This window comes from Saccostrea cucullata, unplaced genomic scaffold, assembly GCF_032062105.1.
Source record: "Saccostrea cucullata isolate Sc308-1 unplaced genomic scaffold, CSIRO_AGI_Scuc_v1 ctg1600, whole genome shotgun sequence".
Lineage (NCBI taxonomy): Eukaryota > Metazoa > Mollusca > Bivalvia > Ostreida > Ostreidae > Saccostrea > Saccostrea cuccullata.
Window position 1 is genome coordinate 1 of NW_026936181.1, and position 71,479 is coordinate 71,479.

Consider the following 71,479-nt stretch of genomic DNA (forward strand, 5'->3'; position numbering starts at 1 on the left):
ACGAATTGTGGTGTTTGCTTTATATAATCCATAGAAATACTATTCTACGCGAGAATCATATTTTCGCGAGCACTCTGCCTCGCGTAATTACGCGAAAGTAAAGTTCTCGCGAATAAAACGTGATTTACAGTAGAGACTAGGTGCTTTCTTATCCTATTAAAAAAAATTCTCTTAAATGCCCAGGTCTTGGAGAATTGGCTTCATGAAATTGCAATGTTCTTGAATTTTAAGATAAACGGGTATATTTGAGTACTTTCGGTGAAGAAAAATAATATGAGTACACTCTCTGATCTATAAAAAATAAAACATGTCTTATAATACTCAGAAGCATTTCTATCATTTACTATTTGTATATTTTAGATCAGAGGTTGCGCTCTATATTAAATATAAAAAAATAGCTTTAAAATTTGCCGTTTTTGTAGACTTTTTCAGAAAACGAGGAAATTGACACATTTCGTGACGTCATAATGCATTGACTAGCCAGAAAATGACGTAATTTTTAATAGATACGCAGTCACCTAGGACCTAAGTGATATTTTAATGCATTGTTAAGAAAAACTATGCAGTTTCTTTTTTTTAGAAATTCACAAGGCCAAATAAGACAAAAGTGAACCTTGTTCTTTGTCATTTGTTTATTCCCCCTAATTTCATTAAGGCATTTAACTGAACATGAAAGACATTTTTTAAATCCAGGTAAGAAAAAGCAATGAAAATCTGTTCCAATCTCTTCTTCACTTTAAAGGTGTACCCTGAAAACTGAACATGAAGGTTACAGAAATTACCTCAATCATCTAACATTAGGTACAGATTTTGGTATAAATTTAGCAGGTTTGTGTAGATTCAGACATTCCTGAGCTTCTGACTGCAGGATGATGAGCAGACAATTATAAACAGGAAGTGGTCGTCTACAGACATCAGCTCGAGTTCTCCTCTGTGTGGCTGGATCAGTTTGTACCGAGTCACTCTCACTCGATGATTCTGAGCTGTTGTGTAGGGAGGGTGAAATCTGTAACTACACTCTGATTAGATTAACATTAAAACGCGGAACAAATTACGTAATCTTCAAAAGACTTCTCTTTAAAGAGAGGTGAAATACGAATCAATCTTACTGGATTTCAGGGGTAAAAAATAACATTGTTCTGAACAATTGAGTAGAGTAAGGAAATGTTTTCCCTCAGGCAGCTGTAAAGAAAATCTCCCCGGCAGGATGGGTTTGTTTATAGGGAGACTGGAATGGATGAAATTAAGAATAACAATCAAAGCTTTTACTGCAGTGGTTAGGCATTGGAGCTTTAGTTTGTTGATCAACTTTTCAGTTTTCCAATGCATTGAGTCTGACTCCAGCCCTACACAATGTTAGATAATTGACCTCATCTTGTAGCTCTGCTGCCGGGACAAGCAAATTAAATCAGAAGGGGGGTGGGCTATTTCTGTCCAAGTATTTATTATTTAATGAAGGTTTTTTTTTTAAATCCCTAAGTTATGTTAAATTTCTTTTAAGATTAATTTTAAAAACATAATGAAATCGATTATAATGAAATTTTCAGACTTGATTTTAAACATACCTTAATTCTTATAATGTAAAAAAAAAAATCAGAGACGGTAAACCAAAACAAAAAAAAAGCAAAATTACCACACCAATGACCCCATACCCCCACCCCCCTGTCCCCCCAAAAGTGTCATAAATTAAAAATGGGAGATAGCACCTAAGAAAAAGTGTGGATTAAAGTTAAAGTGTGCTAGTAATAAAAAAAATTAACAAGAGGCCCAGGGGCCACATCGCTCACCTGAGCAATTGGCAAGGAAAAAACACAGATCAGATCAGAACTGAAAGTAAACTGGGGGGGGGGGGGGGGCTTGAATTTTACATCCCCCAGGGGTCATGATTTGAACAAACTTGAATCTACACTACCTGAGGATGATGCCCTATAAATATAACGAAGCCTGGCTTTGAAGTACTTGAAAAGAAGATTTTAAAAGGTTTCCCTATATGTTCCTATGTAAAACTTTGATCCGCCATTTTGGCCCCACCCTACCCCCGGGGGTCATGATTTGAACAAACTTGAATCTACACTACCTGAGGATGATTCCACATGCCTTTCATCTTTCCTGGCCCAGTGGTACCTAAGAAGATTTTAATTTAAAGATTTTTCCTATATATTCCTATGTAAAACTTTGATCGGCCATTTTGGCCCCATCCTACCCCCGGGGGTCATGATTTGAACAAACTTGAATCTACACTACCTGAGGATGATTCCACATGCCTTTCATCTTTCCTGGCCCAGTGATACCTAAGAAGATTTTAATTTAAAGATTTTTAGGTCACCTGAGTAAACTCATGTGACCTATTGCTATCCGTTTTCGTCCGTCGTCGTCCGTCGTGTGTCGTGTGTTAACATTTAAACATTTTCAGCTTCTTCTCTGCAACCACTGAACCAATTTCAACCAAATTTGGCACAAAGCATCTATGGGTGAAGGGGAACAAAAATTGTGAATTTCATGATCCCTGCCCCCCTGGGGCCTGAAGGGTGGGGCCAAAACCACTAAAATTAATGCAATCTTTAAAAATCTTCTTCTTTACTTCTGGACATCAAGCAGTCAAACTATTTGCATGATTGTAATCAGCATTGAGTCCTCTACCAAAATTGTGAAATTCATGGCCCTGGGGTCAGGGGTTCTAGTGCTAGGGCAGGGCTAAATAAGTATATAGTGAAAATGCATTATTTCTTTGAAAATCTTCTTCTCAGCTCCTGGATATTAAATAAACCAACTAAGTAAATATTTATGATGAGCAAGAGTGCCTCTACCAAAATTGTGAATTTTATGGCCCCAGGGTCAGGGGTTCTGGTGTTAGGGGGGGGGGGGGGCTCTATTGATTATATAGTGAAATTACATGAATTCTTTGAAAATCTTCTTCTCTGCTCCTAGGTATTAAATAAACTAACTAAGTGCATAGTTATGATGAGCAATAGTGCCTCTACAAAAATTGTGAATTTTATGGCCCCAGCGTCAATGGTTCTGGTGGAGGGGGGGGGACTTTATTGTTTATAAAGTGAAAATACATGAATTCTTTGAAAATCTTCTTCTCTGCTCCTAGGTATTAAATAAACTAAGTAAGTGCATAGTTATGATAAGCAAGTGTTCCTCAACCAAGATTGTGAATTTTATGGCCCCAGGGTCAAGGGTTCTGGTGTGTGTGGGAGGGGGGGGCTCTATTGATTATATAGTGAAAATATGTGAATTCCTTGAAAATCTTCTTCTCTGCTCCTAGGTATTATATAAACTAACTAAGTACATAGTTATGATAAGCAAGTATGCCTCAACCAAAATCGTGAATTTAATGGCCCTATCATCAAAGGTTCTGGTGTTTGGGGGGGGGGGCTCTATTGATCATATGGTGAAAATACATAAATTCTTTGAAAATCTTCTTCTCTGCTGTTAGGTATTAAATAAACTCACTAAGTGCATAGTTATGGTGAGCAAGAGTGCCTCTACAAAAAGTGTGAATTTTATGCCCCCAGCTTCAATGGTTCTGGGGGGGGGGCTTTATTGATTATAAAGTGAAAATACATGAATTCTTTGAAAATCTTCTTCTCTGCTCCTAGGTATTAAATAAACTAAGTAAGTGCATAGTTATGATGAGCAAGAATGCCTCTTCTAAAATTATGAATTTCATTGCCCCAGAGTCTGGGGTTCTGGTGTTAGGGTCGGGCTCTATTGATTATATAGTGAAAAAATACATTAAATCTTTGAAAATTTTCTTCTCTGTCTCTGGGTATGAAGCAGATGAACTACCTATATAGTTATGATGAGCAAGGGCCCTAATCTTGCAGAATTGTGAATTTCAAGGCCTCAGGGTCTGGGGTGGGGGGGTCTCTACTTATATACTGAAAATGAATTAATTGCTTGAAATCTGGTCCTTTGTATTTATAAAACATTTATTTACTTTTTGATAGGCAATTTTAAGGGTGCGTTTTAAAAATTTGTGCAACCTAGGGTCAGGGGTTTATGTCAGAGTGTTAGGGGCACTACTGATTATTGATGAATATTACTGATTAGTTGGAGTGCATTTTTGTTCCCCTACCCTGCGTATGGGTATTCAGTAACCAAGCTTAGCAACTGCTAAAGTTTATTGTTATGATGATCAATGGTGCCCTTTCAAAATTGTGAATGCCATATAGCATCTGACTTAAAACATGAATCAAATTCAATACACTGTAACTGGAAAGTTGTTGCATAATGCTCAGGTGACCTATAAGGCCCGTGGGCCTCTTGTTCCTATATATTCCTATCTAAAACTTTGATCGGCCATTTTGGCCCCACCCTACCTCCAGGTCATGATTTTAACAAATTTGAATCTACACTACCTGAGGATGATACCACATGAGTTTCATCTTTCCTGGCCCAGTGGTTCTTGAGAAGAATATTTTAAAAGATTTTTCCTATATATTCCTATGTTAAAATTTGATCGGCCATTTTGGCCCCACCCTACCCCCTGGGGTCATGATTTGATCAAACTTGAATCTACACTACCTGAGGATGATCCCACATGAGTTTCATCTTTCCTGGCCCAGTGGTTCTTGAGAAGAAGATTTTTTAAGATTTTCCCTATATATTCCTATGTAAAACTTTGATTGGCCATTTTGGCCCCACCCTACCCCCGGGGGTCATGATTTTAACAAACTTGAACCTACACTACCTGAGGATGATTCCACATGAGTTTCATCTTTCCTGGCCCAGTGGTTCTTGAGAAGAAGATTTTTTAAAAATGCCATTAATTTTTCTCTAATTCATAATTATCTCCCCTTGGAAAAGGGCCTGGTCCTTCATTTGAACAAACTGAAATCCCCTTCATCCAAGGATACTTTGTACCAAGTTTGGTTGAAATTGGCCCAGCGGTTCTTGAGAAGAAGATGAAAATGTGAAAAGTTTACGACGACAACAACGACAACGACGACAGACAAGGACAAATTTTGATCAGAAAAGCTCACTTGAGCCTTCGGCTCAGGTGAGCTAAAAGTATGTGAAAATATCAACCACATTTAAGACCCCTGCAGGTGTTGGGTGGAGCTCACCTACACTGAAAAACAATTATTGAACAAGAAACATTTTAACAAAGTATTAACCCAGCACTCTTCAGAACAAACACACTAGAACCAGCTAACCAGCCGTTCTAAGGAAAAGTTTAGGTAATCAGACTTTAATTACTGAAGCACGAAGCCACGTGCCACAATTCCAATTTTAAACAAGTATTTCTCTCTAAAGAAAAACATGTGGTGATGATCAGGGAAAAAAATATATTGAAAAAAACAGAAAGCCCCAATATTATTTTTATCATTTATTCCCAGCTCTCTGATTGGCTCAAACTTGATCACATGATTTAGTATATAACAGCATAAAGACTTGAGTTACTATTTATAGAATCTGAAATGCGTATCGACTTGAGGTTTCTTAAAATGGAGATAATTTCCGTGAAACAAAATAGTACTGTATTCAATCAAAGCTAATACAGTGTATGATTTGATGTTTCTAGAAAAAAAATATTTATTTCAACTTTTACTAACTTTTTTTCTATGTTCTGTATTTGATGAGACAAAAGAAGGCATTGGATTAGGATTACTTCATATTAATTAAAACATATTCGATATGTGTGTCAAATATTGATACAAAACTTAATCAAATAAATGAAGTATTCTGAATAAGTAAATCGTCTAAATCACTCCATCAATATAAAGGAAACGCATTTACATTAAACGGTGTAATTTATTTTGATCTCTAGTTTCTAATTGTTAAAGGGAGAAAACTTTTCCAATTATTTTCATAATTTGTTTTGTCAATCTATGTAAAAAATAATATAACAAATGTAGCCCTTTAATTCGGTCAATCCATAGATATATCGACTTCACAGAAAAGCATATCGACCTCGCACTTCGTGCTCGGTCGATATGCTTTTCTGTGAAGTCGATATATCTATGGATTCACCTCATCAAAGGGCTATATTTATATAATATATGAGGTGAAATGAAAAACCACAGGGTGATTAAGGTGAACTCTATTTTTTTTCCTTAGAATTGCAGATTTTATTGCTATTTTGTGTTTTCGGTTAAGTGTAATATTTTTAAAACAAAAATGTTCTGTTGTCAGCAAACCTAATAAATGTCTCTCACCATTGTTTCTATCATTTTTTCTATAACAAGGTGGGTGGACTTTTTAAACTTAATTTATGTCTGGAAATCTTGTTATCTGTTTAAGCATGTGTGGAGTACAGGATTTTCACACGTGTAATAATCCTCAAGATTTTTGAAACCATATTGACATATTTAGCTCACCAGAACCAGAGCTTAAATACTGCTCTGTTTAATCTTCGCGTAGTCAATTTTTGTTTTTGATTTGACAAAGAATGTTGCCAATCGGGCATTGAATTTAAAGGAGATCTGTTTCATCAGAAATTCCATAAATAACCACTTCTCCTACAATTTTGGTCTGATTAAACTTTTTCACATGGCTGTACCAGAGCTGCCAACCCTTATGATTTTGGCGTAAGGCGTACGAAATCAGCGTCTAAATTACGCCTTACGAATCCTCTCTTTATTCTTCCGAGTTCAGTTTTTCTCGTTCAAAGTTTATAATGTCGGTATTTTCACAGCTGGCAGGCTATAATTTCTACTATTATAATATATTCATGATTCTTACAACGTTTGCTTGTATCATCGTTTCGGTTTTAGAAGGCCGATCACATTCATATTAATATTTAAAGTAAACAAACTGGAAACATTTGTAATTTTAGAGCTACTGTCTCATCAGAAACTTCCATTTTCTGATGACAAATTAGATGATGTTACTTGTGAACTTGTTCTCATGTTCTTATTGACATAAATTGTTAATTATATAAATAAATATTATGGTATTCATTTTTTCAACAAAAAAAGTAAGCAAGAAAAATATTACTTGGAAGTTCAAAATTCGAGAAATAATGTATCATTTCAGAATTTCCAGAGAGCACCTGTTTGAAGCTGAGATAACCGTTGGTGGATCCAAGGAATTGACTGGGGGTGAATCCCAGGATTTTACAGGGAGTGGATCTGGGGTTTTGTACTTCTGGTCCTTAGACAATCGTCAGTCTCCTGCTAGCACTGTCAACTGGGTAATGTTATATGACTAAAGGCATTCATTGATTCTGTTAATAAAATGTGGTACAAGGGAGCTAACTTGTACAACTTGTGGATAAGTGAACATGGCATGCTGCAATTTAATGACAGTTTAAAAATGATTCAAACTTTAAAAATTAGTTCATAGAGTTTATCCACTCAGTGTTATATGTACAGGGAGAACAGTTAATGATCTGTATTTTAAGATTTAGTTGTAAATACTGACTTGACAGGTTATTGACTTTACAGGTTATTGAGGAAATTAACCGGCCTGGTACAAGTGTACTAACAGTGGGTGCTCAGAATGACCTTGGAGATAAGTTACTTGCTGTACAGGAGGTGAAGATCCAATACCCTCTCCTTGATGTGACCTTGACCTCCAACCCTACAGTGGAGGGGCGTGTCTGTGACATCACGGTCCAGGTGACAGGAAGTCGGGACGTCGTGTTTGACGTGGATTTTGGTGACGGAGTTCAGGCTTCGTTATCCTCTGATGATGTCGTTGTTACCATAGATACCACCTCTAGCTCATATCTACCTAAATACACCACCTTCCTACAACACCAGTACAATCTGAAAGGTCAGTACCAGGTCAAGGTCAATGTGTCTAATGCCATCTCCTGGGTGACGGGTGATGTCACGGTGATGGTAGGGGAGGCTGTCGGGGATGTTACCCTGGAGATCCTGTCCCCCCACAGGGAGCTGCCCGGGGTCTACGTTGTGTCCCTCAGTGATCCACTGACTGTCCGAGTGACCGCTGGCAGGGGAGATAACCTTACCTTCACCTGGGACTTCTCCGAGTATTCTGACGGAGGCACCAAGGACCAGCTAGGGTAATAATGAGTAGTATTATAAGTATCAGGAAAATTAAAAATAGTAAATGTTTTACAATTGCCATTTGAGAGTTAATTAAAAAATTTTGAGTCCAGTTCAACATACTGTTGATCATTTTTTACTTCATGGATACTGAAAGAAAATTTAATTTTTATAACTAACAAAGTCAAGTTTAATGAACTGTAGATATAAAGGTCATTTTTCACTTCATAGATTCTGTAATAAAAATTTAATTTTTGTAAGTAATTGAATTGAATTTTTTCATGATTTTTGTCTGCCGCACACTATATATATTCCTTTATTAATTTTCTTGATCACAGAACCCCTTTGCTAAAAACAAGGTAGACTGAAAGTAGTTTTTTTTATTTCATACAAATGTAGAATTTCTGTGTATGTATCACCAATCTTGTTATAACATAGGAATGGTAGTTCTAGCACGGCGACCTACGCCTTCAGTATGACGGACATTTTCCCGGTGTCTGTCAGTATCAGCAGTCCCTACTACCAGGTCCCCCAGGTGTTCCCATTCAGACACAAGTTCAAGGTCGTCCAGGAAATCCAGGGAGTTTATCTGGAGGTTGTGGGGTCGGGGAAGACGGGAGCCGCCCTCAAACGTGTGAACGGAGCGTTACAAACGGAGAAGATACATTTCCTAGCCAGGTAAACTAATGTGTGTAAAGATTACAGTGGAAAGGGGGGATACACTTCCTAGCCAGGTAAACTTACGTATGTGGAGTTCAGAGGAAAGTGGGGGGGGGGGGTATATTTCCTAGCCAGGTAAACTTTAGTGTGTAAAGATGACAGGGGAATGGAGGGGGGTACATTTCTAGAAGGTAAATTTTAGTGTGTAAAGATGACAGGGGAATTGAGGGGGTACATTTCTAGAAGGTAAACTTTAGTGTGTAAAGATGACAGGGGAATTGAGGGGGGGGTACATTTCTAGAAGGTAAATTTTAGTATGTAAAGATGACAGGGGAATGGAGGGGGGGGGGTACATTTCAAGAAGGTAAATTTTAGTGTGTAAAGATGACAGGGGAATGGAGTGGGGGGTACATTTCTAGAAGGTAAATTTTAGTGTGTAAAGATGACAGGGGAATGGAGGGGGGGGGGGTACATTTATAGAAGGTAAACTTTAGACTGTAAAGATGACAGGGGAATGGAGGGGGGGGTACATTTCTAGAAGGTAAATTTTAGTGTGTAAAGATGACAGGGGAATGGAGGGGGGGTACATTTTAGAAGGTAAATTTTAGTGTGTAAAGATGACAGGGGAATGGAGGGGGGGTACATTACAACAAGGTAATCTTAAGAGTGAAAAGATCACAGGGGAATGGAGGGGGGGAACATTTCTAGAAGGTAAACTTTAGTGTGTAAAGATGACAGGGGAATGGAGGGGGGGGTACATTTCTAGAAGGTAAATTTTAGTGTGTAAAGATGACAGGGGAATTGAGGGGGGGTACATTTCTAGAAGGTAAATTTTAGTGTGTAAAGATGACAGGGGAATTGAGGGGGGGTACATTTCTAGAAGGTAAACTTTAGTGTGTAAAGATGACAGGGGAATTGAGGGGGGGGGGGGGTACATTTCTAGAAGGTAAATTTTAGTGTGTAAAGATGACAGGGGAATGGAGGGGGGGTACATTTCTAGAAGGTAAATTTTAGTGTGTAAAGATGACAGGGGAATGGAGGTGGGGGTACATTTCTAGAAGGTAAATTTTAGTGTGTAAAGATGACAGGGGAATGGAGGGGTGGGGGGGTACATTTCTAGAAGGTAAATTTTAGTGTGTAAAGATGACAGGGGAATGGAGGGGGGGGGTACATTTCTAGAAGGTAAATTTTAGTGTGTAAAGATGACAGGGGAATGGAGGGGGGGGTACATTTCTAGAAGGTAAACTTTAGTGTGTAAAGATGACAGGGGAATGGAGTGGGGGGTACATTTCTAGAAGGTAAATTTTAGTGTGTAAAGATGACAGGGGAATGGAGGGGGGGGTACATTTCTAGAAGGTAAATTTTAGTGTGTAAAGATGACAGGGGAATGGAGGGGGGGTACATTTCTAGAAGGTAAATTTTAGTGTGTAAAGATGACAGGGGAATGGAGGGGGGGTACATTTCTAGAAGGTAAATTTTAGTGTGTAAAGATGACAGGGGAATGGAGGGGGGGGGTACATTTCTAGAAGGTAAACTTTAGTGTATAAAGATGACAGGGGAATGGAGGGGGGGGGGGTACATTTCTAGAAGGTAAACTTTAGACTGTAAAGATGACAGGGGAATGGAGGGGGGGGGGTACATTTCTAGAAGGTAAATTTTAGTGTGTAAAGATGACAGGGGAATGGAGGGGGGGACATTTCTAGAAGGTAAATTTTAGTGTGTAAAGATGACAGGGGAATGGAGGGGGGGGAACATTTATAGAAGGTAAACTTTAGTGTGTAAAGATGACAGGGGAATGGAGGGGGGTACATATCTAGAAGGTAAATTTAAGTGTAAAGATGACAGGGGAATGGAGGGGGGGGTACATTTCTAGAAGGTAAACTTTAGTGTGTAAATATTACAGGGGAATGGAGGGGGGGTACATTTCTAGAAGGTAAACTTTAGTGTGTAAAGATGACAGGGGAATGGAGGGGGGGTACATTTCTAGAAGGTAAATTTTAGTGTGTAAAGATGACAGGGGAATGGAGGGGGGTACATTTCTAGAAGGTAAATTTTAGTGTGTAAAGATGACAGGGGAATGGAGGGGGGGTACATTTCTAGAAGGTAAATTTTAGTGTGTAAAGATGACAGTGGAATTGAGGGGGGGGGGGTACATTTCTAGAAGGTAAATTTTAGTGTGTAAAGATGACAGGGGAATTGAGGGGGGGGGGGTACATTTCTAGAAGGTAAATTTTAGTGTGTAAAGAGGACCGGGGAATGGAGGGGGGCACATTTCTAGAAGGTAAATTTTAGTGTGTAAAGATGACAGTGGAATTGAGCGGGGGTACATTTCTAGAAGGTAAATTTTAGTGTGTAAAGATGACAGGGGAATGGATGGGGGGGGTACATTTCTAGAAGGTAAATTTTAGTGTGTAAAGATGACAGGGGAATGGAGGGGGGGGGATATTACCAGGTGAGCATTTAGCAAGGTAGACTAGAGTTAAAAGTTATTATATAGGAGAGTAGATTCAACAAAAATACATTTCCTTCACAGTAAGTGAAGTACGTTACATTGAGACTTGAAGTGTGTCTTCACAACTTGCCCCAAAATAGAAATTGTTACCAGCAAGTACATTAAAGTCAAATGATGTTATTCTTGAGGAAGTCATTCAAATACAACAATTTTTACATTTTCTCATTGACGTAAGTCATATAGTATCCTAATTATAATAAAATTATGTCAATTCTGTAAATAAGAATTGTGAAAATTACATGTAAATAAGCAGGCCTAAATGATGACGATTTAATCTTCCTAAAAAAAACAAACAAAGATAAGTGAATTTAAACTGTTTTATTAATCAAATGAAATATAATCATGAAATGAAGAATCTATAAAGGTCACTTTTAATGCATCCCGTAGCTGACTGCTTATTACAGGTTTGACTGTAATTATGATAAGCTATGGTGCCTCTTACATTTTATTATAGACTAGTTATTAGCTTTATAATACATGTAATAAAACAGACAGAAAAGAGAATATGAAATCAGAAGAGGATATGTAAATGAGAAATCTCTCTCAGGTGAACTCCTATAAATACCATCTGACATTTAATTAATAAAGGGAATCCATTGGTAAACTCTGTATTCTCATTTCTGTAGCTGTTTGTATGTTGTGGTGTTGTTCTTCTCTGAGAGATTGTTGGTATGAGTATAGAGCTGACTGGAGGTTCCCTGTCACCTGTTGACAGATCCCCAGAATCTGCCACGATATGTCTCTGAGGAGTAAAGGTATATACTGTTCTTGATCATAGTGAACTAGGGTTTGTAGATCATCTAGAGCTGTTTGTGCTCTCATTGTGTCTACATGTCTGTAGCACAAGATCTCTAGCATGTATAACAGGATAAAGGGTGGTACAGGTAATAAAAACCAGCGCTTCTGTAGAGCTGACTGTTGTTCTGGTATCAGTTCACTGATGAAATGAATTCTATTGTCAAGATTTACAATCTCTGCTAAAACCTGTCTAATCTTTGTCGACCAGGACTGTCCCCCTACAGCCTCAGTGTACCTCTCTGTATCTATATTATCTATATTCATCACATATGGCTGTGCTAACTTGACCTTGATCATCTCTATGATAGATAAAGCTTCTGTGTATTTACATGTCTTGTAATAATACATGGCTATGTACAGCATGTCTGTAATACAACCAAACTTGGCTGCCAATTTCAGCATTTGACTGGAGATTTTGTCAGCTTTATAACTTAGTTTGTTATCAGATGTGTAAGTTTCCATGTGTAATATAAAAGCATTGTACTGAAGGACCTTAGTGGTCATGTTCTGGAGCATAATGACTTGATACTGTGTCAGGAGGGGTGAGCCTATCATCTGTTCTATTGTATGTAGACATCTAATGCAGCTTTGTATGTCCAATTTCTCTTGTATTACGGAATGATGCTGTATTTCAGCAAATAGATTTATATCAAACTCAGCCTCAGAAATCAGAGTACTACCATCTGTACATATGGAGTTTCTGGGGTTATAGAGGACATCTATAATATAAGATCTAATGAAGGGACTGTGTAGCAGGAATGCTATACCCTTCTTATACAACTCTGACAGTCTTATAAATAACTGATATTGTTTGACACCATGAATTTTAGTTAGAAACATGTTGTTGCCTGGAATGAAAAAGTTAGGACAGACCCCCTCATACACCCATTTGAGGATGAGTTTAAAACAGACCCAGAAACCCCCCAGGAGATTTTGTGGACACCAGTTACGCATTGTATTTTGTTGAATCACCCAGAAAACTGCTGTCTTCATGTGATAGGAACACAGTAATTTATCATCATCACCTACTCCATTGTTAATTATTTTTGTTAAGATCAATTTAAGCAAGCCATAAGTTAAGAACTGACAGTGATTCATTGCATACACAAGTTTTTGTTCTGCTTGGGAGAAAGAAATTCTCCATTCATGATCTTCATGATTTCCTAGTTTATGTCCAATTGCTACAAAGTGACATCCATTTTTCACTATATCATCAACAACATGAGGCGGGGGCCATGAGTGACATCTGTCTATCCATGAGGAGGCAGAGGGAGGCCAAAAGTCACTAACAAAACAGAGGGCATGATCATATTCTAGTGTTCCAATTGTTCCACTGGCACACGGTCCATGTGGAGTGGGGTTATAAGGTTGTTGCTGAGATAAAGAGATCTGTCTGAAATTAGAACTAGATATATAATATCTGTTATTCACTCTAACACACGCTCTCAGGATTTCACTATTCACTCTGGGTGTCAGTAAATATAACAAAGTGAATCCTGGTGGACTATCAGAACTGTCACAGAGGAACAGTGTTTGTCTGTGTGTGTTGTAATACTGAGACTGAGATAAGTCCCAAATCACACGGTGATCATCTGGCCACCACATCGTGTCTATATCTGATCCTTTCAGTCTGAATCCTTCTCCGTAACTTCCACTAACCATTTTACTCATATTATCTCTTGTTGTCACCTGATTTATCACCATCTCCAAGATATCCAGCACATCTCTCCTCATGGCCACCATTTGTGAGGTCCCCACTATATCACACAGTCCAACAAACACTGACTCTGATATGCGTTGTATGGCTATCTCACTGAGAATGATTAAAGTGGAATTTATATTTGTGTATAATTAGTGTTTCACTTTTGTAAATCTATAATATAATTATCATAATTGATAAGCTTAATAAACAAACTATTATGTTTTATCAAAAAGAAATGTTGACAGTGTATATTTTCTCTTAATTAAAAAAAAAAGAATTTTTACATTCATATACAGTAAAACACGATTATAGCGAAGTCCTGGGGACCTGTGAATTTAATTCGCTACATCCGTAATTCGTTGTATCCGTATAACGAATTCGTATAATCATATATAGCGAATTTGCAATATGCATGTTTTCCTTCATGTTTTACTAACAAATATGTGAGGGATGCAAATATTACAAAACATACCTTCGATAAGTAAAATTTTATTATGAATTGAAGGTTTTATTTTGAATTGAATTTTATATACAAATGCTAAGAGAAAATAAGTCAGTTCAATTATTTAAAATTTGAAATCTTTGTTTGAAAGTTCGTTATAAAAGATGTAAAATTCATTATATTTAACCTCAACGGGATTCAAAATCAGTTCGCTATATCCGTAAATTCGTTATTTCAGAGTTCGTTATAACCGTAAAATTTTACAAAGATTTGTAAATAATGTTGCCGGGGACGCAGCAAAACTTCGTTATATCCGTGAATGCGCTATATCCGTGTTTGTACTAAACGTGTTTTACTGTATTTGTAAAGAAGAAAGTTCACATTGGTCCATTTTTGGCCCTGTGAATTTCTGAAAAATAAAAACTACTCAGTTTTAGTTGAAAATATATTATATTTCACTTAGACCCTTGGTGACTTCATATCAAATAAAAATGAGGTATTTTTTCTCTTGTTTATGTATTATGACGTCATGAATTTCGTCATTTTCCTCAAATCTTGAAAATTTCGTTTAAATTGACCATAATTTTAAGCTGTTTTTTAATATTTTGCATAGCCCCCAACCTCTGATCTAAAATGTTGAATTATATAATGAAAAAACAGTTGTAGAAGATTCTAATCCATGAAAGAATGTATGGATTGCGGGGTGGGCTCATATTTTTATCAAAGGTTGAAGATGCTCAACTTCACCTATTTTCTTCAAAAATCAAGAACATTGCAGTTTCACAAAGCCTGAGTTCCCAAACTTGGACTCTCAGAGGAATATTTTTTATAGGAAATGAAAGTACTAAGTCTTTAATTCATGTTGATGATCGAAATAGGACGTAAGGACGTGGTCGGTTAATTAGTATATTGACAGGGCCATTTTATAGAGTATGTGAATCTACCTCTTTGTAAATTATTAAATAAAAAAATTTCCTTAAATGAATCAGTTATTTTTCAACTGAGTGAACTAAATCATTCATTTTTTTCAAATAGTGAAATTTATAACTGTAAGTGTCTAGGGTATGTTTTAAATTCAGTGGTGAAGTTACAACCAATTATATTGTCAACAAATTACACTGATTCAGATGATTTAGAAATTGTTCTTAGTGTTTTAAATTCTTGTCATGAAAACTTACGTTTGTGATCTTCTAATGGAGTCCATTTTCAGTGGTGTATATTCCTTTCTGCTGATGTGTAGGCTAGTGTCAAGTTACAGATTGTATATTGTAGACGTATCTCAGTTATATCATGGTGTGTAAATCTGCTTAGGAAGTATGGAAACTTCCTTTCTGAATCAAATTCATTAAAAATGTTGAACTTCCCCAATATTACTTACCAAATATAACTTCAGTAATCAAATTCGTTTCCTGCATGTATCATGGACTCCTGATGCTTTTGCTGCAATTGTCTGATACAGACTTAATATCAGTAACACTTGAATGTTGGCTTAAAATATTTCCCTATGCATATGGGATTAGCTATTATCTTTAAATATAAAGCAAAACTGTAGCATAATAGGTTAGGTATAAAATGTGGATTGCTAAGATAGGTTTTTATATCCCACCATGAATATGGCCAGGGCAGATAGTATACACTTATCCACTGGGTGTGAGTGAGAGAGCTCTTTTATCAAACCCGCAAAAGAGAACTATTCCCCGAGGACTTGCCCGAGGGAAATAGTCACTGTCAAGGGTTTGATAAAAGAGCTATCCCACTCACACCCAGTGGATAAGCGTTTTATCATACTGATGTATAATCATTAGCTCTTCTGAGCCAAAGGCTCAAAGAGCTAATGCTATGGCCATTTGTGCGGTGTGCGTTAACTTTTTAGAATATGGGCCATAACTCAAGAACCCCTTGGCCAATCAGTGTTAAATTTGTCACAGGGTATCCTTGGCCCAAGGGCTACCATTTATACTAAAATAAGGGTTGGGACCCTAAAACAAGGGGAGATAATCAGGAAAACAAAACCAAAAGTACTGGTTGCAAAAAAATCTTCTTCTCAAGAACCACCAGGCAGATTTTCACCAAACTTACATATAAGGATTAGGATATGTTGAAGATTAAAAATTGTTCAAGGCATGACCCTGGGGCAAAGGGCGTGGTCTCAAGGTCACTTTAAAGTTGACCTAAATTTACAATTAATGAAAATGTCTATAATTTGCTTAATATAAAGACTAGGATCATCAAATCTTGTAAGTTGATGCATCCTAGGACTTCACATCATTTTAACTCAAAAGTAGGTCACGATGACATACTTTTTTAATTTTGCGGGTATTTGTTTTCAAATTGATTTGAAGGCATATTTTTGACACTTTAAGGCCTATGATCATCAAACTTAGTCAGATGATGCATCTTGGGCCCTTGAACAACGTCAACTTAAAAGTAGGTCACCATGACCTACTTTTTGAACTTTGCGACCTTTCCTTTTTAAAACATTTTATCTCATTATTTCAGGCACTGAAAGGGTTAGAATCATCAAATTTTGTAAGTTGCTGCATCTTGGGACCTAAAAACATATTAAAGAAAAAGTAAGTCACTGTGACCTACTTTTAGAATTTTACAGGCATTTGTTTTCAAATTGTTTAAAAGGCATATTTTGATTACCTTCAAACCTACGATTATCAAACTTGGTCAGGCGATGCATCTTGGGACTCTGAAAAATGTCGACCAAAATGTAGTTCACGGTGACCTACTTTTGACATTTAATGGCTAGATTTAAGTATCTTAGGTATTTATTGGCTTAGAATCATCAAACTTTGTGAGTTGATGCATCTTGGGTTTTCAGAGAGTGATGACCAAAAATTAGGTCACAGTGACCTACTTTCGACATTTTATGGCTATATTTAAGTATCTCTGGTACTTATTGGTTTAGAATCATCAAACTTTGTCAGTTGATGCATCTTGGGTTTTCAGAGAATGATGACCAAAAATTAGGTCACAGTGACCTACTTTCTACATTTTATGGCTATATTTAAGTATCTCTGGTACTTATTGGCTTAGAATCATCAAACTTTGTGAGTTGATGCATCTTGGGTTTTCGGAGAGTGATGACCAAAAATTAGGTCACAGTGACTTACTTTTGACATTTTAAGGCTATATTTAAGTATCTGCGGTACTTATTGGCTTAGAATCATCAAACTTTGTCAGTTGATGCATCTTTGGTATTCCGAGGATGTCGACCAAAAAGTAGGTCACAGTGACCTCCTTTTGACATTTTATGGCTATATTTATGTATCTCTAGTACTAATTGGTTTAGAATCATCATACTTTGTCAGTTGATGCATCTTGGGTTTATGGAGAATTTCTTCCAAAAAGTAAGTCATGGTGACCTACTTTTGAATATCTCAGGTATTTATTGGCTTAGAATTATTACAGTTGGTCAGCAGATGCATCTTGGGACTCTTAAAAATGTCAACCAAAATGTAGGTCATGATGACCTTCTTTTGACATTTTATGGCTATATTTAAGTACCTGGTATTTTCCGGTACTTATTGGCTTATCATCAAACATTGTCAGTTGATGCATCTTGGGTTTTTCAGAGAGTTTCGACCAAAAAGAAGGTCACGGTGACATTTTATGGCTTTTTTTAAGTATCTTAGGTATTTATTGGCTTAGAATTATAAAACTTTGTCAGTTGATGCATTTTGTGTTTTCCAAGAATGTAGACCAAAAAGTAGTCCTAATTGGCTAAGAATCATCAAACTTTGTCAGGTGATGCAACCTGGGTCTTAGAATTCAAATGATAGGTTGTATGATTTATCAGAAGAGCGATTCAAGGCCCTTGGGCATCTTGTAATTTCTGAGGTTTGAATTTTTTAGGAGTAAGATAATACTGCAAGAATAATCTGAAAACATGATGGCGTTGCTACTTAAGTCATTATGACATCATCAGTCGATAGATATATTGCTGGAAATCAAAATTGGAGGTAAAAATTGCATGAAAATTTTCCAAGGGTGGATAGTATACACCTATTTACTGGCTTTGAGGACAATAGCAAGTTTATCGTTCCCCAAGACAGTCGAGGGGGACGATAAACTTGCTATTGTCCGAATAGTCAGTAAATAGGTGTTTTATTATACCGATGCTGACTTAACTTTTGTTAGCTTTTGGAAGTCCAGGGTACACACAATTTTGATATTCCATATTATACCGATGCTGACTTAACTTTTGTTACGTCATAATATATACGTGTCACAATCCGTATAAAACCAGAAGTTTTCCTAGATGAAAAGCGAGGGAAACGGAATTCTGCCGTTAAATAGTTTGAGGACTATTCACCATGGGCAAATAGCACTGAAACTATTTCCCGATAGAGACTGTTTAGAAAAAAATAGCATGTTTATTCGTCTGATTTTTATATAGAAAAAATAAACAGAGGTATAATAACAAAAACTATACCCTGGGGGTATATCTTTGCTATGCGTGAACTATAAAAGATAGCTATTTTACTTTCTGAACTTTATATAGGAAACATTTTAACAGAAGTATAATAATGTTTGTTATGTCCATCGTCTCTCCTGTTATACTTTGCGTTTAGCTCTGTTCAAAGCTCAGTTTCAAAGAAGCATATGATATTTTCATCAAACTTCATATGCTGTTAGATATTGATGAGAATCACTCAGGTGACCTATTGCTATCTGTTTTCGTCCGTCGTCGTATGTCACAACTTTATGTACTGGCCCCAGGGTCAGGGGTTCTGGTGTTAGGGCACGGGTTTATTGATTACTGTGGTTTCATCAATTTTCGTTGCCATCAATATTCGTGGATTTTGCAAAACGGATGCTTTCGATGATACGTATATTTATGGACAAAAGCATTGCATGTCTATGCACACCTAATGAATAACACATTTCTCAATTCAATGAACATTTAATTTCGTGGATCAGTTCAGCAACAAAAACTTCGAAAATTGTTGTTCAACAAATATTGATGAAACCACAGAGTATAGTGAAAATACATTAATTCTTTGAAAATTTTCTCTGCTTCTGGGTATTAAATAAAATAACTAAGTACATAGTTATGATAAAGAGACAGGGTCAGGGGTACCATAGAGGGGGGGGGCTCTACTTATTTACTGAAAATGAATTTATCGTTTGAAATATGCTCCTAAATTGTAATTAACCCTAGTAATGCTGTATATAATACAAAGTGAAAAGGCTATGAGCTGAATATTTTTGCCTAGTTTTGAAAGTAAAAGAGGTGGTTTGTTTAAATCAAATTTATTCAGTAACAATAATAGTAATATAGACATATTATACATCAAAATGTTCAGCAGACTTTTAGCTTCTATTTCAAATATGTTATAATACAATATATTTGTATGTATACAGTTGTACAGGTAATCTTCAGGTAAATACAGGTAAAAACATAAAAAAAAAAAATTAGATTTTAGAAGAGAAATATTATTTTTTAAATCAAATCAATCAATATTTCATGAGAAATTAATGAATAAATAATTAATTGACAATTTTCTTCATTCAATTACTGAACAGGTATGTATTTTTCAACAGGTAAAATCAATTTCAACAACCAATGAAAATGACTGAATAACTTTAAATATGCAACTAATTAAATACAATAACATAAAAATAAATAAATAACTTATAACAAATAACATGAATAATAAAATAAATACATAAAATGTCTTGATAATTAAATTTGGATTTAATGTATCTACACATAATTTTCAAACCTGAACAGGTAATAATTATATACATGTACACATACATATATATTTAGGTAACCTTCAGGTAAATACAGGTAAAAACATAAAGAAATAGATATTAGAAGAGAAATATCATATTATTGTTTTAAATCAAATCAATCAATATTTCATTAGAAATTTAAAAATTGATTAATCACAGATAAATAAATAAATAAAAATAAATAAATAAATATATAAATAAATAATTTAAATTATAACAGATAGCACAAATAATATAATGAACACATGAAATGTCATAAGAAAAAGACAGAAAAGGAATCTAGTTTTCAATGTAATACTTATAACAGATAAAATGAATAATAGATCAACAATGAACACATAAAATGTCATAATAAATAAATTTAGATGGATTTGTATCAGCACATATTTTTCACTTCTGAACTGGTAAAATTTACTTGTTGACCATCACACGCGTCTTGTACGCAGCTATGTAGTCTTTATGTGTGTGAAAAAGTTTGAAGCAGGGGTCAACGCATAAGGCAGACAGACACTTGTCACATTGATAGCTAGATTCCTTTCCTGCTCTTTTCCTTTTTTCTCCAATGGATTCGAGCCTCTGCCTCTCTGCCACCGAGCACACGACACAAGCACGGGTAATGTTTTTCTTTATGCCTGTTCCAACGATCTTCATGGGGAAATGCTGCCCCTGCAGTCTCATGATGGGTTCTGCTGCAGTGCTAGGCCTCCCGACAGGCTTTGTACTCATTCCCGGGACACATGCTCTGTTAACGGACTGCACAAGTTCGGTTACAAGTTGTTTTCGGAAAACTCTGTGAAGCATAGGTTTCCTGGGAGTTAGGGTCTTGTAGCACAGGTAAGCATTCAAAGTAGCTAGAGAAATCACATGGAAAATCACACGCTTCCACCACTTCAGGGTCCTGGCATTGAAAGTAGCGTAAGAAACCATTTGATCAGACCGATCTATGCCTCCCATATACTTGTTGTACACATTAACGATCGCAGGATTTTCAATAGGTGTTCCTGTTCTTGGTGCCACTCTTCCACAGGGGGCTTTTGCAGCTTCCTCGATGGTAGATAACAGGTAAACAACTTTACGGTCATGGTACTTCACAAGAACAAGTTCATCATTACACATACTGAACATGTTACCTTTGTCCACCTTTTTGTCCTTTATTCGCTGTGGAATTCCCTTGCGATTAACCCGTAATGTTCCAGTGGCACCACACCCGAGCACAAACAAGTCTGTGTAAAGCTGTGGTGAACTATAATAATTGTCCATGTACAAAATGTAACCTTGTCCAAAGTATCCTCGCATCATGTCCATAACTAAGTCGTATGTAGCCCCATTTGCACTAGCAGGTGTCTCCGATTTCCCAGGATAAAGTTTTAAACGTAAACAATACCCAGTCACTGCATCACAGAACATGTAGGCCTTGATCCCATACTTCTTGGGTTTGTCTGGATTGTACACACGAAAAGACAGATTTCCTTGCCACGGTACCATCCCTTCATCCAAAGACAGATGTTGGTGTGGACGAAACACAGTCCCGAATGAAGAAATAATGTTTTTGTAAAGGGATCCGAGTTTGTATAGAGGGTTGTAACCTGCGTTTCCTCAACGTACCTGTGCGCTGTTATCTGCCAAATGAAAGAAGCACATAAGGAGCCAAAACCTGTCCCTTGGCATTAATGACGGAAAAAACGGTGTGGTATTCACCTCCGATATTGTCCAATACTCGGAAATGTCCAGCTGAACTACTAAACCCATCGCAATCGTCATTGCGATAAACACCTTCATTTCATCCAGTGTGGTTTTGACCCAGTTACGAAATCGGGAAGAAGGCTTGAGGTTTCCCTCATTTCGTTGTAGATACTGCTCCGCATAGCGATTGGTTTCGTCTGCCATGGTCTGGAAATCATCATCCTTGATGAATAGGTTGAAAAAATCAAGTGGCGAATGTTGATCATCTGGCATTTCAACATTTAGTCCAGGGACGCCTGTGAAGCCCATGTCAGTGCGAGGTCAGTCACCATCTTGCCAGTTTGCCATGAAATATTAAGATAAGACACCGAAGAGATAAGACGTACTTCAAGTTGCTCCTGATCTTACCTGAGATACCTATACTGTTTTTGATTAGGATTATGATTCCTGTGTTAAAAAACACAATGTAGTAGATAAAATGATGGATGAAAGCTCAGGTTCAAGCTTTTTCAGATCAATTTTGGATTCTTTTTCTGGACTAACAAATCCAATAAATGACAGTCAGGATAAACTACAAATCAATGTGGATTTACCCAGCTTCCTTAAAGTAACCACCAACAAAAGGAGCATCACTGTGAGTTTTGACAAGGTAAAATATGACGCCATTTTCTCATATCTTGAACAAGAGCTAACTTTTGAGAAAACTACTAGAGGAGATGGCCATATTTTTAAGACTGATTGCAGATCGGTCACGGCTACGATATACAGAAGCACCTCAGTACTACACATTCAGGGTAGTTCAGCAACAACATGGTGCGAGAAATTCCTTGAAGAAATAAGTGTCTATGCCTGTGATATTAATGAATCAAATATTATTCTATCTCAGCCACCACCACATATGGCATCTACTCCTATGAGAAATTCATCAAGTTTTTCGCAGTGTAATGAATCAAAAGAATGTAGCAAGTGTAGTGATTCTGCTCTGCGCGTAGAAGTTGAGTCTTTAAAAAAGAAACTGGGTGAAAATGTACAGAAAAACTTAACCAGTTCGAGTACTCAAACAATTTCGAAAGTCTTCAAGAACAAAGGCAATTGTACCGATGATCTGCCGAAAGGATCCAACAATGTCGCTTCTAGACATGTGCAGTGTGACAATGTTCTTTCTGAAACTTCTAAAAAGGAATGTTCAACAAATACAGAACCAGAACCACATGTATACAGAAAACCAAGACGGAATTCCCTTCAAAAATCTCCCAGTTCTGAGAAATCAACACTCATCATTGGCAGTTCAATTCTGCAAAGAATTAAAACCCGTGGGTTAAATTCAAAAGTTAAAGTGAGTACGAATAGGGGTGCCAGTATCTCATTTATTCGTAAAAAACTTAGTCAATACGATGTTTCTTTACTGGAAAATGCAATTATTCAGGCTGGGGGAAATGATATCTCAAATCACCGAGATATGGAAGCAGTGGAAAACGACTTTTCTGCAATAATAACGGATCTACGGAAAAGAAATTCAAACATTCGTGTTTTCGTGTCTGAAGTCATGCCAAGAAAAGATACAGTGGTCACCGGTGTAAATGATACTATCCGCTTTGTATGTGAGGAATACGGTGCAACAGTTCTTAAATCTAGTCGGATTTTTAATGACTGGAATTCCTCTTTGTACTGGAAGGACGGCATACATTTGTCAGACAAAGGAACCGCCTCTCTGCTGAAACTTTACAATGAACATGTCCCAATTCTAAAGCAGAATCAGATGCAACCTCCGCCCGTATCCAGGAAGTCTACATCCTGTTACTACTGTGGGGAACAAGGCCATTCATCCCGAAATTGCCGACATGGTAGCAAAGTAGACTGTTGGTATTGTGGGGAACCTGGACATAAACAAAAGTTTTGTCCATACTAGAATAGGGGCAACGAATGTCAGGCCGAATATACAGAAATTAATTCCTTAAGTCTTCAAAATAATTCTTTACCTCTCCAAACTGTATGTTCAGAATGTAACAAAATATTATGTATATGCGCTGTGAAAAATTCTCCCACCGTTAAAATTCCTCGAGTAAAATATGCACCTCCAAAAGAAAGAAATTCCCTTAAAGATACGCAAATATCTATGTCTGAAAATGAGATTAACAAAAGTCTTACGTGTGAAAGTATTGATTCAAACAAAGCTATAAGCATAACAAATAAATATACTCCGGTGAACACCGGATTTGGTCTTATCAAAAAGGGTTTGCGTTTTGGAAATTTTAATATTTGTCATCTTGTACCAAAATTTGATGAACTGAAATTAATGTTACAAAATGAACGATCTATGGATGTACTGGGGCTTTGTGAGACTTTTTTACAGGACCATATTAGTGATTCGGATTTGAGTATAGATGGCTATGTACTAGAAAGAAAAGATAGACAAAATAAGACAGGCGGTGGAATAATAATTTATATCTCAAATGATTTATCCTATAAACGTCGAAAAGATTTAGAAATCAGTAACATTGAGACAATATGGTTAGAAATTAATTTAAAGAACACAAAACCCATATTTTATTGTTCCGCATACCGCCCACCATCTGCACCCTCCTGCTGGTTGGAGGATCTAGCGAGAGAGATAAATTGTGGCCCCTGCTGTGATGACCAAGAAATCATACTTACAGGTGATTTTAATGTAGATCTGCTTAAAGACCCCCCTCAATCTTGGACATCTGCTCTAGAAGAATTTGGACTTACTCAACTAATTACCATACCTACTAGAATTACTAACACCTCATGTACCCTAATTGATCATTTTTACACTACCCAACCTGATAACATCTGCGAAATTCAAGTACCACCCATAGCTATCTCTGACCATTACCCTGTTTGTGCAACCCTTAAATCTAACAGCATGCAGCGTAAGGGAAAACACACTGAAATTCAATACAGAGACTTTAAGAATTTTAATGAAGAAGACTTTCTCTCCGATTTACAAAGTGCCAATTTTAATGTTCTTACAAATTTGCAAAATCCTAATGATATATTGGAAAACTTCTACAGCATGTTTAATACCATTCTCAATAAGCATGCTAAGGTAAAAACTAAACGTGTAAAAACCGAGTCTCGCCCTAAATGGTTAACGCAAGAAATTAATGATGCTAGACATTTACGAGATTACTATCATCAACAAAAAGACTTTGATAATTTTCGACATTGGAGAAATAGAGTTACACTTTTGATTAATAATGCAAAATGTACTTATTACAAATCAGCAATTGAGGAGAGCTCTAATCCTAGAGAAATGTGGAGCTATCTCAATCATTTAGCTTCTAAGTCAAAAAATATTTCCCCCACTCTTATTAAAGAGAATGGATCAGAAATTGATGATTTACAACAAATCGTAAATGTTTTTAATGAGCACTTCACAAGAATTTCTGACAATCTATTAACAAAAAAACAAAACCATAGCTTTAATTCTCAAAAGTTAAAAGAATTCACGAAGTCCAAACTCAATGATGAAAATGTGTTTAGCCTACTTCCTATAAGTCAGGACGATGTATTAACTATGCTACGCTCACTTGACATTAATAAATCAGCAGGTGTAGATTTCATTGGTCCCCGTCTCTTAAAACTTTCTGCAAATGTAATTTTTAAACCCATAACTCATCTCATTAATACTAGCATTAGTAATGGCATCTTCCCTTCCCAACTGAAACATGCTAAAGTCACCCCCATTTATAAGAAGGGCGATAAAAGTGATCCCAGTAACTACCGCCCAATATCTATTTTACCAACTTTGTCAAAAATTTTTGAAAAGCATATTGCAAATCAAGTACGTGAATTTACAAGAGCCTTTGACCTCATTATGAGCTCACAGTCTGGTTTTAGGGAATTCCACTCTTGCCAAACAGCACTAACCAAATTCACTGATAACTGGTTGCATGCAATGGATCAAGGGAATTTAATTGGCATAGCTTTTCTAGATTTTAGTAAGGCGTTTGATTTAGTCAGTCATGATATCTTAATAGAAAAATTACGCCATTATAATTTTGATTCACTTGCAGTTAAGTGGTTTCAGTCTTATTTAAACGAAAGGACCCAAACTGTTAAAATTGGCACATGTTCTTCCGATATCTTACCTATCACAGCAGGGGTACCACAGGGGTCCATTTTAGGTCCACTTCTATTTTTATTGTATATAAATGATCTTCCTTTATGTGTAAATTACTCTAATATTGATATGTTTGCAGACGATGCAACTCTGCATTTACCTAACAGCAATGTACATACTATTGAAACACATTTGAATTCTGATTTATGTGAAATTGAAAACTGGTGTATACAGAATCAGATGATACTGAACACAGACAAATCAAAATGTATGCTTATGTGTACCCAACAAAAGAGATCACGATTAAATAACCCAGTACTTTATGCAAAAATTTCTGGCAAAAACTTGGAAAACGTTGAAGTTGAAAAACTCCTAGGTATTCAAATAGATCAATCTCTTCAGTATAATTGTCATGTTGATACAGTTTGTAAATCATTAAGATACAAGTTATTTACGCTCCGTAAAATTAAGAAATTTCTTTCATTAAGTACAAGAAAACTCTTCTATAATGCATACATTTTGCCTTCAATAAACTATTGTCTTACAGTCTGGGGTAATACGTCCAAATCTAACATCGAGAGAATCCATAAACTTCAAAAACGTGCTGCTAGAATTATTCTTGATGCAGCACCTGACCATCCATCTAAGCCTTTGTTTGAAAAACTAGGATGGTTAAATGTTTTTGAGTTAGTTACGCTTTATAAATGTATTTTATTGTATAAAACTTTTTGTGGTATTAGCCCAGAATATATCCAGGATCTTTTTATTTTTCACAGTTCCGATTCCTACTCATTGCGTTCAGAATTGAATTATAATCTTCGATTACCAAAGCATCGAACAATCCTATTTACAAACTCTTTTCAATATTCAGGTGTACATTTATGGAATAATCTACCATTACATGTTAAATTATCACCATCTTTGCCTGTCTTTAGAACGAATTTGGAAAAAGTTATAATCAGCCAACGTCTGTAATTTTCATTATTATAGATGTCCTTGTTATTGTTATTACTACGTCTTTAAACTTTGTATATTGACTTATTTATTGTCCTATATCTCCATTAGTTTAATTTGTACATTACATCCGATTATGATTATATGAAGATATAAAATGAGCTTATCATTGTTCATGTACTGTGTATATATGTTTGAATGTACAATTTTATGTATATCGTTTGAATTGTAGAAGGCCCCGGGGAAGAATAGTACTTTGTACTAATCGGGTTACCTTCTTTAAATAAAGCATTATTATTATTATTATTATTATTAAATTATTCTGATTTTCGTTGACTTCTTCATCGGAACTGTCGGCCAGATCATCAGACTCAAATCCCTCAAACTCTTCGTCACTTTCATCGTCGTTAAATAATTCGTTGAAGAAGTTTTCATGTTGTGGTAAGAACGCCGCCATTTTGGGCCACCCATAAATAAACTTGCAACTCTCTACTTGTTTTAAATAACAACCAATCTGATTTGAGCTACGTCACTAAGCTCGTTTTAACCTCAAATGTATTACCAAATAAGGAAAAGGTTTTTATTAAACTTTATTTCCATTGGATGTCTAAAAATACGATATAAAAATAAGCTAATAAACAATATGTCGTAACCCGGAATATTCCGGGTTCAGCTCACAGCACGTGCATTCGAAACCCGGAATATTCCGGGTTCAGCATTACCAGGGTTAATAAAACATTTTTGATGAGCAAGTGTGCCTTTTCAAAAACTGTGCAATGCCTTGACCTAGGGCTGGGGGTTCAAGTGTGGTAGGGGCACTACTGATTATTGCTGAATAATACTGATAAGTTGAAATGCAGTTGTTCCATTACCCTGCCTATGGGTATTAAGTAACCAAACTAAGCAATTACTAAGTGTATAGTTATGAGCAGATCAGCAATGGTGCCTCTTTCAAAGTTGTGAATGTCATTATGTCTAGCTTAAAACATTTACCAAATTCAATCATTTGAAAGTTGTTGCATGATGCTCAGGTGACTTATAAGGCCCATGGGCCTCTTGTTTTAAATATTGTAACATATTGTTTCACATCGTTAGGTGAACTGCATTCATTAAAAAACCAGGATGATACATAATTGTTTTTCCTGACATGTACAGATCCCAGGTGGCTCTTAGCTCATCTGAGAGATAAAAGTTACATCTTAACTTTTTAATTTTCGCATTAATTAAAAACCTAGATAAAACGAGGATTAAAAATGAAGACAGCAGACTTCTAAGAAGAATGTGTTTACCTGAAGTCATTAAAAGAAGAGCGAGCAGGTCTTGTCAGAAATAACATTTCACCAGGGGGTCTCTTGTAATTAATTAATTAATTAATTGGACTGCAGGCACATAGACATGTAACACAAGGTCACAGAGAAGGTACAGGGGTGTATGAAATAGTGTCAGAAGCTACAGGGTGTGTGTAAAATAGTGTCAGAAGAAGTACAGATCAGAGATGCTGTATTTTATTACATTTCAACTGTTCCCCTATAACAGCCCTATAAATGATGTGTCGAACTGGTCGTCACTTTAATGGGAATCTTTTCTTTCAGTGATGAGTGGCCATATTATAACAGTGTATTCTTGGATGTGACTCATTTTTAGGTCACCTGAGTAAACTCAGGTGACCTATTGCTATCTGTTTTTGTCCGTCGTCGTCCGTCGTCCGTCGTGCGTCGTGTGTCGTGCGTTAACATTTGAACATTTTCAGCTTCTTCTCTGCAACCACTGAACCAATTTCAACCAAATTTGGCACAAAGTATCTATAGGTGAAGGGGAACAAAAATTGTGAATTTCATGATCCCTGCCCCCCTGGGGCCTGAGGGGTGGGGCCAAAACCACTAAAATTAATGCAATCTTTAAAAATCTTCTTCTTTACTCCTGGACATCAAGCAGTCAAACTGTTTGCATGATTGTAATCAGCAATGAGTCCTCTACCAAAATTGTAAAATTCATGGCCCTGGGGTCAGGGGTTCTAGTGCTAGGGCGGGGCTAAATAAGTAGGTAGTGAAAATGCATTATTTCTTTGAAAATCTTCTTCTCTGCTCCTGGGTATTAAAAAAACCAACTAAGTGCATAGGTATGATGAGCAAGAGTGCCTCTACCAAAATTGTGAATATGGCCCCAGGGTCAGGGGTTCTGGTGTTAATGCAGGGCTTTGTTGATTATATAGTGAAAATACATGAATTCTTTGAAAATCTTCTTCTCTGCTCCTGGGTATTAAATAAACTAACTAAGTACATAGTTATGATGAGCAAGAGTGCCTCTACCAAAATTGTGAATTTTATGGCCCCAGGGTCAGGGGTTCTTGTTTTAGGGTGGGGCTCTAATGATTATACATTGAAATGCATGAATTCTTTGAACATCCTGGTAAATATGCTAATGAACTAATTACATATTTAAGGCCAGGATTTATTTTATTTTCAGTTTTACAAACCCTCCGCTCAAGGTTTTGAATGTTCAGAAAAAAATAAAACAATTTTTTTTCTTTCCGATGTCAAATTTGAGTCGGGATCGAGATTTCACATTTACGAACTCGTACTTCCGGTTTTAAGATGAAACGGCGAGTAAATAAAGCGAGATCTGAAAGATAGCTTGGTTTAGTGTAAAATTCATCGATACGAGTGCCATTCAAAAAGTTTCACCTGTTCAAAGGACAAATAAAATGCTGACGACTTTGTTGCACAATGACATGCTGGTGAGATAATTATGTATTCGTTTCAAAAGTATCTGTCTGTAAATTATTTTCCTCCCCCAGGTTTTAAACTGCCCGTGGTAGCTTTTGCATATTGCCAGCGGGCAGCAACATTGTTTAGGTCTCTGTTATAGCTTACAGTCTAAGCATCATTCTTCAGAAAAGGGTTGCTTATGCATCAGATGTAATGAATAAAACTATGGGAGCAGTTCAGTCCATTTGAGGAAGAAATTGTTAAGGCAAGAATATACAAATATATACAGGCATGTAGTATTATTTGTATCAGCCAGAAAAATTATTTTACACTTGATTGAAAAAATGTTCACCCTACACCCGCAATACCCCCTGTCTGTTTTATGATAGGATTTAATTTTAGAACAATGTCTACACATTCACCTAACACATATTAAAAAAATGAAGATATATTGAAAGACTTTTAAAGAATTGATTTTTAAAAAATATATTTTGACCAACATCACAAAATTTATATAACTGGCCCAAACTGGCAGATGATGAAAAGGCAATTAAATGTTTTACTTTCCTATTTGTAAGCATTATGTGTCCATTGGTAAGGAGCCTATTATAATAGCATAAAAAAAGAATGTACAAATGTTAATAATTGATTTATCAAAAAAAATATTGATTTCCTTCTCCTTTGGGACTTTTTTATTCTCATGCTCATAACTAAACCTAAACAAAAAAAATGCTGGCCTTATAATGAAGAAAGGGGCCTCTTTCAAAATAGATACTTTCAGAGACGCTGGGTCAGGGGTACCAGGGGGTACTTTGACTAAAAATAAATTAATGCTTTGAAATCTGCCCTTTGATAAGCAATGGTGCCTTCTTCAAAATTTGTGAATTTCATGGCTTTTGGATTAAAACACAAGCCAAATACAATCGCTGGAAAGTTGTTACATGATACTCAGGTGACCTATAAGGCCCGTGGGCCTCTTGTTTTTTAAGTGATGTAAACAAAACTAAGGCTGTTTATGCTTTCTGTGAAAAAAAGAAGAGAATTGTGATTTTTGTGGTATGAGTAAGGTATGTTCTTCAGTTCTGTGAAGGGACATTTCTCACAAAAAGAAACATGGAGGCAGTGGCTCTTTAATAGCTCAGTAAAGTGTCCTTGTTCTTTTCATGGAATTTGACGAGTTTCATAATGAGACATATAAACTGATATAATTTTTATGGGAAGTAAATTGTGAAACATTGTGTGACAGGATAAGAGTAGAGGGAGATATTTTTAAATGATGCCCATTAATGGTAAGACCCTGTGAGAATGCCTGATAGAGGATAACTTTGATGTACGGTAGTTTGTAGAGTGCTGATATTGCTATTTGATATGTGGCATTAGTACATCATGATATTTTTCAGTTTAGTGCAATTGACCATATGAAAAATTAAGGATGATTTTTTTCTAGTTATATAGTTTTATCTCATAATAGAAATTAAAAAAAAATATAAAACATGTGAAAGAGGATTCAGAAACTAGTAATAAAAATATTTGGCATATAAAAACGTAAGGAATTTCTCTGATTTCTCACATCTTCCCAATAGAAATATCTTGTATATCGTTTACCTTGGTCATCCTGAAATATAAAACCTATTAATTCAGTTGATAAGTGTTTTGTAATTTCACTGAGGTTCTTTAATTAACAGCCATAAAAATTTTATCAGATTATATAACTATGAATATTGAACAGTGCCGAGTCAATTAAAGTGTAGTAAGCAGTGTGATGAAAATGATCATTAATATTGTAGCGATAATTTTTATCAAACGTAAATGGTGAATATAAAAAAGGCTTTTTTCAAGCCATAAACAGTACACTACATTTTTGATCAAGGAAAAAAAATGAAATTCTGTTCGTTTAGGCCATTTAGAGGCATGAGTGAACAGCTTGTTTGTTGAAATGTGACACGTCCAGAAAAAAAAAGGACAAAAACGGACAGTGGGGTTTGTGAAGTAAATTGTACAGAGGCCACATCAAAAAGTAAGCTGGGGAAAAAAATTCTTCTTGTTTGACAGAATGTGTTGCCAAAGTAAACAAAAAACACCATCTAAAGATGTGGAATTATAAAGATTTCATTTGTCAGTTTTCAGTCAAATAATTGTTGCGATGCTTCACAATTGGTGTAATGTGTGTTACAAGGGGAAAAACCATGAATTTTTGTAAGAAAAATCTTAAATTATTGGAAGAGACCTAAACTTTTCTAGTAAGTATATTAGTTTAAGGACACTTAAATTTTGCGCAATCACTTCAAAAGTCAGTTCTGTACAGGCACCTTAAAGCACTAAACCCTGGGAGTTGGTTGTTATGTTATGTCAAGTGATAAAAACATTTCCTGATTCTAAAGTGCCACTAAATTCTTTATTTCTGTATTTTACTTCAGCTCTTTCTGATGAGCTGTCAAATATATTTTACTACCTTTTTAATGCAGCTATACGAAAGGATTCTACATGTTAATTTAATTGTAAGAAGGGGTTCCTTATATCTATTTTTAGCTGTGAGAAGGGTTCCCACATCGAGTTCCAGTTTGACTTTGGTGATGGCACGACTACAGTGGTACAGGGGAGAGAGGAGATGTTCCTTAATTACGTCAAAGGCAGCACGTCTCACAGATATACACAAGGTAGGTGGACCATTCATACCGTAAATATTGAAATTTTTGCTGTAGATAATTTTTAGCAGATTTGCGAGTTCATTGCATTTGCAAAAATATTTTTCTAAAAAATAATTCAACAATAAGAAAATGTAAACAAAGCAGCGGTCATTCGCAAAATTTTGAAACGTAAAATTAATCAACAGCATTTTGACCCGGATTCGCAAAATAAAATCGACGTAAAAATTTCCGGATTTACGGTATACTGGTAGACATATAAAACGTAGTACATGTATTACAGATATACACAAGGTAGGTGGACCGTTCATATAGACATATAAAACCTAGTATTACAGATACACACAGGGTAAGCTACATAGTCAGACCATTCATATAACCACACATTGATCCAAATCTCAGCATCTTAAATTTGAAACTGGTTTCTGTTTAGAGCAGCTTTGTTTTCATATTTCAGAGGGAGTGTTTAACATTACGGTAACAGCAATAAATCCCCTTGGCAACAGAACAGCAACACTTGACGGGCTGTTCTATGTACAGGCCTCACCGTTTGGATTAAAGCTGGATAAATCCGTTTACTACACAAAACTTGGTGATGTCACTGTTATGCGTGCTACTTTCTCTCATGGTACCAATGTAACATTTGACTGGAAGCTCGGAGACCAGACTGATATACTCAATAACTCAGGTAATGAACAATAACACAGGTAACTAACTGTAACATAGGTAATTAATGATGATTCTGGTAATTAATGGTAACTCAGGTAATTAATGGTAACTCAGGTAATTAATTCTGAAATTACTCGCTTCACTTATTTCTATCTCATATGACTCATAAATAAAAAACAAACCTGCTTGTATTATTTAGAAATTGTGAAAACTGGTTCCATAATGACATGTTTACTTCAGATTAGCAAATTTATTGTATTTTATGCCTGAAAAGAAGTTTTAAATCTGCTTGTAGCTCAGGTAAGCTTTCCAGGCCCCTGACCTGTTTTGTATCTGTTCAGGTTCAGTGTGAGAGCTTCTGACCTGTTTAAGTATCTTTTCTGTGTTCAGGCTCGGTGATGAGACACACGTACCAGACGCGGGGAGTGTTCAGTGTGACGGTGATCGCCAGAAATAAGGTGTCCTCCCAAACAGAACACGCTGTGGTGGTCGTCCAGAGTCTTATACAAGGTCAGTATCCTCCCAAACAGAACACGCTGTGGTGGTCGTCCAGAGTCTTATACAAGGTCAGTATCCTCCCAAACAGAACACGCTGTGGTGGTCGTCCAGAGTCTAATACAAGGTCAGTATCCTCACAGACAGAACACACCGTGGTGGTCGTCCAGAGTCTTATACAAGGTCAGTATCCTCCCAAACAGAACACACTGTGGTGGTCGTCCAGAGTCTTATACAAGGTCAGTATCCTCACAGACAGAACACGCTGTGGTGGTCGTCCAGAGTCTAATACAAGGTCAGTATCCTCCCAAACAGAACACACTGTGGTGGTCGTCCAGAGTCTTATACAAGGTCAGTATCCTCCCAGACAGAACACGCTGTGGTGGTCGTCCAGAGTCTGATACAAGGTTAGTGTCCAGTGTGAACAAGATGACCCCCAACCCAACCTCCCTCTCCTACAGAGTCCAGAGTCTTATACAAGGTCAGTGTTCTATAGAAAGGAGGTCCCCCTTCCAAAGAACAAATGGTGGTCAAAAGTCAAGAGCCTCTTACAGGGATAGAGGTCAGTAATGTGATCCCCCACCCACAGAACAAGTTGTCTTCTACATTGTTTGTGTTCAATAATTTTAAATGAACCATCACCCCCACCCCAACCCCCAACCACCCTTATTGACAGAGATGTCTTGGAAAGGGATAGTGTACAGTTCAATGTATAGAAGGTTTCTCTTGACCTCAAAATTTAATATTTTTATTTCTTCCTGTTATTTTTAAGGGGTGAGGTTGATAACGAACACCAACATCACTGAGACAAACCAGGTGATTGAGCTGAGAGCTGAGACGTTACCAGAACCGGGTCTGGGGACGTACCATCACTGGAACCTGGGGGACAACCAGAAAGGAGTCCAGACAACAGAACCAGAGATAGACTACAGATACAGGAGAAATGAAAGGTAAGTGTAGGGAAAAAAAGGAGTCCAGACAACAGAACCGAAAATAGACTACAGATACAGGAGAAACAGAAGGTAAGTGTAGGGATAGAAAGGAGTCCAGACAACAGAACCAGAGATAGACTACGGATACAGGAGAAACAGAAGGTAAGTGTAGGGAAAGAAAGGAGTCCAGACATCACAACCGGAGATAGACTACAGATACAGAAGAAATGGAAGGTAAGTGTAAGGATAGAAAGGAGTCCAGACAACAGAACCAGAGATAGACTACAGATACAGGAGAAACGGAAGGTAAGTGTAGGGAAAGAAAGGAGTCCAGACATCACAACCGGAGATAGACTACAGATACAGGAGAAATGGAAGGTAAGTGTAGGGATAGAAAGGAGTCCAGACAACAGAACCAGAGATAGACTACAGATACAGGAGAAATGGAAGGTAAGTGTAGGGATAGAAAGGAGTCCAGACAACAGAACAAGAGATAGACTACAGATACAGGAGAAATGGAAGGTAAGTGTAGGGATAGAAAGGAGTCCAGACAACAGAACCAGAGATAGACTACAGATACAGGAGAAATGGAAGGTAAGTGTAGGGATAGAAAGGAGTCCAGACAACAGAACCAGAGATAGACTACAGATACAGGAGAAATGGAAGGTAAGTGTAAGGATAGAAAGGAGTCCAGACAACAGAACCAGAGATAGACTACAGATACAGGAGAAATGGAAGGTAAGTGTCAGGATAGAAAGCAACCAATCAGATGATCTCCTCACTGTTATCAACCGGAGATAGACTACAGATACCGGAGAAACGGAAGGTAAGTGTAGGGATAGAAAGCAACCAATCAGACGATCTCCTCACAGTCATCAACCAATCAGGTGATCTCCTCACTGTTATCAACCAGAGATAGACTACAGATACAGGAGAAACAGAAGGTAAGTGTAGGGATAGAAAGGAGTCCAGACAACAGAACTGGAGATAGACTACAGATACAGGAGAAATGGAAGGTAAGTGTAGGGATAGAAAGGAGTCCAGACAACAGAACTGGAGATAGACTACAGATACAGGAGAAACGGAAGGTAAGTGTAAGGATAGAAAGGAGTTCAGACAACAGAACCGGAGATAGACTACAGATACAGGAGAAATGGAAGGTAATGAAAGGATAGAAAGCAACCAATCCAATTCTTCCCAAAGGGCATAATCAATCAGACTCTCTCCTAAGAAATATTAAACCAATCAGATGCTTTCCTCACAGTGATTAACAAATCAAACTCTTTCCTCACAGTTATCAGCCAATCGGACTCTCTCCTCACAGAATTAACCAATCAGATTCCTAATAGTGATTAACCAATCAGACATTCTTCTCATAGAAATAAACCAAACAGACATTTTCCAAATAGTGATTAACCAATCAGATTCACTCCTTTAAGTCATCAACCAATCAAATTCTCAAATTCTCTCCTCACAGTAGCCCTGTGGGGATCCGGGTTAGAATAGGTCCTCAGTATCCCCTTGCTTGTCGTAAAAGGCGATTAAATGGGGCGGTCCTTCGGATGAGACAGTATAAACTGAGGCCCGTGTTACAGCAGGTGTGGCACGATAAAGATCCGAAAGTGCCGAGTATAGGCCTAAATTTGCAACCCTTCACCGGCAAGGTCACGTCTCCATATCAGTGAAATATATTACAGAGGGACGTTAAACAGTATACAATCAATCAATCTCCTCACAGTCATCAACCAATCAGATTCTCTCTTTCCTATTTATACTCTCTGTTTTTTTACAATGTTCAACCATTGAAACTCCTCTCATGTTCAGTAGTTTATCAATCATGCTGTCTTATCTCAATATATCAACAATGGAAATGTTCTCCTAAATACCTAAAAATAATGTTAAACATATTTTAATTTCCAGGTTTATTGCTACAGTAAAAGCTTACAACAACATCAGTCAGTCGGAGTCAGCGCCTGTAGAAAGCACCGTCCTGTCTAAAGTGAAGAACCAAGAGGTACGCTGTCTGAAGGATTCACTGGTCAACACGTCGCTAGAATTCGCCGCGCCCAGTTACTCGGGCTCTAATCTGAGGTAAGTCTGGGATTTTGGGGACGGCACTCCTCCCCTACAGTCCACAGTCATACTAGGGCCACAAGTCAAACATACTTATGTCAAGTATGTATTTTTTTAAATTCATAAGTCAATTGTTATAATATTGTATGCTAAGTAGGGATTTTGGATGAAGTACGAGTTAGTTATATTGGTACACGTACTAGTACAACAGTAAAATAAAGGCAGACTTGCTTATTTCACTAGAGGTTCAGATTCAAAAATATTTTTTGTTGAGAAATTAATTAGCATTGACTTTTGTGATTACTGGTATGTTGTCTGTTGTACAGTGTGGGGAATTACTTTGCACAGGATCCAGTATTTAAACTGTCTGAAATCTAGAGTTTAAAATCAAGTGTAGCGTATGAATTGTCTTTTGTATACATGTAATAATGACGGAAATGGGGGGTCTGCTGGAAAAAAAATCAAGTTGATTTTTGTTTTTTTGCAGTTATGAAGAAACAAATGGAAAAACGTTTGCAGTCTATTCAATTAGTCCCCACTAAGCACTTCATTCCACCTGAAACATCAACACCAGGGCCATCATAAAACAAGTTCTCCAGTCAGTGCAGTGAGAGCTAGACCAAGTGATACATATAACAGAGCCTTGGTCTGAGATATCTGACATAGCAGCAGAAGACACTTAGAAAATGTAATGCTCACATATATTTGGGATTTAAAAAAACTATTAATAGATGAAGCATTATATGTTTTTATAAACTGATTTGCTATTTAATTCAGGGATGATGGTAGAGCATCTAGGGTTGAAGACTGAGCTGCATGGTGCAGCTCAGTATCTATATTCAAACTTTTTGAGTAAGTAATATGAATGCATGCATGTAATTAACAATATATGTCCAGATCTAGCAATCCAGGTACATAAAAAGAGAGCAATTTAGTTTCCTTGATAATTGTTGGGTACCCCTTTTTAAAGAGAAATCCTTTTTTTAATCTTACATTTAATTCATCAGAAATAACTAATGATGACGGGAGTAAGAATGAGGATGAGGAATATGAGCAAAGCTTTCATGTATCCCTTGGGTAAATAGTTTTCTTGACATTGGTGTTTATGTGATTTTAAATATTCAGACCACAAAAATAATGGTATAAATATGTATCGATGCTATTATTTTTATGCGCCCGGGTCGTTTATTGTCTTTGTCCTGTCTGTCTGTTTGTTGGTTAATTTTAAATGCCATAGCTTTTGAACCATGAGAGATAGAGACTTCATATTTTGTATGCATAATCAACTGATTAAGTTCTTTCAATTGATACCAAGGTCAATGACCTTGTGATCTTGACTTTGACCATTATGCTAAAAATAGCCTTTACGAACTTTGTTGTTGATGGGTGCATAGTGGTTCACAAACACATCTTGTTTTATTATGATTTTTATAATTTTTTATGTGAATAGTTTTTAGCTCACATGAGCCGAAGGCTCAAGTGAGCTTTTCTGATCACATTTTGTCCGTCGTCCGTCCGTCTGTCCGTCTGTAAACTTTTCACATTTTCGACCTCTTCTCAAGAACCAATTGGGCCAATTTTGAACAAACTTGGTACAAAGCATCCTTAGGTGAAGGGGAATTTAAATTGTTAAAATGAATGGCAAAGTTTCCTCACAAGGGGAGATAATCAAGAAAAGACACAAATAGGATGTGGTCATTTAAAATCTTCTTCTCAAGAACCACTGGGCCAGAAAAGCTGAAACTTATGTGTGGAAGCATCCTGGTATAGTGTAGATTCTAAATCGTTCAAATCATGACCCCCGGGGGAAGGGCGGGGACACAATGGGGATCAAAGTTTTACATAGAAATATATAGGAAAAATCTTTGAAAACCTTCTTCTCAAGAACCACTGGGCCAGAAAAGCTGAAATTTCAAGACTTCAAAAAACTTAATTATGTGCACATGGAAGGATCATGGGGATCATGAAGGATCATAGTTTAGATTTCAAAATGTCTAAATTATGATCAGTGGGGTAGGGTGGGGATGCTTTATGTATTACAAGGGGGAAATCTGGTACAGAACAGAATGGTCAAAGTTTCTCAGGTGAGCGATGTGGCCCATGGGCCTCTTGTTTAGTTCACCTGAGTCGAAAGCTCAAGTGAGCTTTTCTGATCATTTTTTTTAAGTCGTTCGTCTTTCTGTAAACTTTTCACATTTTCGACTTCTTCTCAAGAACTACTGGGCCAATTTTAACCAAACTTAGTACAAAGCATTCTTGGATAAAGCTTAAGGGAAGTTTAAATTGTAAGAATGAAGGACCAAGTCCCTTCACAAGGGGAGATAATCAAGAAAAGATAAAATTCTTCTTCTCAAGAACTACTGGTCCAGAATAGCTGAAACTTTTGTGGAAGCATCCTGGGATGGTGTAGATTCTAAATTGTTCAAATCATGACCCGACGAGAGTTGGGAGGGGCCACAATAGGGAAGTTTTTCATAGAAATATGGTATGTGACCGATGCATGGTGAATTAACCCTACACGAAAAAACTTTTAATTTCTTTGTAGCAGGAACTATTTGGCCAGAAACGCTGAAAATTTTGTGGAAGCATCGTGTAGTGTAAATTTTAAATTGTCCAAATTATGACCCATGTGGTAGGGTGGGATCACAATATTTATTACAAGGGGGAAATTTGGTAAAGAACAGAATGGTCAAAGCTACTCAGGTGAGCAATGTGGTCCATGGGCCTCTTGTATTGATATATCTTCACAGATTAGATCATGATGTTTTATCAAGTGAGTCAGATGAGGAAAAGGAGGGAAAAGATCAATATTGCCAACAGGAAAAAGATATAGAACTTGGTCTTGGTATAAAGAGACTTAGATCCAATGATGAGATGGATTCCCTTCTTGTTCAAAGCATTTGCTGGAGCTAGCTACAAAAAAAGTCAATTCCAAATGTAAAGTGAAAGGATGTTCTGAAGATGTGAATGTCACCATACGCACAGTCTCGTCTGCTGTTTACTTGACATGGGTAGAATTTTTTTTACATAATACATGTACCGGTATTTAATTACATCTAGTAATTAAAATGCAGGAATTTCTCTAAAGAAATATGAATATATTCAAAACTTTTTTAATAACTAAATTTGTAATAAAGATGTGTACTTTTATTTTGCATAAAGGCTGGGCAAGAGAAATCAAAGAAACCTCTTTTGGCATGGATTTGTGAAGTAGTGAACCATTTTTGGTATTGCTCGTCTACTGCAAAACCTATCTGAGACGGAATTCATTGTAAGTCAATCCAATAAAAAAACAAACAACAAAACCACTAATTATTCACTACATTAGAAATGACCACCTCTGTTTTTACTTCTGCTATGCTTTAAATTTTTACAGAGCATGTGGTTGGGTGTGATTCAGCACGTAGTAAATGAACATGAATGGATTCTTCCATACAGAGTAGGTGCACAGAATTATTGTCTGCACGGACCTCTGACAGAGGAGCGAGAGGGAGGTTGGTTAGAGGTAGGGTCATCAGCTCATGTTGCTCTGAGGGACACTAATTGTTCGAGACAAGAGACTGCTAAAGAAAATTTCATATTACTTGAATTGCAGGTGCATGAAACTTTGCCTGTCTATTTTTTTTACCAACCTGTGAATAAAAAATTCAAGACAAATTAACTTTTATTTCGGACATAATTATCACTGCTTACAAACTTATCTCTTTTTTGCAGAAGTACAGCTGCATTAGAAAATTTTCAAAATTTGATTTTGAAATACTCCTCAAAATAACATTCATATTCGACACCAGTATACAAGGCGAGAATCTTAATTGCAGCGTTAGACCACAACTCTAACTGTGGTAGAGAAATTTTAAGAAGGATGGCTCTCAAAGGTATTAGTATTCAAATATTGATAAAATTCAGGTTCATGCTTCTAATTTTTCTATCCATTAAGTTTACACATTTTAGTTTTACTATAAATATATTTCCTATAAGCAATACTGGTATTTATCCCTTTTTTCAGACACCAACAATATTACAGCAAGAAGTGTGGGAGATGGTCTGTAGTGGCAGATGGTCTGTCTATAGAGTTAACTCAGAGAAAGTGTACCCTTACTCTGGGACCTTGATGAGAACCTGTTTTGAGAACAGACGACTGGGTAGAGTAGGAATGAACCAGCCAGTACCCTTACTTCAGAGCCTTGATGAGAACCTGTTTGGAGAACAGACGACTGGGTGGAGTAGGAATGAACCAGTCACTGGTTCTCAGTGCTGAGGATCCAAGAAGAATATCCTCTGTGCTAGCACCAGTCCCCCCACCACCTACAGCTGAACTAGTTGCTGGAAAAAAGTCAAGATTTTCTGATCTCAAATTCATATTTCATGAAATGAAAAGTAAAAGTTATGTTGTTAATGATTTAATGCGTTTTGTTTTAATTTGACATAATCAGTATCCAAGCACCCCTTCTAAGAAACCAACATATTGTCCTGATGGCTCGGGATATTAATCCCGAATTTTCCACAAGCAACAACTTGATATTACTTTACGATTGCCTGCTCCGAGTATCCCATGTATCCACATTATATATTGGCGATAGGCTGTGTGTCTGCGAGATCTATTGAAGTTCTCATCCAGAGGCTCAGCTAGCACATCATTGTGGTACCGCATGGCTACCTCCAGCACGAGCTCATCTAACTGCAGATCTGTAGTGTTATGGCTTTATATATTCGTCTTTGACCATAACGCTACAGATCCAGTGCAAAACACGTGCAATTTACGGCGCAAAATTTTTTGCGCACTTTTGGTGATAATTTCTCCACTTTCCAGCATTGGTCAATCAACTACCTTTCAATCCCTAATTCTAGATACATTCTGTAGCCAATATGTATATATTCTCCACCTCCCAACCATATTTAGTTGTCTCTACATGCAATAAACTCGCTTAAAGTGAATTTACAGCAATCTAACAAATAATTTTTATCAGGCAGGTTTATCACTTGTAGAGACGACTATTAGGGGTTGGGAAATGGATAAAATGTGCAGATTAGTTTGATAATGTTCTTAGAATTAGGAATTATAAGGTAGTTTATTGACCAATGCTAAAAAGTGGAGAAATTATCCCCAAAAGTGCGCAAAAAATATTACGCCGTAAATTGCACGTTTTTTGCATTACGGGATTTGTAGCGTTATGGTCAAAGACAAATACATAAAACCACAACGCTACTGATCTGCAGCAAGAGCTCATCAAGAACAACTGTCTGAAAATCCTAAAAAGAAAATGTCATTGGGTTTACTGTAAGGCAAAATTTTAGACCATCATTAAAAATATTTTGTTTGAAGTACTCCGACCCACATTTTTTAGGGCGGGTAGGTAGGTTAGGAAGTTTTTTTTTTTTCCTTTAAAGAATTAGGCAAAATGATACCCGTCATATAAATCAGATTCTGAAATTTATTGATGTACATTCTGGATAGCTAATATTGATTTACTTAGTATAATTTATTGCTAAAAAAATTCAATTTAAAGCATCCTAGAGAAGTACTATGGAAACTTTAAAAAATTCAAAACTAAAAGTGCTGAAAAATTGCGTTGGAGCGACTTTGACGAGTCGGTTGGAGTACATCAAACAAACAATTTTTATTGTTGGCTTTATAAATTCTACAGGGTTTTACAGCTTAATGCAGTTTATAAGAAATCATACTTTCATGTACTATGGAGTGACAACTATGTCTCGATTTATTGCAGCAAACGTTTTCTAAGGACATTTCCCTACAATACAGGTACTGTAGGTGCAAATGCACCGGCTTAGGACTGTACTACTTGGGTGTTGTGGATGCTCTGGATTTTCACCTTGATCTGTGTGAATGATTTGCAAGATGAAAGATGGTTGCTTAGACCACACTAATCTCAGAGCAGCTCTGAGGCTGTCGGCGTCTAATGATGCATTGCAAGTCTGAAATATATAGAGTTTATAAAACTTTTGCCAGAAAGTAATACATACAGTTCATTAGATTGGTATTGCACATGTTCTTTCTACCTCCACACGAGCTTGTCTTTCCTGTCATGCCTGGACAGCTAATTCCAGACGATTTGGTCCTTGGCCGCCTCTTCCCCATCCTCTCTTGGCACCATCACGGCCTAATCCACAAGCTGCAGGGGACTACAGTTTTATGAAAATGAAATCCCACATTAAAAGCATTTGACTTGTACAAGGTAATAACAACTAAATTGGGGGGGGGGGGGTCTAGAAAAACTTTGAAATAAATAATATGTCCTCAAAAATGTTTTTTGATAAAATAATAATAGGCCTAATAATTACATTCAAAACCCGTTATACTGTTCCACGGCCTCTCCCTCTTCTGTAGTTTGGTACGTTATCCTCACTGACATCAAACCGATTACCAGGTGAATAATCACTTCTAGATCTATGTGAATTCTGCAAAAAAAAAAAAACAGCACAAAGGTAATTTAAAATTCATAATTTATTTGTAAGATTTTATCCCTGAAGGTTAATTTGACTTTTATTTGAACTTACTAGTCGTTTTAACTGTGAAACAATAATCCCCCCTAAGGGGCCTCAAGTCGTTAAGAACGCTTTTCAGCCACAGTTTCTGAAAATTTATGGGCACAAGCTGCAGAACGGTAGCTCTTCGAAAAAATATATATTGACAGACCGGAGAGCTTCTGTGCCATCCATTGTGAAAACTGCATTGTGCACAAAAATTTACGCCTAGTTCTCGATTAATTCTTCCAAGTTCTTACCTCAATCGCGAAAAAATATATAAAATTCTTTAGTCATCTATGAAGTACTTTCGTAGTTGACGAATGCACGAAATGCGTTGCAATGGGCTGAATTATCTTGCAAACCAAAATGGGAGTAGCCGAAATTTCGATGATCTCAATTTCAGGGCTAGGAGGGCTATTACCAACAATTAAAAGGAATGTTTTGTTGTGGAAACAGTGAAAGAATATGTTAGGAACACACGGTTAGTTAATATTTTGAGATGACAGTTTAAAAACATGGAGAAATAAATCGAAAAATAGCGCAATTTTTTGTGCGCAATAAATATACAGTTTTTTTTCAATGGGTGGAACTGTAGTTATGGAAACAATTGCATTGTGACTGTATATTCATGTTGTTGTTCGCTTATTACACTTTTTTTATACTTTAATTCATTCATGACATGGTATTATAATAACTGTTTCAAATAAATGAAAAATACAGATACTCACGTCTGACTCCATCTTCGTACAACTTCGTTATTAGCGAATTATGCGCAGATAGTGGGGAAAATATTTCACTTGCGGATACAAGCATCAAATTTTGCATCGCGGTTTATTAAGCGTAAGCTGCCCCAACCCAGGTTATAGCAGTATATTTGGGTTGCTATTGAATTCATTCCTTATAATTTAATTTTCAATCATTAAGAATATAAAACAAGACAATTTCTCTCTTTAAAACGCCTTCAAATTGTTCATATTTTAAAAGTAACGTCAAGTGGATTGATACGATTTTGACGTAAGTCATTGTGACGTAAGCAAACCAGATTATACAATTTAGATTCATTTTTTATCCAATCAAATGACGCGTTACAACCAAAATTAAATTATTTCAAAATGTCTGTTTTCATCATTTTTTCCTAATATGTCTACCCTTTCTTGGTAATATTATACTTTTCTTTTTTCTGAAATTATAAAAGGGAACCTGGTATATGATATAATTTGAGCTCCATTTGAAATATACATACACTGCGCATACGCTTAAATACAAACAAAAGCTGTTTTAATGACATAATTTAATAAATCTTCTGAACCGTGTATAACTGCATAAAGTAATGCAAGGTTACAAGGTAATCAAAGACCTGAAGCAGTTGAAGTTATATTACACCCACATTTTAGTAGTTCTTGGCATGATGCAGCAATTGCTGGCAAGAATGTACAGTGTGGGGCCCAAAATCTGCGGGGTTTTTTTTTTTACTCAACCCAACTGGAAGGTGAAGGTAAAGTTAGCCACTTGACTGACCCCATAAATGACCAACATGCAATCCAGTTCTCCATATATGCTCCACAAGTACAAGAGGAGGTCTTTAGGGAGGGGATCAAGCAAGCGCCATTAACGGTATTCGCATTGGTGATTGTACATGATGACAACAAATTCTTCCAGATCATTGATTAGAGGTTTGACAAATTGTCACAAGGGGTGCTCTAGAATTGGAATATTTCTGTGGCGTTCTCAAACATATTCATGACCTGCCATGCTGTCTTTTTACCTTTCCAAATAAAGACCGACACTGTATCACAACCCGTGAATGCATGAAAGAATGGTTATGCCTTTGATATGGTTCGAGAGATCTAACAACACCATAAAATGGTATTCATCTCAAATCCTTGCCCTTCAAAATGTACGTCATCCACAACTAATCCACATGTAATTCATCAAAACGAGTTACACTAATAACAACAACGTTTGTATTCGAGCTAACCATGTAGATTGATCTGCACTGCTACCACCGCATGTAAGAACATACAGGTGTCATGCAGCTACTTAATGGTTGCCAAGTGGTATAAAGTTGGTATCTATTGCTTTGCTTATACTGACAAGATTTTATTCCTTTACTATGTTGATGATAGTTGCCTCTGTAATCGCGAATATAACTGTGTCTGCTTAAACCCCAAAAGTTCAGTTTTGTTCACACTGAAGGAAAGTGTTCCATGACTTTAAATTGGTGGTCTAGTGTTCCCAGTTACTTTTCGTCGAGACCCATGCCACATTTCTTTTCAGTTTCTGTCTTAAAACTATCGTCTTTCTACCCTAAGATTACCTTTTACAAGAGAATTAATGTGCAGAAGGATAATGCCATTTGCAAATTTGTTAAAATTTCAGGTTGTTTGGCTAATGACGCACTGTCATTTACTAAAGCTGTTTCAATGACATAACTGACTTAATCTCCAGACAGTACATTATTTGGCAACTATTGACCTGCTTCCATAATAGGCATCAATTGAGATTTAAAACATTATTAGGAAGCCATTTTGTAAAAGAGAGAGAGAGGGGGGGGGGTCTTGGTTTTCATGTTCAAAAAATTCTTGTACATCGCATTGCCTACTTTGTTAGAAAATAAATAACATAGAAAAACAGCTTCAGTCATCTTCAAAATTTGCCAACTTTGACTTTGAAGAATCAGATTTTTGTTTGGGATTAAATTGGCGAAATTTATTCCTTTGAACAAGTTCATAAAACCTTAATTATCACCTTCACATACTCTTAAAAGGAATTTCCTAAATTGTTCTTTCCCAGTGTATCCCTTTTTAAATATTTCACCTGCAGTTTCAGTTTCGACAACTATAAAGATCCAAAAACTCTTCCTCAAATGGATTTCCCATTTCTAAAAGCATAAGCACGGCCCGATTTACCTGTGAAAGAACTTTCTCGAGCAGCTCGAGTCTCTTCGTTATGTTTTCCTTCTTCTCGTGAACATTTCAACATATTCTTGTGAACTCTTTAGTAAGTATGCTGATTTCTGGACTAGCTACCACCTTTAATACAGTTGGATCTTCTGTAACATGTAACCATCACCTTTTACAATAGCATTGTTCTTCTCACGGGCTTGACCAATGGCAATGTTTGAAAACTATTATTTTTTCTAAGTAAAAATTCCTTTTTTCATTAATCAAATTCTAAGCATATGTCCGGGTGCTTTGTTGCACCCAAAGGTGAAATGGTAACAATCGAGCATATTTGATGTGAAATGATTGGGCAATAGCCGTTGAAAGGACAGCGCACAGCATGCCTGCAATAAAACATCCTATACTTCAATTGTTTAACTTTATTGTGCGAAATTTCTTATCAGAACTTCGTCATTATCTTAGTTTTATGTAGTGTAAAATAATGCTGAAATGCCAATTCAAACTTTACAAACAGTCTTAGCAGCTATTGCTTTAGATATTGTTTGGGTTACTATCAGATTAAAAAATGAAAGTACTGATATACGGAAGCTTGGAATGGACATGTTTGTATGTCTCTTTGAGAATTTTTTATTTATATTCTGACCCCAACATTTGCCTATGGGTGGTTGGCCATATCTTTTGAACAGTAGATACCAGGACATTTATACTTCACATATGTATTCTTTGTGGAAAGACCTTTCATTGGATACTAACAACCTTGACCTTTTGATATTGACCTTCGAGATTTCTATACTTTATATGAAAAAACTTGAACCTTTTTCCATAACTTTTGAATGGTAAGGGATAGGGCTTTCATACTTCACATAAGTAATCCTTGTGAGAAGACCCTTCACTGGATACCAAGAACTTTGACCCTTTGACCTTGGAGTTTGTCTTACTTTTAGAAAACAAACATTGACCATAACTTACAAAGGTTTAGGGCTAGTGCTTTCATACTTTATATATTTATTTCTAATGACAAGACCTTTCATTTGCTAGCAAGACCTTTGACCTTGGAGTTTGGTCTTCTTTTAAAAATTTTTATCCTTCGTCATAACTTTTGAAGGTTTAGAGCTTCATACTTAACATATCCATTTTTGTGGCAAGGCTTTCATTAAATACCAATTACCTTGATCTTTTGACTTTGACCTTGGATATTTCCGTACTTATGGGAAAACTTAAGCATTGTCCTACTTTCATATTTTACAATTGTATTTCCAGTAAGAATACCCTACTTTGGTACCAATATATTAAATTTACATTTAAGAAAAGTTTAATCTTCGCTAAATTACGATGCATACGTGGGCATCAGTGTTTCACAAACACACCTTGTTCATTCATGTTATCGTATGCGTGGTCTAATATTTAATTATGTAATTTACTGAATTTCTATTTTTCATCAAAAGGACAAACCACTCTAATTGCACTAAACTATATTAGTTTAAATTTTTTAGTGACTCATGCTAAGAGCTTCATGAAATGTGAGAAAGCCAAAAAGTACTTTAGTATCCCTAACTCTTTACTTCGGGACTAATTGGAGCTGAGATATTCTTCAAAATCGCCTGTCAGTTTTGAATACTTTTAATATTCCACAGAGCCAAAATGAATTTTAACTCCCTTATATATATTGGATTCCAAAACTTCATAAGAATCCTTACAAACAAAGATACATTGCAGGTTCCAGTAAATGTTCAGCCAAGCCTCTTTCGTTACTCCTCAATAAGATATTGACAGTAGTGAAGGAAACACTTCAAGAGTACTGTACAACTATATATTCAAGAAGTGGTGTGAATCAGATGTGGATACTAAAAAATTCTAAAGAACTTTTGGATAATTTGAAATCACAAGACTTTACAAAAATCAACAGCTTAACAATTTACGACTTTTCAACTTTATACACAACAATTCCCCACGACAAATTAAATTCCAGGCTTTTTGATATCATTGACAGCTGCTTCTTCAATGAAAATGGAACTCGTAAATTTACTTACCTCTTCATTGGTCATTTCCAAATTATTTTGTTAAAACAGATTCTGATTGCAAACATAAGTACTCTGAAGTTGACACCAAGATGCTTGAGTTTCTGATTGACAAGATCTTTGTGGTTTTTTGAGACCAGGTATTCCAACAATCTATCGGAAGTCCCATGGGTAAAAATTGCGCTCCGTTAGTAAGAGACTTATTTTTATATTCTTGCTATGGCCTTCAATTAGATATATCGACGACGTTTTGTCAATTAATAATGGTAATTTCTATACCTACGTCGATACGATTTATCCTGGTGAGCTTGCGATAAAAGATACCACAGAGTCCGACACTTCTGTTGCATACTTGGATATTTTACTTGAAAAAGACACTAATGGTAATCTAACAACCAAGCTATATGATAAACGTGATGACTTTAACTTTTCTATCGTCAACTTCCCTTACTTATACAGCAATATACCTTCATCACATGCATACGGATCATATATATCTCAGTTGATTCGATACTCAAGAGCATGCTCTACGTATGAACAAATTCTAAAACGAGGTAAATTATTGACAAGTAAGTTGATGAAACAAAAATATCAGCAGTATCGTCATCATTTCGTAAGTTCTATGGTCGATACAATGACCTTGTCAGCAAATACAATTTATCATTGAATGAAATGCTGACTGACGTTTTTCATACCAATTGTTTGTCTATTATTTCTACACTGAATTGACGACGAATTTTTCCGTTATTTCCTGATCATGACAAGGAGCACACGGCGGGTGTGACCGGTCGGCAGGGGATGCTCACTCCTCCATGGCACCTTATCCCACCTCTGATGTTTCGGGGGTCCGTATTTCCTCTGCTCTTATTTTGTATTGTTTTATGGACTTTGAGACTGAATACTGTACGTTATCTCCATATCCTTCATACAGACGGACGGACACGACAAAAAATATGTACCCCCGAAACTTCGTTTACAGGGGCACAACAAGGAAACGTATCAAGACCATTTAACTGATTGATAAGCAAGTACTAATTCATCATTTTGAAAAGTTTAAAAATCTTGTGACAAAGATTTTTCCGACATAGGTTCTACCTTAAAAAAAATTAAGATACATCAAAATGTCATATATCTATGTAAAATTGTATCCAAGAATAAGTAGAGGGTATGGAGTAAATTATTCATAAACAACAACATAATCAAGATTGATTGTTTAATTCAACAGTAAACCCAGAGGAGTTCTGATGACGTTCCCCATAAAAATGAGTGATAAAAACTTTTCCCATAAATTTTTATTCATAGGCGTCGGAACGGGGGGGGGGGGGGGGGGGGCTATATGCCCTCCTTTTTTCCAAAGATAAACTTAGTATAGACATTGAACATTGCTGCGTAGGTTTAACCCCCAATACTTTCCACAGACACGTTGCAGTATAGGTTTAAAATTGGGAAAGTGGTGCTGTTTGAAAAAAAAAATGGTACTGAAGTTCGAGTCTATAAATCCCCCCCCCCCCCACGGAATAGATTTACGTGTTTGGACAATGGACATTTCTACGCATTTCCTTTTGGAAGTCTAAAAAAAAATTTCTTATACTTACCCCCCCCTTAATTTGCTTCCGACGCCAATGTTTGATTACATACTGAGACGATATCATCTTCTTTACACAACTAATCACTTTTAAATAAAGATAAATTCACCTGTGTTAAGGCATCATATTTTTTCATATCTTATTTTCTTCTTTAATGCAAAGACACCATATATTCTGCATCTAGACGAAAAAATTTATTATATCACAGATATCCAGTGAATATATTTACAATATAAAATAGTATAAAATAGGATCTCAGGAAGAAAAATCAATGCAAACAAATGATTAAAGAATCTTTAGAACACACGAGCAGATGGGAAGGTTATTTTTATTAATCCTTGACAGATTTATTTTTAGTCAGTCAAAAAAAATAAAATTTTAAATCTTTAAGGTAATTTAAGATGAGAAAGGAGTTCAGAGTCTATAACAAGACTGCTATTTTCTAAAAAAAAAATGCCTATTATTTCAATAAAAACGTAATTACGAAAGCACTTTCCCCACAATGTATTTCACCTGCATGCGCGGATCTAGAGGGGGGAGGGGGTCAGTACCCTTGGAATTGCAAGGTTATTAAATCTTTATTGTTTAAATATAATGAACAATTGATGATGTGCCTTTGCCAATTATTGTAATTGTGTTTATGTAAAATAAATACTTGTATTTGTAAACTCAAGCAAGAAAAAAGTTACCTTGAACCCCCCCTTGGAAAACACATTGGAAAAAAATTGGTATGAGAAGCATTAGAAGTCATCGATTATCCCCCCCCCCCCCCCCGAAATAGGTTCTTAACGTTTGGGCTAGTTTTTTTCTTTGCTTGTCAAGAAATTCCTGGGTTGGATTTTTTTTTTAGACTGTGGTGGATGGACCCCTCTGGAAAAAATTTCTTGATGCGCGCCTAGTCGTCTAATATTCTTCACACATCGGTTTTGACGAGAGAGAGAGAGAGAGAGGTGCGCATTGTAGTGGGATGCTGCATAAACAAAACATCCGCAAAGGAAAATAGTTCGCGACGAATTATTGATGCACTTTAGCAACCCAGGATTATTATCATCAAATGTAAAAATTGCTCGTTAAAAATCATTCCGTTCGGTATGAATCTTTGTTAGATTGAAAAATAATACATCATAAATATTTGCTCTGATCTTTTGAATGTAGGTGTATGAACACAAAATCTGAAAGATGAAAGTTCCTGAAGTTTACGAAGAATGGTGAGCAGTCGAGGTACATGTAGTGGGATTGTCTTACTGAGTCTGATATTTATACACCTTTGTTTCCTGACTTGTGACCTCAACGCTACAGGTAAGTTCAACGTCCGATACACTCAGAGACGTAAACAGGTAAACGGACGTGACACACAGGTCACCTGTACAGCGGTACGTACAGGTAACCCCCCCCCTTTACACACATACTATCACTGACTCCTTTACGTACGATGGTTTTATTAGGTAAATTTTACAGGGTTTTCAATCTAACTCAACCGGCATGTATAGCTTGTTGAATTTATAGGCCCTATGTATCGTTTTTTAAAGTTTGTGACACCGTCACTGTCAACAATGTCATCATAGTCAAACAGGTGCGCGTGCTACTTAATGCTGGAACTGTAGCGTTGTGGTTTTTATCACAGGTACTTGTGAACAGGACCCCCCCCCCCACCCCCACCCCCCCACCCCCGATATTCAACCCGGGACTTATTTGACATTTTTTTCACAATTTATATTTAGTTCACTTATTCAACATGTTTGCAATAGGAACAAATCACCAAAACCCCAAAATAATCGTTCCACAAAAAATACCCCACTATATATTATAAGAGAGAAGGTAAGCAACTTCGGTAAATTGTGTAATTGGTATGAGACACAGCTCGGGGAATATGATTTTTCTTGGCTGAATAAGTCTTCATATTTCCCTCACTATCATGCAATAAATGTATAATATGAAATCAGAAGAGGATATGTAAATGATAATCTCTATCAGGTGAACTCCTTCAAATATCATCTGATATTTAATTAATTAAGGGATTCCATTGGCAGACTCTCTGTATTCTCATTTCTGTAGCTGTTTGTATGTTGTGGTATGGTACTTCTCTGAGAGATTGTTGGTATGAGTATAGAGCAGCCTGGAGGTTCCCTGTCACCTGCTGACAGATCCCCAGAATTTGCCACGATATGTCTCTGGTAAGATAACATATAAGCTGTCCCTGATAACAGTGAACAAAGGTCTGTAGATCATCTAGAGCTGTTTGTGCTTGCATTGTGTCAACATGTCTGTAGCACAAGATCTCGAGCATGTATAACAATACCACGGGGTGTACAAGTAAAAAAAACCGGTGGTTCTGTAGAGCACACTGTTGTTCAGGTATCAGTTCACTGATAAAATGGATTTTATTGATCAGTGTGATATCCCCTACTACAGCCTGTGTCATCTTTGTAGACCAGGACTGTCCCCCTACAGCCTCAGTATACATCTCTGTATCTACATTATAACAATACATCACATATAGCTGTGCTAACTTGACCTTGATCATCTCTATAATATATAATGCTTCCATGTATCTAAGTGTCTTGTAATAATACATTGCTATGTACAGCATGTCTGTAATACAACCAAACTTGGCTGCTAATTTCAGCATGTGACAGGACATTTTGTCAGCTCTATAACTCAGTTTGTTGTCATGTGTGTAAGTTTCCGTGTGTAACATAAAAGCAGTGGTCTGAAGGAAGGTAGCAGTAATGTTCTGTAGCATAAAGACTTGATACTGTGTCAGGAGGGGTGATCCTATCATCTGTTCTATTGTATGTAGACATCTAATGCAGCTTTGTATGTCCAACTTATGTCTTATTCTATGAAGTAATGTTTCATAAAATAGATTTTCATCAAACTCAGCCACAGAAATCAGAGTATGATCATCTGTACAGATGGAGTTTCTGGGGTTATAGAGGACATCTATAATATAAGATCTAATGGAGGGACTATGTAGCAGGAACGTTAAACCCTTCTCATACAATTCTGACAGTCTTATAAATAATTGATGTTGTTTGATGCCATAAATTTTACTCAGAAACATGTTGTTGCCTGGAATGAAAAAGTTAGGACATATCCCCTCATACACCCATTTGAGGATGAGTTTAAAACAGACCCAGAAACCCCCCAGGAGATTTTGTGGACACCAATGAGGTATTGTATTTTGTTGAATCACCCAGAAAACTGCCGTCTTCATGTGATAGGAACACAGTAATTTATCACCATCACTTACTCCATTGTTAATTATTTCTGTTAAGATCAATTTAAGTAAGGCGTAAGTTAAGAATTGACAGTGATTCATTACAAACACAAGTTTTTGTTCTGCCCGGGAGAAAGAAATTCTCCATTCATGGTCTTCATGTCCTCCTAGCTTATGTCCAATTGCTACAAAGTGACATCCATTTTTCACTATATCATCAACAACATGGGGCTGGGGCCATGAGTGACATCTGTGTGTCCATGAAAAGGCAGATGGAGGCCAAAAGTCACTAACAAAACAGGAGGCATAATCATATTCTAGTGTTCCAAATGTTCCACTGACACAGGGTCCATGTGGAGTGGGGTTATAAGGTTGTTGGATTGCAGATAAATAGATCTGTCTGACTTTAGAACTAGATATATAATATCTATTATTCATTCTAACACGCTCTCTTTGGATTAATCTGTTCATGCTTGGTGACAGTAAATATAACAAAGTAAATCCTGGTGGACTATCAGAACAGTCACAGAGGATCAGTTTTAGTCTGTGTGTGTTGTAATACTGAGAGTGAGATAAGTCCCAGATCACACGGCGATTATTTGGCCAGTACATCATGTCTATATCTGATCCTATCAGTCTGAATCCTTCTCCATAACTTCCACTCAGCATCTCTCTGAACTCATCACTTGTTATCACTCGATTTCTCACCATCTCCCTGATGTCCACCGTATCTCTCCTCATGGCCACCTGTTGTGAGGTCCCAACTTTAAGACACAGTCCCACGAACACTGACTCTGATATACGTTGTATGGCTGTCTCACTGAGAATGATTAAAGTGGAATTTATTTCTTGTATAATTAATGTTTCACTTTTGTAAATCTATAATATAATGCCTAATAAACTATTATGATTTTTTTTAAAGAAATGTTGACAGTTTATATTTTCTCTTAATCAAAAATAAATTTTTTTTACATTCATACATGTAAATCATAAAATAAAAAAAACTTCCTCAACTGAATCTGATATTTTTCAACTCAACTACATTTGTAAATCATTCATTTTTTTTAAATAGTGAAATTTATATACTGAAACGCAAAGAAACGCAACAAGCAGTGATCTACTGATGTTTGATTTTTTTATCTAATGATTTTCAAAAATGAATACAGAAAGGCTAAACTCACTTTTCAGAACAACAATGATGAAAATGTTAAATGTTTATCTTTTTACTTTACTAAGTAACATATGACAGTTAAAAAACCCCTCCTAGCTATTCAAGTAAAACGTTCAAGACTGCCCTAAACAACACTTACAGCTTAATTTCTACGATACAGTAGGTTCATCAATATCGAGATCTGATCGAAGGAATTATTCTTAGCCATTTTTAAATGCCAGTTTTTCAGATGATAAGGTCGAATTTTCTCCTACTTAGAGCAGTGTAGCCACCCTTGGACTTCCGGTACAAGGACTGTCCTTAATGCATATGATACGTAAGACCCTGTTGAGACGTAATATAGGGAATTTTTTGCACCAACAACTCTCCATCACCTTTACATTGAAAATTGCAGTTATTTTCAATGAAAATGCATACTTAAGCCATTTTCAAGAAGCCTTAGCATCCTTACGGTAAATGAAAAGAGAGTTCATTTTTTGAAATATTGCTGCATTACTCATGATGAACAGTAAAAAAAAAACCCTTAAAACTCCATAATATTGCCAAGTGTTTTGTTAAACATACAAATTTTTATTTCTGTTAAGCAGACTCAAACTTGACTTCCGGTTATGGTATGAAAATCGTTTAACCGTTAAATTACTGATGTTTACCAAATTGAAGATATCCGTAATTTTAAGATACAATTTTTTTTACTTTACATAATCATTTCCCCCTAAATAGGGTGTTGCGTTTCTTTTGCGTGTCATTATAAATTAAAGTGTCTAGGGTAAGGTTTAAATTCGGTGGTGTAAAAATTTTACTGTCTACAAATTACAGTGATTTAGATGAATTAGGAATTGTTTTAGAGTTATAAATTCTTGTCATTAAAACTTACGTCTGTGAGCTTCTAATGGAGTCCATTTTTAGTGGCGTATATTCCTTTCTGCTAAATGTGTAGGCTAGTGTGAAGTCGCAGATTTAACCTGAAGTGCAAAGTGTGGATAGAGAAGGAGCTTCCTCTCGATAGGTATTGGGGGTCAAGCTCAGACATCTACAATTCTAATTTGACAAGTGAAAATAATATTGTAGACGTATCTCAGTTATATCATGATGTGTAAGTCTGCTTAGGAAATATGAAAACTTTCTTACTGAATCAAATTCCTTCAAAATGTTGAATTTCCTACTTACCCAATATAACTCGTTATCAATTTCGTTTCCTGTAGGTTTTATGAACCCCTGTTGGTTTCGATGAATTTTTTTGATACAGACTTAAAATTAATAACACTTGAACCAAGCCGATTGAAAATAATATTTGCCGACTAGAATTTGTGTTATTAATCTCAACTAACATTGAAAATTCAATGTCCATCATGAATATCATCGCTAATCGACAATCATAGCATGTTATAATTTTATTGTCCACTATGAATATGGCGGGGGCATATAGTGTTTGATTTGTCTGTCTTCTGTCCTTCCATCCTTCTGTCCTTCGGTCTGTTCTTCTGACACACTTTGCATTTCACTCAGTTCAAAGCTCAGTTTAAAAGAAACTAAGATATTTTCATCAAACTTCATATTGATGAGAGTCACTCATTTGACCTAAATTGCTATCCGTTTTCGTCCGTCGTCGTGCGTCACAACTTTTCCTACTGGCCCTGGAATAAGTTATGTTAGGGCGGGGCTTTATTGATTATACAAAATAAAAATGCATTAATTCTTTGAAAATCTTTTCTGCTTCTGGATATTAAATAAAAGAACTAAGTACATATATGCAGTTATGATGAACAAGAGTGCCTCTTCCAAAATTGTAAATTTTATGGCCTGGGGTTCAGGGGCTCTGGTTCTGATTAGGGTGGGGCTCTGTTGATTGTACAGTGTATAGTGTAAATGCATTAATTCTTTGAAAATCTTCTCTGCTCCTAGGAATTAAATAAACTAACTAAGTAAATAGTTATGATGAGCAAGAGTGCCTCTACCAAAATTGTGAATTTTATGGCTCCAGGATCAGCATTTCTGATTTTAGGACTGGGCTCTATTGATTAATTATATACTAGTGAAAATACACTAAATCTTTGAAAATCTTCTTTGCTCCTGGGTATTTAGCAGATGAACTTATACCTATATAGTTATGATGAATAAGAGTTCTCCTTCCAGAATTTATTGTGAATTTCAAGGCGTCTGAGTCAGGGGTACCATAGAGGGTAAAGGGGTACCATAGAAGGAGGGGGGCTCTAATAAAAAATGAATTAATTGTTTGAAATTTGCTCCTTGTTATTAATCAAACATTTTTGATAAGCAAGGGTGCCTTTTCAAAAATTATGCAACGCTTGGACCTAGGGTTGGGGGTTCATGTGTGGTAGGGGCACTACTGATTATTGCTGAATATTACTGGTAAGTTGAAATGCAGATGTTGTCCCCCTACCCTGCCTATGGGTATTAAGTAACAAAACTAAGCAATTGCTAAGTGTTTAGTTATAATCAGCAATGATGCCTCTTTCAAAATTGAGAATGCCATAGCATCTAGCTTAAAACATGAACCAAATTCAATCATTTGAAAGTTGTTGCATGATCGATGCTCAGGTGACCTATAGGGCCCATGGGCCTCTTGTTTTAAATATTGTTGCCTGACGTCACGGCGTCAGGCTGTATAAGGATTGACATTTCCGAGTTGCGAAGAGAAGAGGTCACAGTTAGCCAGCAAAATTTTGTGCATGCTGATTATCACTGGAATTTGTTACCTCCGTTTCAACAAAACATATAGCAGAAAAAAAATAACCGTCTTACTGATACACTATATTGATGTATTTATTTCCTTTAGTTTTTTTGCACGCAGCTGTTTATTTCATGCGATTTCATATATGGACATGTCCGTTTGACCTTTTTTCTGCGTTTCTGTACTATTGGATGAGTCCATTTGTCTTCTAGGTAAGGGGTGTCACAATCATTTTGCGCCAAATGTCACGTGTGTATCTTCGCGCCCTTTTCGTGGATGATTCTACTGCACTGAATAGAAATGAAAACTTCGGAATTTCGAACTTTGGGGAAAAAAACATATCGGTGATATTGTGAAAGAAGTTAGAAGTTACATCATTAAAAGTAAATAAAACGAAACGGAAAAAATGTTATTAAGAGGAAAACTGGCCAAATATACATAATATTTCTGATCATATCTCACCCGGACTCGCAGCCCCCCCCCCCCCCCCCTCCGTTTTCAGAGATAAAATTCTTCCTCATATGAAACACAGAAAATAGAAAAGAGTCCCTCCTATTCCAGGATTGAGGAATATAAGGAATCCCCGTCAAGTTCGTTGGTCCATTTATGCATAACGGGCTGTTTCCAACAATCGTTGATCATAACGATTCATTTATTTCTTGTAGTTATCATATTCTCAGCTGTCTTCCTGGTAGTCTTTGCAGTTGAATCTAATTCTAAATTTTAATTTAAAATTAATATAGAACCTTTAGGAAGGCACGGCTTTCTAGCATACATTAATTCATTAGTTCATTTCCCTTATTTAATTACTACATCTTCTAAAACCATTTATAGAGTTGCGGAATGAGGAGCTGAGCTTCACGTCGCGGGTTCGAATCAACTGCAGGACGTGGATATCGGTTCTTAGGATGAGACCGTTTAAAACCAAGTCCCGAGTCGATGTAGGTGTTACAGTGTAGCACGAAAAAGATTACATGAAACTGCTCATTGGTCCTAAGTTCCAAGTATTTGTAACACTCCACAGGCGTCCTTATACAACAAACGAAAAACAGATCAAAACCAATTTTTAACACATACAAAATATACCTTTTAAATAAAATCTTATTGTTCCTTTTCCATCAGACACGTAGCAACAGGGGGGGGGGGGGGTGTCCCCCCACTTTTTTCCCAACCTTAATTTCACTATATATAGGAAATGTTAATTGAATGGTTGGATCTCGCTGTATATAACAGGAAAATTATTAAAGGGAAATGCAGTATTTAATGGTATTAAAAAAATTGGTACAGAAAGAACTTGACACTGAAAAAAAGTTGGTCACTACCCCCCACCCCCATCCCGTGATCCCCCCTCACCCCCACCCTCCGAAATAGGATTTTCAACTTTGGGTATATTCCTTTTTTTGCAGGTGAGTGAAAAAAAAATTCTCTAGCTCCCCCCCCCCACTTTCAAAAACGAGGCTGTCCATTGCTTTCATAAGTAGCAAACAACTTAAAACTAATGCATGATGTTTTGTTCGACGTCTTCATAATTTACTCTAATAAAATAATTACCCCTCACCCAATGTAAACGTTTATATAAATAACTTATCATGATTATATGTTCTATAGATATTGATTGCATTAGTCAGGCAAGCTTTTTTGAAAAGCTATTACTTGTAACATAGTTTCACATCAATAGGTGAACTGCATTAAATAAAAAACCAGGTTGATACATAATTGTTTTTCCTGATGTGTACAGATCCAAGGTGGCTCCTAGCTAATTAAAGATAAAAGTTACCTCTTTTTAATTTTAATTGATTTAAGTAAAATATGTTACGTAACAACATGGGCCAGACCGATTCAGTGATTTTATAAATGGCCGACATTGTGTTGTTTTCAAGAATCTGAAACTATAAAGTCATCTCTTTACCTTATTTTTGTTTAATAGATAAACCGTAACATGCACAAAATAATAATAAATTGAAATGTTTCAAAAATGTTCAAACAATTTGTATTAATTTATGACATTTTGTATTAAAATTATAACATTTTAGCGATGTATCATGTTTGCCAATTCCACATTCGGTGAATTGTGTATGCACTGTAACCTCAGCAAATGGATTATGGATATATATAACAGTGCAGCAAAATAACGGAATGTTTCATTATTTTTTTTTTTCCGGAAAATGTCGATAAACATACGTCCAATCTGTTTTATTCTCAGTCGTAAAATATTTTAGAAAGTTGGTTGGACTGTAACTTACAATGTATACGAACATCCGTATACTGTGGTATATATAATTATATTCATGACAAAATTTGCACGAACTCTCCAAGAGTAAGAGCAGACAAGTGAATGAGGTGACACAGGAGAAGGGGGGGGTCTTACATTTTTTTGTACAATATGAGAAGGTGTTAAACAATACAACAGTAACAAAAAATAATGCAGTATTTTCTATTGAAGCTGTAAAGTACGGAAAAAGTTACAATGAATTAATTATGACGTCATCATGGATCTAGAGCATGATTAACACATTCACTAGTTATGATGTCAAGTTATACGGGCTGAACTACATCTAAAAACAAGATCTGTTTGTAAAACACTGATGCGCCCGTATGGCAACATAGCGAAAGTTAAGCTTTCTCAAATGCAGACCAAGTATGTTGGTACCTAAAGTAAGGCCATTTCAGAAGAAATACAAATGTGAAATATAAAACCCTAGCACCATCTGTTCAAGGGTTATGACCAGGGTTAACATTTTTAAAGGTAGGAAAAACTCCGGGGTCAAGGTCAAAGGTTCATGGTCGTTAGTTTCTAAAGAAAAGCCTTGTCTCAAAGATTATATGTGGGAATGATGAAAGCGCTGGTCCTTACCATTCAAAAGTTATGGCCAAGGTTAAAGTTTGTAAAAAGAAGGTCAAACTCCAAGGTCAAGGTCAAAGGTTCTTGATATTCAATGAAAGTTCTTGTCACAAGAATTACATAAATAGATGTGAAATATGAAAGCTCTAGCCTCTGCTGTTCAAAAGTTATGGCCAATGTTAAAGTTTGTGAAAAGTAGGTCAAACTCCAAGGTCAAGGTTCAAAGGGTCAAAGTTGTTGATATCCAATAAAAAGTCTTCTCACAAGGATTACATATTTGAAGTAAGAAAGCCCTAGTCCTTACTGTTCTAAAGTTATGACCAAGGTTAAAGTTTTTTTCATAAGTACGGAAATCTCCAAGGTCAAGGTCAAAAGTCAAAATTCTTTGTTTCAAAAGAAAGATCTTGCCAAAAAAAATTTGATTTTTGAAATATGAAATTCCTAGTATCTATCTTTTAAAAATTAGGGCCAAAGTAAAAGTTTGGTATTTTTGTGTAAAAGTTGGTCAAACTCCAAGTTCAAGTTCAAAGGGTCAAGGTTTTTGGTATCAAATAAAAGATATTGTGACAACGATTAAATATATGAAGTATGAAAGTCCTAGACCTAACCCTTCAAAATTATGGTCAAGGTTGTATTTTTAAAGTAGGTCGAACTCCAAGGTCAAGGTCAAAGTTCTTGGTATCCAATGAAGCATCTTCTCAGAAGGATAACCTTTATGAAGTATGAAAGCCCTAGCACTGTCTTTCCAAAAGTAATGGCCAAGGTTAAAGTTTTTTCATAAGTACTGAAATCTCCAACGGAAATCTTTTGTGATATATATTTAAGGTCACAAGCTCGACATACAGGCGGACGGACATGATAAAAACTATGTACCCCCGAAAGTTCGTTTACTGGGGCATAACAAGGAAACGTATCACGAGCTTTTAACTGATTGATAAGCAAGAACTAAGTCAAGGTCAAGGTCAAAAGGTTAAGTTTGTTGGTATTCAATGAAAGAACTTTCCACAAACAATGTATATATTAAGTATAAACGTCCTGGTATATACTGTTCAAAGATATGGCCAAAGTAAAAGTTCAAAATTTTTGTGTAAAAGTGGTGAAACTCCAAGGTCAAGGTCAAAAGATCAAATTTGGTGGTACCCAGAGAAAGGTCTTGTCACATGTGAAATATGAAAGTCATAGCTCCACTAAATCAAAAGTTATGGTCAAAGTAAAAGTTTTTGCGGACAAACAGACAAACAGATAGACAGCTCGACATACAGGCGGACGGACACGACAAAAACTATGTACCCCCGAAAGTTCGTTTACTGGGGCATAATAAGGAAACGTATCACGAGCTTTTAACTGATTGATAAGCAAGTACTAATTTATCATTTTGAAAAGTTTGAAAATCTTGTGACGAAGACATTTCCGACATAGGTTCTACCTTAATAAATGAGGATACATCAAAATGTCATATTTTTATGTAAAATTGTATTCAAGAATAAGTAGAGGATAAGGAGTAAAATGTCAATTAACAACAACATGATCAAGATTGATATTGTTTATTCAACAGTAAACCCAGAGGAGTTCTGATGACGTTCCCCATAAAAATGAGTGATAAAAACTTTTCCCATAAATTTTTATTCATAAGCGTCGGAACGGGGGGGGGGGGGGGGGGGGGCTAGGGGGCGTAGCCCCCTTTTTTCCAAAGATAAACTTAGTATAGACATTGAACATTGCTGCGTAGGTTTAGCCCCCAATACTTTCCACAGACACGTTGCAGTATAGGTTTAAAATTGGGAAAGTGGTGCTGTTTGAAAAAAAAATGGTACTGATCGAAGTTCGAGCCTATAAATCCCCCCCCCCCGGAATAGGATTTACGTGTTTGGACAATGGACATTTCTACGCATTTCCTTTTGGAAGTCTAAAAAAAAATTTCTTATACTTACCCCCCCCCCCCTTAATTTGCTTCCGACGCCAATGTTTGATTACATACTGAGACGATATCATCTTCTTTACACAACTAATCACTTTAAAATAAAGATAAATTCACCTGTGTTAAGGCATCATATTTTTTCATATCTTATTTTCTTCTTTAATGCAAAGACACCATATATTCTGCATCTAGACGAAAAAATTTATTATATCACAGATATCCAGTGAATATATTTACAATATAAAATAGTATAAAATAGGATCTCAGGAAGAAAAATCAATGCAAACAAATGATTAAAGAATCTTTAGAACACACGAGCAGATGGGAAGGTTATTTTTATTAATCCTTGACAGATTTATTTTTAGTCAGTCAAAAAAAAATAAAATTTTAAATCTTTATTAAGGTAATTTAAGATGAGAAAGGAGTTTAGAGTCTATAACAAGACTGCTATTTTCTGAAAAATTGCCTATTATTTCAATAAAAACGTAATACGAAAGCACTTTCCCCACAATGTATTTCACTTGCATGCGCGGATCTAGAGGGGGGAGGGGGTCAGGACCCTTGGAATTTGCAAGGTTATTAAATCTAAATTGTTTAAATACATGTATAATTACGACGGCGTATTCGTGCCATTTAAACAATGTAGAAATATTTTTTTAAATCGTTTGTACGATTTAATAAATCGTTTGTACGATTTAATAAATCGTTTGTACGATTTAGTAAATCGTTTGTACGATTTAGTAAATCGTTTGTACGATTTAGTAAATCGTTTGTACGATTTAATAAATCGTTTGTACGATTTAGTAAATCGTTTGTACGATTTAATAAATCGTTTGTACAATTTAATAAATCGTTTGTACGATTTAATTTCGTAAATCGTACAAACGATTTATTAAATCGTACAAACGATTTACTAAATCGTACAAACGATTTATTAAATCGTACAAACGATTTACTAAATTGTACAAACGATTTAGTAAATCGTACAAACGATTTACTAAATTGTACAAACGATTTAGTAAATCGTACAAACGATTTACTAAATCGTACAAACGATTTATTAAATCGTACAAACGATTTAAAAAAATATTTCTACATTGTTTAAATGGCATGAATACGCCGTCGTATATAATGAACAATTGATGATGTGCCTTTGCCAATTATTGTAATTGTGTTTGTGCAAAATAAATATTTGTGTGTATTTGTAAACTAAAGCAAGAAAAAAGTTACCTTGAACCCCTCTTGGAAAACGCAGTGGAAAAAAATTGGTATGAGAAGTAAAAGGTTTGAAGCATTAGAAGTCATCGATTAACCCCCCCCCCCCCATTTCCACTCCACCCCCATCCGAAGAAATAGGTTTTTAACGTTTTGGTGATTTTTTTTTCTTTGCTTGTCAAGAAATTCCTGGGTTGGATTTTTTTTAGACAGTGGTGGACCCCTCTGGAAAAAATTTCTGCGTCCAATATTCTTCACAGATCGGTTTTGACGAGAGAGAGAGAGAGAGAGAGAGAGAGAGAGAGGTGCGCATTGTAGTGGGATGCTGCATAAACAAAACATCCATCCGCAAAGGAAAATAGTTCGCGACGAATTATTGATGCACTTTAGCAACCCAGGATTATTATCATCAAATGTAAAAATTACTCGTTAAAAATCATTCCGTTCGGTATGAATCTTTGTTAGTTTGAAAAATAATACATCATAAATATTTGCTCTGATCTTTTGAATGTAGGTGTATGAACACAAAATCTGAAAGATGAAAGTTCCTGAAGTTTACGAAGAATGGTGAGCAGTCGAGGTACATGTAGTGGGACTGTCTTACTGAGTCTGATATTTATACACCTGTGTTTCCTGACTTGTGACGTCAACGCTTCAGGTGAGTTCGTCGTCCGATACACCGGGAGACGTAAACGGACGAGTCACACAGGTCACCTGTACAGCGGTACGTACAGGTACCCCCCCCCCCCATTACACACATATACTATATCACTCCTTTACGCACGATGGTTTTATTAGGTAAATTTTACAGGGTTTTCAATCTAACTAAACCGGCATGTATAGTATGTATAATTTATACGCCCTACAGTAGTTATGTATCGTTTTTAAAAGTTTGTACCTGCGTCACTGTCAACAAAGTCATCCTAGTCAAACAGGTGCGCGAGCTACTTGATGCTGGAACTGTAGCGTTGTGGATTTTATATCAGAAACTTTCAAATCATATACTTCATTAATTTTATAGCATATTAATGTAAAGTTAAAATAAGTTTTCACTCATATATATAATCATCAAGCTACCATAAACTGAATACATTCAGCTCTCAGAACATTGGTAGAAAACATATGATTGGCCCCATGAGAAAAGGTCCTTATGGCAATTTTTACACATTTTGAGTTTTTCATGGATTCTAATAAAGCAAGGTTAGAAGTTACTAAATATGAATTTTTGTGGCCATATGTCAACTCTAAGTATGTTTTTTTCTTCATTTATATTGTTGATACTTTAACCGGTAAATAATGACGTCATGTTACTTTTGCGCCAACGTCAAACTTCAAGTTTTCAGAGTGAACACGATTTCGACTTTTCATGGTAACGTAACTATGATAATAAATGTATGTTACTGAGTATTTCCAGAATATTTTTTTTACTTGATAAATTTTCTATTTTGAATAATTGTATAATAAAAATAATAATTTAGTAATACATGTAGATGCATTTATCATCCATCAATGAAAGTAACTGTTTGTTGGGAGAAGCAAACAAATTTTGTTCAATCTCAATTTACTTTCACAATACTAAAATATTTATTTCATGTAAAGAATTGTTTGAAAATCTTACAGAATTCATTTGAAAATCATGAACCTCGACATGTCAAGGTGTCAACTTTCTTGCTTGAATACAATATAATGATAAAGCTATTCATATTATTTGTGGAAGTGAAACAAATAATTATAATGAAATATTTAAAAAAAAAAGTCCTCAGTAACAACAATGAACAAGATGCTACTGGATTGTAAAAACTTGTTTATTCGTATTTTTTTTTAAATATAAAGACAGAAAGATTATGAAATGTAATTTATTACGTGTATACACTGTACAACAATTTCAGTCCTTTTTTTATTTTGTAAAACTAAATAGTTTTAGAAGAACACATATACCAAGTTTATATATACAAATACTAGGTATTTTATAATTTATTAAAACAACTATTGTCCATTTAATTTCATTTATTAAAACCATTTTATCCAAATTTCAAATGAAATCAATTTGTAATTTTTTATTATGATATCAAATAGAATACTAGTATTCCATTAAATTAAGGAATAATTGTCTATTTTTTTGTTTCATGACGTGATCAATCGAATGGCTTGAGTGGTATGTGTGCAACAAGCCCCACTTCCGTCACTATTTGTCCCACTCAATACGTATTTTTTTTTATCAATGAACCAGTAGATTTATGTAGAATTAAATTATTTTTACTATTTGTAATTTTATCTCGGACAAAGACATTGAAAATGCAAATATTATATCATAAACTAGAGATACTGTGAGCACTGCACATATCAAACGATACCCCCACCTCCCATATCTTTATTATGGCAAAACCAATGGGTTTATTTCTTGGAGACACGAAATTAGCTTTAAGTGTCAAAACACAAAGTAAAATAGGAGATGCATAATGACATTATTTACAATAAACATGATAAAGAATCAGTGAAAGTACCATTAATTCTTTTTTTGTTGATGAGAGATTGGTACCCTTCAATATTTTAGAAAGAATGACAGTGTCCATGTTTGTTATGGGAAAATATTCGAAATATGCGTCCGTTCAAAAAGTAAAATAGGAGGCACTATGTAACAAAGAATCTGTAAAGTTTCAATGAAATTCAGCTTTTGTATAAGAGGAGTTACTGATAAAAGATGGGTACAACAAAGCATAAAAGACAGAAGGAAATCCCGATCACAATTTACCCTCCAAATTTTCACGCGGGTGTATAATAATTATAAATTCCTTATTGTTCTGGATCATATAGATTACCCATGGTAATTCAAAGAAATTTTACGGGAGAGGTCAAAAATTAAATAGGAAATTTGAAATTTATACAAACCATGCGAGGATCTAGACCAATTGTGCAGAATTATTATTTTTTCTAAACCAAATAAAAATCCCTCTTAGAATAGGCGAACCTCTCATCGAAAGCAGGGATCTATGTGAAATTGGTATGAAAAGTCACTGGCCGGTATGATGTAAAAAAAAAAGCCAACGACTAACCCGTCCCCCTCCAACACACCCTCCCTAATACACACGAAATAGGATTTTTTTGGGGGGGGGTGTGAGTTTATTTATTTTTTGTTATTCCTTTATTCGTTTATTTTTGCTTGTAAAGAAATTTCGGGTTGGAATTTTTTTTAGAGGTGGTACATGTAAAATATTGTTATGTGATGGCCCGGTGTGTGTAGAATTTTAACCTTCTCACTGTTTCTTTACACTTGCCATTGTTATTGTTTTCTAGGGTAATGTTTATCACGGGAATTTTTTTTTTTTTCCTATAAATTCCCAAAATAAAATCATTTCACTTACTTTTTTCCACGGCAAGTTGGACAATAAACCAATAACTAATACAAATATGTATTTTAGTTTCAAAAATAAAATGAGTTATAGATTAATTGGTAATACAACTGTGATGACATATGATGTACATGTATATTGCTTATATACTAAGAATGAACGCTGAATAAATGTTAGTGACCCACTTAAATCTGCAGATAAAGCTTAAAAAAATTTAAAAAGTTTTTAAGGTTTCTTAAAATGAATAGATATACACTTTAAACCAATAGAGATTTCTTTTCATTTTACGATACAGTATTCTGTTGCTTTGAAAATTCGATTTTTCATTGAAGTTTCATTTCTATATCCATAAACTGGATTAAATATAAGATCTCTCCCTCTCTCTTTCTCTTTAAATTACAACATGAATGTAAGAATAATCTATCTTTAGTTTAGAACAATTTTATTTCCAAAGGTAAGTTTTTGCTTGTTAACACTGTAATATTTATTGGAATAAACAAAAATAAGGTTCAACATTTTAAAACTTTTTTTCATCGAATTCATGAGCATAATTATTGAAAAAAATAATTAGAATTAAATTCAAATAATTTCATGTCAATATAAGTACATGTAAATACGCATGAATGTAACAGATTTTGTAAATTAAAAATAAAAGTTTGATTCATTGCTGCATATATTTTTTTTGTTCTATAATGTTTCAAAGGATCTAGTTTCCATATATAGTGATCAACACACTTTTAATTTTTTTTTTTTTCAATACACGGATCGGTAGAACGTTTGAACTGCTAATAAATAACATGTTAATAAATATTTTTTATACTGCGGGAGCAAATTTTTATAAAGATCGTGAGTTGAAATGGAAAAAAAAATCAAATGGATGACCCTCTCTGGTACCCCTTTAGTATTTCGATCGATTATCAGAGTTACCACTCCTGTTTTTATGTACAAAACTTCCCCTCTGTCATGCGTCCATAATTTTGCCAGATTCGGGAAACTTGTAAGGATAATTTTCTTCCCTGTTGGAGGAAATGTTTTTAGGTTTCAAATTCTTTTAGCAATAAAGCATTTTACAACAAAAATATGGAAGATCATGCACCGATAATTCAATGTTTACATGATTGATGTAAATGCTGAGAATGCTGGAGCGGATCTCATATTATATGCATACAGGGAAACAATTTCCTCTCAAATATTTTGTTAAAATACCCGTGCCTTACACTTTACTTCAATTTTGTCTGTACCAGTATGTCAAAATTTGCATTTGTTCATCAGTATTCAATTATTTAGAAAATTACTTTGTATATATTTAAGCGCCGTCTATATCATGTATACAGCCATGCATAGGAAATGAATGTAAAACAGAGACATTTATATATAGTGATATAGCTAGAAGTAGCAAAGAAACGGGTCTCAAATTCTAAATAGGCCTTAATTTAATTTAATACCAGTGGACTAGAGGATCCAACATAAGAATCCAGAATTAATTTTGTTAAAAATTTTACTGAATTATTATTATACACAATGGTCAAGAACCACAAAAAAGATAGACGTGTCAAAGCGTAAAACACGTGTATAAAAAAGAAAATCTGCGACGACGCTCACCGTCTGCAACGTCATATCTTTATGACGTTATTTCTCTGTTCTAGAAAATTTGCCATAAGGACCTTTTGTAATGTTGGCAATCATATTATTATACCTCATTATAGATATTCTACACAACGCCTTATCTGATTGGTTACTAAGTTATCACGTGATCGGACCGTAAAACTTCATATTTCCCGGCTGTCGGCATGCTTTTCATCATATTCCACCTCTTCGGAACACCTATAGTGTATTTTCCCGCAATATAATTCTCGTTCGTTGAACGAAAACTCATGAGAGAAGTACTTCAAGTAGATGTCACAATAGCCTGGCTTACGTCACAAAACTGATGATAATGTGTTGACTTAAGGGTTTTATAGTAACTTTACAGTGCTCCAAGTCACACTTACTTTTAGGTTGCTAAATGGCGACCTAAAATTCTTTTTGGTCGCCATTTCAGAATTTCTGGTCGCCATAAACAAATTTTTCACTCGCCATGATTAAAACATGTAAATAACACTATTAAAACAATGAAGTAACTTCCACATGTGTTATGTTTTTATTAGCTCACCTGAGCTGAAGGCTCAAGTGAGCTTTTCTGATCACATTTTGTCCGTCGTCCGTCCGTCTGTCCGTCCGTCCGTCCGTCTGTCCGTCTGTAAACTTTTCACATTTTCGACTTCTTCTCAAGAACCACTGGGCCAATTTTGACCAAACTTGGTACAAAGCATCCTTAGGTGAAGGGGAATTCAAATTGTTAAAATGAAGGGACATATCCCCTCGCAAGGGGAGATAATCAAGAAAAGACAAAAATAGGGTTGGGTCATTAAAAAATCTTCTTCTTAAGAACCACTGAGCCAGTAAAGCTGAAACTTATGTGGAAGCATCCTGGAGTAGAGTAGATTTTAAATTGTTCAAATCATGACCCCCGGGGGAAGGGTGAGGCCACAATGGGGAATCAAAGTTTTATATAGAAATATATAGGAAAAATCTTTGAAAATCTTCTTCTCAAGAACCATTGGGCCAGTAAAGCTGAAACTTATGTGGAAGCATCCTGCTATAGTGTAGATTCTAAATTGTTCACATCATGACCCCCGGGGGAAGGGCGGGGCCACAATGGGGAATCAAAGTTTTATATAGAAATATATAGAAAAAATCTTTGAAAATCTTCTTCTCAAGAACCACTTGGCCAGAAAAGCTGAAACCTGTGTGGTAGCATCCTGGTATAGTGTAGATTCTAAATTGTTCAAATCATGACCCCTGGGGGAAGGGCGGGGCCACAATGGGGTATCAAAGTTTTACATAGAAAGATATAGGAAAAATCTTTGAAAATCTTCTTCTCAAGAACCACTTGGCCAGAAAAGCTGAAACTTATGTGGAAGCATCCTGGTATAATGTAGATTCTAAATTATTCAAATCATGACCCCCGGGGGAAGGGTGGGGCCACAATGGGGAATCAAAGTTTTATATAAAAATATATAGGAAAAATCTTTGAAAATCTTCTTCTCAAGAACCACTGGGCCAGAAAAAGTTAAGCTTATGTGGAAGCATTCTGGGGTAGTGTAAATTCTAAATTGTAGGAATCATGACACCCGGGGGAAGGGTGGGGCCATTATAGGGAATCAAAGTTTTACATAGAAATATATAGGAAAAATCTTTGAAAATCTTCTTCTCAGGAACCACTGGGCCAAAAAAGCTGAAACATATGTGCCCATGGAAGGATCATGAGGTAGTGTAGATTTCAAAATGTCTTAATTATGATCATTTGGGTAGGGTGGGGATGCTTTATGTATAACAAGGGGGAAATCTGGTAAAGAACAGATTGGTCAAAGCTTCTCAGGTGAGCGATGTGGCCCATGGGCCTCTAGTTAAATCAAAGATTAATAATTACTGTGACTAGAAATCTTTCGCTAGTTGAAGGATAAATTTTTATTAAATACAACCACCCTTTGTATAGTACATGTACACAGAAGAACACAAGTAATCTGATCCTGGAAGTAGAGTTTAATCAAAATAAAATAAAACTGAGACAGTTGTTAAGACAGGACTTTGCCAATTGTTTATCATGTTTACCTGTTTACTTACTACTACGTATCTTAACCATAACTCAGTCATTATCAAAGACCTATGTATATAATAAACAAATGCTATGTATTTTAGTTTAATGTTTTATTCGAGTTGGCAGGTATTGTCCACAGTGGTCTACACAACAGTGGGGCAGCCGGCAAAATGGCATACCCCCAACATCAACATAGTTGTGCCCTCCCTGACGGGAAAAGTAGCACGCTGGGTTGACCTCATTCGTGCTACGGACACATTTCAACACAAATTGTCTTATCTTTTATAATTATATTATTTTGCTTTAGCTTTAAATTGTATAAGATATAATTTTTAAAGTCAACATCACATATATCAACATCAACCATCACATATATCAACATCAACCACAAAAAGTCAACAAAATCAACAGTTCAATGGTTAAATTGAAGGTGACGATTTCCCAAACACGACCACTGTGAAGTATAGTTTACTGTCTTTCCCCGAACTCCTCGAATGGATAATTCGCCAAATTGACCCTTGTCATGCATGGTATTCGGCCAGAGATCATTCCTAAGGTCCCAGAATACGGAAATTCCAAAGGTCCCAGAATACGGAAATAGCAGGCAATTCAGATCAGCATCGTTAGTCTCCTTCAACGAAATCTCTAAAAAACAAAAACCCACAGCAGAAAAAGATTCTCAATAACATTTGCACAACTCTAATAAATTTGGTATAACCAAATGATGTAAAACAATGAAAAACGTATTTCATAAAACAAAAACATAAATCGGATACTTTCATCACCCACCTTTCACTTTCATTGATGCATAGAAAAGGGGAGATAACCCGTAAACCTAGTGACTAATTACAGACACTGTATGGATGGATAAATAAATTCCGGCTTATCACATTTATTAGTTTTTTCCACAAAAAGGAGGTGAATGATGACATATAATAAAAGGATAGAGCTTTGATAACGGCGCATATTGTGAGATGAACTCAAATATGCGGTATTATCAATGCCGCCAAAACACTTAATTGTGATATGCAAGCCATTGACCAAATGCTCACATAACAAAGTCAGGGAAACTCTAAAAAGTTTAATTGTCTTGGTGTACATGTATGTAGCATACCCTTGTCTGATCAGATTGACTGGAATATATGCTTTTCTATAAAAAAAAAAAACATTCAGGACAAATAGAACAGTAAATTGAATCTTCCTGTCAGAGGCCCTGTTTTAAATCCTGGTCTGGTCTGTAATATTATATTTATTTCCTTTTACCTTGCAATTCAAGGTAGCTTAGTTTGTAGAGCGCTCGCTTCATGATCAGAGACTTGTGAGTTCAAATCTCAGCTTTGACTGACCTCAGTCAATAAAAAAAAGGTAGCAACCATTCCTTCACCATCCACTTGGCACCTTGAAGTGAAAGTTGCAGATCCTTTGCAGAGTTCTTAAAATCTATTTTTCGCTGTCAGTCATTTGGACTGACTGCCACGTGAAGTTTGTCAGTCCAGACAGATTTCTATGAGTCCAAAAAAAAAAATCAATAAAAAAAATGAAAACTTTGATTTTATTATCAATACATTGTGCACCCTGTTTAAATAAACACTGCATACTCCATGTGTATTTGATCGTCAATTTTTTTTAAATTATCTCAGGGGTCAATTTTCTTCATAGGTTTTTAATCTAGTTTGATTTTCTCACCCAGATTACGGTAGCACCGTCAACAAACCTGTTTTATAAGTTTACCAAACATAGTTTCAAATTGACACTTGCGTTCATCGAAGAAACCATTATAAGATTGCAAAAAAGAGTTTGAAAGATTCTGATCAAACGGTTATAGGGAATTCGTACGAAATTTAGTCAGATTTTCACAAGTTCCTCTGTCAACATATACCGGTCATTTGGACTGACACAGAATGTAACGTAATCAGTCCTTGGTTGTTTTTATTGGTCTTGCCGACAGGACCGAAAGATTTCAAGAACTCTGCTTTGAATAAGACCTTAAAATTCGAAGTACGATGTCTGGCACAATAAAGGTCCCTCACTGCTCAATGGCCCTAAGTGCTGAGTAACGGTCAAAATTTGAAGCTCTTCATCGGTATACAATGATTTCTGTACATGATTGAAAAATTCTCTACATGGACGTCAAACAACATTCAATCAATCAATCGATCCTTTCACCTTACATTGGTTAAAAACCTTCCACGAATAACCCTACATAAGTATTTCTTATGATATCTTACAAGCAAGGAATGTGTTTATAAAGTCAGGGTTTAGATTGGGGACTAACTTTGATTAAAGAGTCACCGTAATGGATTTGAATCCAGGTCTGGTCCACGTCAGACATCTAATTGTTTTTAAACTAGTTAAGGTATGAT

The 71,479-nt window shown here is 35.9% G+C and overlaps 3 protein-coding genes and 1 pseudogene across 3 annotated transcripts; 1 reads left to right on the forward strand and 3 right to left on the reverse strand.

The window, feature by feature from the left end:
• Nucleotides 1–6,973: 6,973 nt before the first annotated feature.
• On the forward strand, nucleotides 6,974–36,119 carry LOC134244955 (uncharacterized). Its single transcript, XM_062727212.1, has 8 exons — nucleotides 6,974–7,144; nucleotides 7,398–7,981; nucleotides 8,403–8,642; nucleotides 31,791–31,918; nucleotides 32,364–32,594; nucleotides 32,966–33,085; nucleotides 33,843–34,020; nucleotides 35,923–36,119. Exons 1-8 carry the CDS (start codon nucleotides 6,974–6,976, stop codon nucleotides 36,095–36,097), a joined length of 1,827 nt encoding a protein of 608 aa, XP_062583196.1. The 3' UTR covers nucleotides 36,098–36,119.
• Nucleotides 11,716–21,181, reverse strand: LOC134244958 (uncharacterized). Its single transcript, XM_062727215.1, has 2 exons — nucleotides 20,754–21,181; nucleotides 11,716–13,743 (listed from the first exon to the last, which is right to left on the reverse strand). Exons 1-2 carry the CDS (start codon nucleotides 21,132–21,134, stop codon nucleotides 11,716–11,718), a joined length of 2,409 nt encoding a protein of 802 aa, XP_062583199.1. The 5' UTR covers nucleotides 21,135–21,181.
• Nucleotides 36,120–40,504: 4,385 nt separating the features above from the next.
• On the reverse strand, nucleotides 40,505–43,301 carry LOC134244956 (P2X purinoceptor 7-like; annotated as a pseudogene).
• Nucleotides 43,302–50,934: 7,633 nt separating this feature from the next.
• LOC134244957 (uncharacterized) lies at nucleotides 50,935–53,100 on the reverse strand. The gene has a single exon (XM_062727213.1). The coding sequence runs from the start codon at nucleotides 53,027–53,029 to the stop codon at nucleotides 51,071–51,073; it is 1,959 nt and encodes a 652-aa protein (XP_062583197.1). The 5' UTR covers nucleotides 53,030–53,100; the 3' UTR covers nucleotides 50,935–51,070.
• Between the last annotated feature and the right edge of the window lie 18,379 nt (nucleotides 53,101–71,479).

Bases quoted from the DNA above. Each gene is read 5' to 3' on its own strand.
- LOC134244958 (XM_062727215.1), bottom strand. From the start codon at position 21,134: ATGGACATGATGCGAGGATACTTTGGACAAGGTTACATTTTGTACATG. The intron at 13,744-20,753 runs GTTTCTTACGCT...ATTCTCAGTGAG, and splicing joins TAGATCGGTCTGATCAAATG to ATAGCCATACAACGCATATC.
- LOC134244957 (XM_062727213.1), bottom strand. From the start codon at position 53,029: ATGAGGAGAGATACGGTGGACATCAGGGAGATGGTGAGAAATCGAGTG.
- LOC134244955 (XM_062727212.1), top strand. From the start codon at position 6,974: ATGTATCATTTCAGAATTTCCAGAGAGCACCTGTTTGAAGCTGAGATA. The intron at 33,086-33,842 runs GTCAGTATCCTC...GTTATTTTTAAG, and splicing joins CGTCCAGAGTCTTATACAAG to GGGTGAGGTTGATAACGAAC. The intron at 34,021-35,922 runs GTAAGTGTAGGG...TTTAATTTCCAG, and splicing joins AGATACAGGAGAAATGAAAG to GTTTATTGCTACAGTAAAAG.